This window comes from Solanum dulcamara, chromosome 1 (genome assembly GCF_947179165.1).
Source record: "Solanum dulcamara chromosome 1, daSolDulc1.2, whole genome shotgun sequence".
Lineage (NCBI taxonomy): Eukaryota > Viridiplantae > Streptophyta > Magnoliopsida > Solanales > Solanaceae > Solanum > Solanum dulcamara.
Window position 1 is genome coordinate 12,431,023 of NC_077237.1, and position 72,089 is coordinate 12,503,111.

At 36.0% G+C, this 72,089-nt stretch overlaps 3 protein-coding genes and 2 pseudogenes across 3 annotated transcripts; 4 read left to right on the top strand and 1 right to left on the bottom strand.

The window, feature by feature from the left end:
• Window positions 1-14,693: 14,693 nt before the first annotated feature.
• LOC129891604 (cytochrome P450 71AU50-like) lies at window positions 14,694-20,429 on the bottom strand (annotated as a pseudogene).
• Window positions 20,430-20,546: 117 nt separating this feature from the next.
• On the top strand, window positions 20,547-21,092 carry LOC129891614 (uncharacterized). Its single transcript, XM_055967030.1, has 2 exons — window positions 20,547-20,687; window positions 20,751-21,092. The coding sequence occupies exons 1-2, from the start codon at window positions 20,547-20,549 to the stop codon at window positions 21,090-21,092; spliced, it is 483 nt and encodes a 160-aa protein (XP_055823005.1).
• A 21,124-nt stretch (window positions 21,093-42,216) lies between these two features.
• On the top strand, window positions 42,217-44,098 carry LOC129902236 (cytochrome P450 71AU50-like). The gene is made up of 2 exons (XM_055977374.1): window positions 42,217-43,266; window positions 43,344-44,098. The coding sequence occupies exons 1-2, from the start codon at window positions 42,394-42,396 to the stop codon at window positions 43,953-43,955; spliced, it is 1,485 nt and encodes a 494-aa protein (XP_055833349.1). The 5' UTR covers window positions 42,217-42,393; the 3' UTR covers window positions 43,956-44,098.
• Window positions 44,099-59,838: 15,740 nt separating this feature from the next.
• On the top strand, window positions 59,839-60,730 carry LOC129891624 (cytochrome P450 71AU50-like; annotated as a pseudogene).
• A 2,124-nt stretch (window positions 60,731-62,854) lies between these two features.
• Window positions 62,855-64,657, top strand: LOC129887284 (cytochrome P450 71AU50-like). The gene is made up of 2 exons (XM_055962329.1): window positions 62,855-63,860; window positions 63,959-64,657. The coding sequence occupies exons 1-2, from the start codon at window positions 62,937-62,939 to the stop codon at window positions 64,568-64,570; spliced, it is 1,536 nt and encodes a 511-aa protein (XP_055818304.1). The 5' UTR covers window positions 62,855-62,936; the 3' UTR covers window positions 64,571-64,657.
• Window positions 64,658-72,089: the final 7,432 nt, after the last annotated feature.

A 72,089-nucleotide genomic window follows, 5' to 3' on the forward strand; every position in this document is an offset into this window, starting at 1 on the left:
AAGTCTATACTCGAACCCAATAACTATGTCGCCAAACGTAGGAGGGGATTGAACCGTTAAAGTCGGATGCTTCCCCAAAAATATTTGTCCTGACATTATAGGACTTGGTTGGATTGGATCCATGATTGGTTGATTCGTTCATACCCTGGCAAGGTATGAACGGACGCGGCAACAACGTCGGTTTGTTGTACTTTCACAGGCTCATAAGTGATGGTTGTACGGTAGGAGAAACTCCCAAATAGGTCTTGATAGTACTCTGAGTCGGATTGAGTTGAATTGTATGTGATTGGTCCCGTCTAAACCATATCCTTGTTTAGACTTAGGGCACTTGATTGAGTTGTTATTTCCCTTGAGTTGAGATCCGAGTTGATTTGTTTTCTCTGATGTTCGTTGTATTCGGCCATTTTACATACTCGTACATTCCATGTACTGACGCCATTTGGCCTGCATCGTTTCATGATGCAGAGACAGGTACTAGAGATCATCAACCGGCGCTCCGTTGAAGACCCACATACACTTCCAGCTAGTTGGTGAGTCCTCCTAGTTCCCGGAGGATATTGAGCCTTCTTGTACAGTTTTGTTGTCATTTCTTTTACTTTGATTGTTGGTAGCCATGGACTTGTCATTGACACCTTTTAGACTTGGATAGAGGCTTCATACACTGGAGTGTAGGGAGGTTGAATGGTTAATTCGAGGAGTCTTATTATTTTTGTTCTTGAGTTGATGAATGCTTGGCCTTCGGCCCTCATATTGCGAATAGTATTTCATTAATTGAGTTTCCGCTAAGAAAAACGTGATTGAATGAATGTGTGACTGGACCAGGTGGTTCGCTTGGAGGACAGAAATGGCCTTCGGGTGCCGGTTACGTCTAGGGTACCCTCCCGAGGCGTGACAGTTAACCAATATTATCAAGGTTTATAATTGGTTATGAAAGTTCAAGAAAATTATCCATTTTATATTAAGTTTGATATCAAGAAAGTTATTTGTTTGTGTGTGAGAATACTACTCTATTAGGTTATTCTCCGAGGCAGACAGTTTTTGTGATCATGCGAATGATAGTATCCGCTACTTTGTTGTTGATATGAAAGAGGAATTTGTCTGCGACAATAAAAAAGTGAATAAAATAGTCAAGAATGTATTTGGTTGAGCATATGGGTCATGGGCCCACCATGCTTCTTCCCACTTCACCCCAAAATTACCAGTCTACAACCATAGTCACTCAATGGTTCCACATAACTTATCACTAGTCTTGAACCAATTGTCTTACAATATAAGAATCTATCCATCTCACAACTATATTCAAAATTAACTCCGATTTCTATGTGACAACTGCCACTTCTACTATTACTGACTGAACTCCAATGAGTACAACTTACTGCTAACAAGAAACCTCCACTTTTAATGCTAAAGGTATAAAATATCACACATATCTTAACGTGGCCTAACCAGGTCCACCATCTTATCCACGAATGAGTCTATATTGACTCGTAGTCCTTTACTAATAACATACCATATAATCGACGGGCTCTCTTATAAGTCCTTTTTCCCTAGCTCATTAACAGCTACACCCACTATTCCACAATTTACAATTATCATCAGGTCCTCTCATGGGACCATTCACACACACATACTTGGCCCTCTCATGGGATCCAAACTCAACTATATATGTATCAGAATGTGACACCCGATCCAAGAACGTGTCAAAATGTGACACCCGATCCATTAATGTGTTGGAATGTGACATCCGATCCTCACCACCACAAAATTCACATTTATAATCAAATAAATCAATGGAACAATGCACATAGTCACTCCAGACATACACTAACTCACCAATATTGCTAACCCCTAAGATTTATCACACACATTCACATAAATTCTATCAGTGTACATACAATGATGTCATTTACAAATACACTCATCTAAATATAATAATATCACCGCTAATTTCTCTAAAAATCATTACACAACTTCCTTACTGAGGTCACTTCAAGTTGAACCACTAATAATACCTGAATTCCTGCCCATAACTAGTGACCTAGAGCTTAATTATACAACTTCTCATTAAATCCCCTTCTATACTACGCAATGTTTATAGATCTAGCTACTCAAATAAGAGAAGCCTAGCCTACTTAGGAGCCAAGCAGCAGCGGAGAGATAACACGGCTCAATTCCTTGGTTCCAAATGTCTTAGGGCAATATGGGCCTGAATTCTGTAAGTTGGAATCCTTCCAGTGCTGAGATTCCTTCACCACCTTTTTTCAAGTCAGGAGAAGCCTTTGGAGGGTTTTTGCAATAACCCTCCCCTCTAACCTACCCTTGAAAGAAGTGGCATAAATAAGAAAATCATGATTTAAGTTCTGTCCCACGTCTTCCCGCTCTAGCGGCCTTATTCTTGCTCTGGCACGCTTCTATAGCGGGACTCTCCTACTCTGGCAGAATTATGAGACCTAGTTGAGTTAGTTTTCTCGCGGTTTCTTCTAGTCTTAATTAAAGATGATTCAGGTCATTACAATCGATACTAATTTACATCTCGTTCGTCCCTGAATGATACATGAGAAGAAGGCATAAACTCCTCGGGCATGCTTGAAAGAAGACTTTTGCCCAAGGCCTAGGGGAAAATATGAGTACCCTAAACTATGGCCCGAAATTACCCTGAATGTACACTCGATGAGAATTACAATTGAAATTCGATCCAATAATTCGACCCTACTGTCCGCACCATCCCACTTTGGCGGGCCCTTCCCGCTGGAGCGGTGCTTCAGAGGCGGGGTACCGTCCACTTTGGTGGGATTTCGCGGATAGTATAGGGGAGGAGAAGAATGGTTTTCCCTATTCTTCTTACTTCTACACTCAAATTTCCCCAAAAAAACTCTCAAACCCCTTGCTTCGATCGTCTATTTTATGGTAAGAATCTTGTCCAGAACTTTAGATTTATGCTACTAATTACATTCTAACGATAACATGCTAAGAATCAGTAGAATAAAAGGCCCATGGGGTAGTTTTTCAACCTTTTTGAAATACAGTGCTCTCATTGGTAGATTAACGTAGCATGGACCTTCCCCTTACGTCCATAATGTCTTCATGATGTCTTGGCGTAAGGTTAACAAATTTTACCCAAATCGGGTTAGAATACGGGGATGGAAGTTGAAAAGTTTTTCTTGGCCAACTTTTGATTAGTCTAAGTATTTGGAGTTTTTGAACCAAACTCCTTTATAATAAAGGGTGGTAGGTTACTTAGGAGCACTGATCGATAATGATTTTGGAGTAAACAAGTGATTTGGGGTAGGGAGGCTCCATGAACAAACATGGTGTTCTTCCCAGATGAAGCCCGCTCTGGCGACCTTCATCCTGCTCTAGCGGGATCCTGCCGCTTTAGCAAGATTTTGCCAGGCAGTGGTTTTGCCTTTGGGTCCATTTCCTCCCGCTCTTCCTTCTAACCTCAGCTTTTACACATTTACTATCGATTTCTAACTAAAATTTCTTAAAATTCATAGGTACAATATTATGGCACACAACGTCGATGCCAACCTCCCTATCGTCCGATTTCTCGATGCCGCCACCCGAGAGAGGCATCACGATTATCAGAACAATAAGTTCCTACCTAAGAGAGGTTTCCATATGTTTGGAGTGGTTGGCAAGATACCTACTTCCATCCTTGACTTGAGGATTTTGAGTGGGGCCCTATGACTGAAACCCCTCTCTCCGCCTACATAGGCTGGGTAAGAAAGTTCTATGCCATACTCCCTACGGTACATTAGGACAACTCTGACCCCACCATTCACATCAGAGGTGTGGACACCCCACTGAATCCTCACTACATCAATGTTGTACTAGGGGTACTTGACGCCTCCAATGCTAACTATGAGGCCAAGTTGAGGGAGATGAATCTAGAGTAGTTACGGGAAACTCTAGTGGGCCCAGAGCATCGGAATAAGGTCTATTGGCCCAGCACAGAGGGCATCTCCAGCACTAACTAGTCAGACGAGGCCAAGAGATGGCTACACCTGGTGGCCAAGAGGATCCGCCCATCCGACAACCGCACTGACGTGACCTTCCCTTCCTTTTCCGAAGTTAGGAGAAGCCTTTGGAGGGTTTTTGCAGTAACCCTCGCCTCTAACCTACCCTTGGAAGAAGTGGGGGAAATAAAAAAATTGTGATATAAGTTTTGTCCTACGTCCTCCTACTCTGGCGGCACCGCTATAGCAGGACTCTCCCTCTCTAGCGGAATTATAGGACCCAGTTGAGTTAGTTTTCTAGTTGTTTCTTTTGGTCTTAATTAGCGACGGTTCAGGTCATTACAAAAAAGATCATAATGCCCCTCACTAAAACTGAAATTGTAAGAGAAAATACACATAAATCATATTCCAATAATGCATTTTATGAAGTAACGGTAAATCACATTCAACGAATGCGTTAATAAGAAAAGATAAAATGAAACAACGCGGACATGCCGTGCACTTTTCTGGTTAAGCAATTTTTTCCACGAAAAATTATCTTTTAATCCAATTGGCCTAAAATTCAATCGAGATCACTTTTCCACATGATTTTTCTGCTGATCGATATTCCAACCTCGAATTGGCTAAAAAAATTAGGGATGATATGTTATGCGAGCGCCTATCCTTAAATTTTTGGGTATAATAGACCTGGTCCCATGAGTAAGTCTGTCTAAGATAAGAAAGTGGAGTACAACTATAAAGCTCTAAAAACTGCAGAGGTTGGTGGGCACTACAGTAGCGGTGTTGCAATAAGAAATTGCCTTGACCAACGACGTTGCTCCTAGGTTTTTTGTCTCGTATGAAAAGAACATTGTGAAAAGAAATATCAATCATTTGCAAATCAAGTTTATACACAAAGCAAAATCAATTTCAAGGAAGAACATTGCTCATACTCAACAAGGAGCTGATCCAGTGTTGTAACATCTTTAGTTGGATTTTGAGTTTTGTATCTTATGCTTTTATATTATAAATCTACTTCTATATTATAAAGGATAGTAGATCATTTCTTCTCTTATCTTTTTATATTTGAGTTATTGGCTAGAGGTAGCCGAAGTGTGTTGTGGCTAGAGTTAGCCGTTAAAGTCTATATCAACTAGAGATAGTTGGTGTAGTGGGCAATAAAGTATTGCTTAGTTGTGTCTATAGTTAGTTGTGGTGTATTATTAAAGTCTACATTAGCTATAGTTAGTTGGTATAGTGAGAAATAGAGTTATTACTTAGTTTGTTTTCTAATAAAGGTGTTACAAGGCGGAAGGGATTAAAAGTTTAATTCCTAGGTTGCAAGAGGTTGTAATCTGAAACTTGCCTCACTGCTTAGTGAAATTGTTGGTAAAATCCTGTAATACAGGTCAGATATTTTGCTTCGCTTGAGCAAGAAGGTTTTCACGTAAATATTATGTATCATTTAACCTTTTGCATCTATCTTGAGCATTCTGTTAACTGATTGTGTCAAGGGACTTGGTCTCTTGACTCATGATTGACTAATATAAACCATCAATTGGTATTAGATCTAGAACTCTCTATACATTTAACACCTAGAGAGGATCTTGCTAAGATTGCTGCTCCACCAAATTTGGAAGAAGGTTAGTCAATCACTAGACCCCCCTTCCCCATTTTAATGGACAATATTATATGTGGTGGAAGATTATTATATGTGGTGGAAGATTAGGATGCAGGACTTCATCATGGGTGAAGATAGTGAGGTATGGGACATCACTCTTGATCGACCATATGTGTCTATGAAGGAAGTTAAGAAAGAAGAAAGCACACAAGTTGTTCCTAAAACACGAAAGTAGTACAACAAAACTGATAGAAAAAAGATCAAAAAGAGCTATAAAGCAAAGCAGTTCCTGGTGTGCGGGATAGGGCTTGATGAGTACAACCGAATCTCGGTCTGTGAGTCTACTAAGAAGATCTGGGACTGCTTAAACACAACCCATAAATGAACAAGTCAGGTGAAAGATTCTAAGGTGGATATGTTTATCACTTAATATGAGAAATTCACTATGAAGAAGATGAAACCATCTAGGAAATGTATACCAGGATTACTTCCATCACTAATGAGTTGCGTTTCCTATATGAGTAAATTTATCTAAGTAAACAAGTAAGAGAGATACTAAGAATTCTTTCCAAATTTTGGGAAAGTAAAGTTGAAGTTATCATAGAGGCAAACCTGAAAACACTTGCCATTGATGAGTTAATTGGAAATCTCCAAACTTATGAGATGAATAATAAGAGCACTCTAAGAAAGTCCTGAGAAAAGAGAAAAATCAAGAAATCGAGGCCTCTCAAAGTGAGTTTAGTGAGGAGGATAAAGATATGGACTATCTTGCCCGAAGATATCATAAAATGTTAAGAGGAAATGGAGGTTTTATGAGAAAAAAAAATCAAAGAAAGCTCTCAAATAAAAATAATCTTTCTCATAATTGTGGAAAACCTGGTCATTTCAGTAGAGATTGTCCGATGCACAGGATTGATTACAAGGATTATGTTAAAACTGATGGTGACAGAAACAAATGGAGGGACCAGGTCCCAGAAATTCCAATATAAGAGTTGTTGCCGATTATGTTGTTAAAAATGCTCTTATTGTTTGGGGAGACTCATCAAGTGAATCTAATGAATCGAAGTTCCCAAAAGATGCGTTTATGATAGTAGTGGAAGATGATAAAAATTCTTTTCACTCATTATTTGCTCTCATGGCAAAATCAGGCGATGCTGAGTATGATGAGGTAATACTTCTTGACATTAAGCACAATCTTAATGACTATTCACTTATGAAACTGAAAAGTCTAGCTAAAGTCCTGATTGACTTATTTTTATGAGCTCACAACTAAAAAGGATGCATTGAGTGATAGTCTAGACATTCTTGAAAGTAAAAAAATTGCTTTGACCACTCTGCTTTTTGATTTTGGAGAAAAATTAGCTTCAGTAAGTGCCAAAAACATAGATCTTAAGGAGAAGTTGAAGAAAACTCCTGAGTCTATTTCAAAAGAAAAAAGTGAGGCTAGTAGACTTTAGCTAGAACTTGAAGAAAGGTTAAAGAAGTCTAAACTAAATATTGCAGTGTCTCTAGAAATAAATTCTCAGTTAGAGAGGGACCTGGTTTGAGTTAAGAAGGATCTTAACAAATCTCTTAAGTGGACCATATCCTCTAAAATTCTAGCTAGTTTAACTAGTCAAGGGCATAACAACAGCAAGGGTCTATGGTGTCAGAAGATTGATCCTCCATACAATCTCCATAGTAAATATGTATTTTTATCTGACAATGTGCCATGCATTCACTGTGGATGCAATGGACATCTTAAGAAGGATTGTGAATCTTGAAAAAAAATAAAAATTGAAAAGAACTGTTCAAACTTTGTTGAACAGAAAAGGAATTTCAGAAAAAGACCAGGTTGGGTGTTTAAGGTGAAAAAAGTTAGATTTTTTGCTTGGACTAAGAAAGCATTGATTATACCTCTATCTTCATTTTGGAAACTCAACTTAAATGGGTTCCCAAGGCTAATAGGTAATTCCTTGGTGAAGGTCAGAGTAGGAGGAAGTAGTCATTGCTAGTTCATGGATAATGGATATTCCAAGCATATGACTTGCCAAATCGAAAACTTCCTCTCACTCAAGATAATTCAAGATGGAGTTGTCTCCTTTGGGAATGAAAAATAAGGAGTATATTCTTGGTGCTGGATAGACTGGAAGATATCTTGAACACACTATTGAAGATGTATACTATGTGTAATAATATGTACGTGGCTGACTTAAATTTAGTTCTTGGTGATAATCTTACATGTCTCCATGTACAATGTAAAAATATAGACTTATGGTACTAAATATTAGGAATGTCTGTGTTTCTCTCCTCAGCAAACTAGTCTCAAGGAACTTGGTCCGTGGTGTACCAAAGATTAAATTTGCAAATGACAAAAATTTTGAGGCATATGTCAATGGCAAACAAACCAAGTTATCTTTCAAGAAAAAGAAACAAGTCAGCACTATCAGGCCTCCCGAGTTACTTTACATAGACTTATGTGGACCTATAAAGGTTCAAAACAGAGGAGAAAATAAATATATCCTAGTTATTGTTAATTACTTCTCAAGATTCACTTGGACCATGTTTCTAAGGTCCAAAGATAAAATTTTTGAAATCCTGATGATCTTTAACAAGAAGATTCAAGTGAAGCTAAATTGTAAAATTGCAGGGACCAGGTCAGATCATGAAATAGAGTTTGAAAATGCAAAGATAGAGAATTTTTGTGCAAATCATGGGATCAATCATAATTTCTTAGCCCAAGGCTCCTCAACAGAATATGGTAGTTGAAAGGAAGAACATAAATGTAATTGATATTGCTAGAACTATGTTGATTGATGTTGATCATTCAAAGAACCTCTGAGCTAAATTCATCAACACTGCTTGTTGTGTCACCAACATGTGCTTAATCAAGCCAACCTAAAACAAATCTCTTTATGAATTGCTAAACAATTGAAAGCCTAAGTTGAGTTACTAAAGGGATTTTTGTTGCAAATGTTTTGTTTTGAATAATTGTAAGAATCATCTTAGGAAATTTAATCCAAAGAGTGATGAAGGAATATTTGTGGGATATTAGTCAACCAAAAAAAATCTTACAGGGTCTACAATAAGAGAACATTATATTTTGAAGAAAGTGTTCATGTCATCTTTGGTGAGTCAGGAGATATGAAAAAGCAGACGTACCAGGTCCTTAGGAAGATACCACTAGAATAACTGACTTGCAATACTCAGAGTCTTTTGTTAAGGTGATGGATGGACCTCGTACTATTCAGCCACAGTCATTCACAAGAAGATCAAACTAAAAGCATAAGTCATCTCATTCACTTTACAATCTCACTTCTCCCTTGGAATCGAGCATGCAAATAAAGAAGAACTACATCAGTTTGAGAGAAGTAAAGTATGGCACCTGGTCTCTAAACCTACTGACATAACTATAATTGGAATGAGGTGGGTATACAGAAATAAGCTTGATGAGCATGGTGTTATAACTAAAAATAAGGCAAGATTTATGGTGCAAGGATACAATCAAGAAGAAGGAATTGATTATGACAATACCGTTTCACCAATTGCAAGGATGGAATCAATAAGAATTCTCATTACTTTTGCTGCCTACATGGGATTCAAATATTTTTAAATGGATGTGAAAAGTGTCTTTCTCAATTGGTACTTGAAGGAGGAAGTCTATGACAAGAAGCCCCCGAGTTTTGAAGATATTGATCAACCAAATCATGCACTAAAACTGGACACTGAGTGACTTGATGCATATATTACTTATACTATACATAGAGGAATCAATGAATCTCCTCTATAAATCTTAGCTAACAGCCTTGATATTATTTACAGTGATGGAATGTGTGCAAGAATTCAAGACTTATCTTACAGAGTACTTGAAAGCTGCTACAAGGATTATGAGAAACTTTTAGGGGACCTGGTCCTATTCTATCCATTTGGTGATTTTTTATGGCTATGCTGATGCAGATTATGTAGGGGACCTGGTCGATACAAAGGGGGCACTTCAGGAATAACTCATTTATTTGGTTTTCTCCTTGATTTCCTAGGCAAAAAAAAGCAATTCAGTAGCTCATTGCATAGGTGAGGCAAAATACGTGGCAATTGCATCATGTTGTGCTTAGTTCTTATCATTTATGCAATAAGTCGAGAATTTTGGGATAGTCACAAACATTGTCCCACTCTTATGTGAAAACACTAGTATATTGAACATGGTCAAGAATATAGTGCATCATAAGATAACCAAACATATGGATGTGAGGCATCACTTTTGAGGGACAATGTGGAGAAGGGAAATAGTTGCATGAAATTTTACAACAAAAAAACCAAGTAGTAAACCTCTTCACAAAGTCTCTAAAAAGGGACAAATTTGAGAAAAATCGGCTAAAGTTAAGGCTGATCAAGTTGAATTGACTCACTTGAGTTGATGTTATCAACTCTCACATTGTTTTTGATTAAGGAACAGGTATCCTTGTTAATAATGTGTATCTTTTGGTCTAAATTTAGTCTTACACCTTTTGTAGGTATACACGCATGGTGGACTAGCTAAGAAAGAAAAGTTGATGGGATAGACTTAAGGCAAATATCATTCAAAAAGGTTCAAGAGAGGGGCCAAGTCTTTTCTCAATGATTAGTATCAAACTTATTGCTTTTTAAATTGCCTTTGAGATCTGTTCAAAGATGCCATGTGTCTTTTCCCACCTCTCTAATACATTGTCACATATCTTACAATGTCTCAACTATCTTCTCCTTCCAATTCATCCCTCGAAAACAAGAATACATAACTTTCCAAAATATTTTTTTGACTTTCCAGCAATGTTGTCTCTTTCCCCTTCTTCTCTAAAGACGACCTTCATTCCTTTGTAGGTTTTGTTAGTTCCAGATTTTGTCTCAGACTCTCTCTTAGAGACAACTCTCTAGTCTCAACCTCGTCCTTTTCCTACAAGTATAACTAAACGTATGTTTGAGGGTAACCTATCGAAAAAAAGGTAAATAGATCAAATATCCTAGCGGCTGGAAAAGAGTTGGTAGTTCAGAGTTTGACTCAAATAAGTAAGAATCCTATGTACAAGGTGATGACTAGAAAGGATGACATACTTGAATTGGCCTACGATTATTTCCTGATCAAGGTCTTTGCCTACTATAAGATGAAATTAGCAAAGGGATTGTAGGGATAATGAAGCAATCCTTCTTATTAACCATTTTTATTGAATGTGAGTATGTTAAGGGAAGAATGGGCAATAAAGAAAAGTCCCAAGTTTCAAAGACGTTTTGAACAACAAGAGAAGATGAAGGCAAAACTTAAGAAGATGATCGCTGCAATGGAACGACGTGATTATGAAATTGCTAGATTGAAAGCCAACTTGCAGCAAGGCCTGGATTAGGGACCAGGCCTTAACTACTGAAAACAAAAGTCTCATCGGTGAAGTGAATGACTTGATCAAACAATTGTTATATGCTCATACGGCCGAAAATGAGTGCATGATGATGGCCCTTCATTCCTTTGTTTCTTATCCCCTATCTTCCTAGTCCTTCTATTTTTGCTTCCTATCCTAGTGTATTTCATTGTTTTCTCCATAGCTATACCTAATCGGTTCCCTTATGCATTTTTGTTAATGCAATAATTTTGATGCTATTCTGATGAACTATGAACAAAAATTTGCCTCTTTGTCTACTATTCTTCTTTTCTTACTCATGGCTAGTTCATTCATGTTAGTGTTGCCCAGTAGCCAGGAATTTATCGAGAATGTATATTATTCTACTTGATTACTATTCTAACCTTTTTATGATGTCAAAATGGAGAAAAAGTATTAATGACAGTAGCCAGTTAGGATCAAGGAATTTGGTCCATATGATAAGGGTAAGATAATATCAATAGAGGGATTAAGTTTGTCATCATCAAAAAGAGAGAAAATTATTATATTTTAGATTTTGATGATTTAACAAATTATTGTGCAAGTAATGTTGCAAGGAAGTACATGAGAGACAGAGGAATAGATTTTCATCATCAAAAAGGAAGAAAATTATTGTATTTTAGGTTTTGATGATTTAACAAACTATCGTGCAAGTTTATTTCAAGAAAGGACATGAGAGACAGCGGGAATAGTTTGCTATCATCAAAAAGGATAAAAATATTATATTTTAGATTTTGATGATTTAGCAAACTGTTGTACAAGGAATGATGCAAGGAGGGACATGGGAGACAATAGAAACATACTGATAGGGGTAATATGTAAACAGTAAAAATAATCGATAAGAAGGAAGATATAACTTGATATCATCAAAAAGGGGAAAAATATTATATTGATGTTTTGATGATTTAACAAATTATGAGACTTTGTAGAGGGAACTAGTCCCACGAGTAACATCTGTCTAGGATAAGAAAGAGGAGTACAACTGTAAAGCTATAAAAGTTGCAGAAGCTAGTGGGCACTACAACAGAGGTGTTACAACAACAAGCTTCCTCGATCAATGATGTTGCTCTAGGTTTATTATCTCTTTTATGAAGAGAGCATTGTGATAAAAAAATATCAAGCTTTTGCAAATCAAGTTTATAAACAAAGCAAAAGTCATTTCAAGAAATAACATTACTCATACTCAACAGGGACCTGATTCAGCATTGCAATATCTTCAGTTGGGTTTTGAGTTTTGTAACTTGTGCTTTTATATTGTAAATCTACTTCTATGTTATAAATGATTGTAGATCATTTCTTCTAATTATCTTTTTGGATTTGAGTTATTGGCTAGAGGTAGCCGGAATATGTTATGGCTAGAGTTAGTAGTTATAGTCTATATCAGTTAGAGGTAGTTGGTGTAGTGGGTAATAGAGTTATTACTTAGTTGTGGCTAGAGTTAGCTGTGGTGTATTGTTGAAGTCTATATCAGTTAGAGTTAGTTGGTATAGTGGGTAATAAATTTATTGCTTAGTTTGTCTTGTAATAGAGGTGTTACAAGGGGGAATAAATTAAGAATTTAATTTCTAGGTTACAAGAGGTTGAAATCTGAAACTAGCTTGTTGATTAGTGAAGTTGTCGGTGAAATCCTGTGAGACAGATCATGGTTTTTTCCTCCCTTGAGCAAGGAGGTTTCCACATATGGAAAAAAAATAAGAAAAGCTTTCTCTTGCTCTTTAGATTTCTTGTTTCATATTGTTAAGAGCCGTTTGGTTGATGGTTAGAGTTATGCAGATATTAGTAATACATGTATTAGTTAAGCATGTGTTAGTAATATAGGGTTTAGTTATACATGTACTAGTAATACATGTATTAATTGTGCAGGATTTAGTTATGCATGGTTTATTTATGCAGGATTTAATTATGTAGGATTTAATAATTTCTTTGAATGTTGATTTGTTATATTAAAAACTCATAAACATTATATATTTCTAAAAAATAAATTATTTGTGTACCATAATACCCTTGATTTTTCTTACCTTTGTTTTTTTTACTTTTGGCATCTTGTTTAAGCAAAGTTTTAGAGAGAAACTTGGATGCCACATTTTCCAACTTTCTCATATAGATGAACCAGCGAATATATATATATATATATATATATATATATATATATATATATATGAGGTCGTTTGTTTTATCTATTTGATACCTAGAATTTTTTAATTTTTTTTAAAACAATTTTTGAGTGAGCCTAGAATCTGGTAGGTGAATCTTCCAGTAACTTACCTTCATTAATTTTTTCTTCGAAGATGCAATATCCAAGAAGACAAGAATGTGAGAAGTGGCATATTTCACCTATTCCCTTAAAATCTCCAACACTTTGAAGGCCACCTTGAACACACTGGCGTACAGTGCTCAGAACAGATGCTGAGAGAGGAATTTTGAAGACGAGAAAGAAAAAAGTGAGCGATGTTTTATATAACATGTTGCTGGTTAATTATAACTACAAAAAGACATTTAATTGGGAATGATAAAGGGCAATTTAGTCATTTTAACTTTTTTATTCATGTATTAGTTATTCAGGTATAATTTATTCCACCTTCTACCTCACATAAAATAATACATAGATTGACTTATAACTTATACATATATTAATTATATGATATTCTAATTTCCTAACCAAGCATAGTAATATGTGAGTTGAATTTTATGCATGACATAAAAGTACCATCAAACATTCTAAAGCTTATACAAAATTTTATACCTGAATAACTTAGCCAGTAACCAAATGGCCCTTTACTTCTTATCTTCTTAGTTTATTACAATTTTTACATAACCAAGAAAAACCATATTAAAATTGATACTATTTAATTAAGGGTAATTTAGTGATATCACTTCTTACTTGATGAGTGATTTCCTAGGGGTATCCCTAAGCTAAAATTGTAATTTCATGGCACATCATTAAGGTTTAACTGAAGTTATGTTTGGCATGAAGAAATATAACAATTGTAATCTTTCATCACAGAGAAATTACTGCACTTTACAGAGACTCTTGAAGCTATACCTGCAACAATGTATAGTTTGGTATAAATGAGTCATAATCATAGTATATATGGATTATGGTGGTGTCCCAAAATTGCAAGCAACCACCAAGCACAAAGAGACTAATACTTACATAGAATGAAACTTCGGAGTATGCTAATTTAAAGAATTAATATCTTAAAAGGTCATAAAATTATGAAAATTTATCTAGTAAAGTCATTGAACTTTGATTGATATCAATAAAATCATTCTAACTTAAGGTTTTTATCTTAAAAATTCGCTCAACTACATTTATCATTAAGTCAAAGTCTCAAGGAAATTATAGATTTTCTATCACTGAGTATCTAGAAGAAGGGAAATATGCTTTCTATTATCTGAAAATGTATGAAGGCCATACAAAGCTTTGAAAGCAAAAAGGCATATTTGGAGAAATTTTAAAAAATGATAATTGGAGAAACAACATTTCACCAGTACTATGTAAGTCTTTGAGATTTCATAAATCTTAAAGAATTAGTTGAGAAAAATAAAATAACCTTGTTTGTGGACTCTTTGAAATTTCATAAGCAAGGTTATTTTAATGATAAATATAACTGAGTGATTTTTGAAAATAAAAGTCTTAAGTTAGAGTGATTTTATTGATATAATATAGAGTTCAATAATTTTGTTACGTAAATTCAGCATTCACCCCCTTTATTTTTTAAATTGCAAAAGCTCTTAACTATTGCATTTTCATCAGTGGTCGTTTAGATTGTAAGTCGGAATAGCCATTAAAGGCTTCTCTCTGCATGTTACTATCCCAAACTGTTCATCAATGTCTAAATCACAAGGTTGCATACCATTTGGAAGCTCCCACTCAAAGCAATGCACTAATTGTTCCACCACAAGGAGGACGACGGTAACTGCCAACTGCATTCTAGGGAAGTTTCTTCTCTCAGATCCAAATGGTAGATATTGGAAGTTGCGCCCACGAAAATCTATGCTGCTCCCAATCTCTCAGGTAAAAACTTCTCAGGCTCAAGCCAAATATTTGGATCTTCTTGGTATTCTTCCATGCCACAAAGTTCTTTTCTTTGTTAGGTTAAAAAATTGGTGAGTCAAATATGGATTCGTAGTTGAAAAATCTCAACAACCAAATCTCACAATTTTTTTCTACCAAGAAATCTAACTTTGAATTTTGATTTCTAATTGATGTCATCAATAACATCAAAGGGAACATATTTTTCCCTATAAATAGGGCACTCTTGTTCATTTGTTAAATACATTAAGATAGAGAGAAAAAATATTAGAGAACATAGTGAGGTATACCATAGACTATAAGAAAATAGTCTGTGAAGAAAAATAGAGTGTGACCGATATCTTAGTAAGGTGGAAACCAAAAGAGTGTTATTCCTTTTGAGTGTGTTGTAGTCACTTTGAGTATTTTACTCGTGAATACTCAGTGTAAAATTTCTTACTATAGTGATATCAATTACTTCTCTTGACCCGTGGATTTTTCCTTATCTAAAAGGGTTTTCACTTAAATTCTTGGTGTCATTATTTTCTCATTTTATTTTCACTATTTTGATCATATATATTTTTGTGTTAGTCAATATTTTTCCAACAATCTAGTATCAAAGCAAGGTTTTATCTGAGTATGCTCTGTTGTTGCAGCACAATATGAACTTCCACATCAGAAAAAATTTACTTTGGCTTGCAATAGCTATATATTTTTAAGAAAAACGATAGAAATCAACACAAATAGAATGGTTACTTTGAATAGTGTTAATTATGCCATTTGAAAAAGAAATCGAAAGATTTGTTTTATGTCAATAATTTTTATCAACCAGTCTTTCTTACTGTAAAGCCTGAAAATAAAATAAATAAAGAGTGGAATCTATTGCATAGACAAATTTGTGGATTTATTAAGCAAGTGGTCAATAATAATGTATTGAACCATATTTCTGGGGAGACACATGCTCGAATCCTATATGAGCATCTTGAAAGTTTGTATGCTCGAAAGACTGGAAATAATAAAATATTCTTAACAAAACAGAAGTTAAGCTTAAAATATCATGATGGTTCTCCATGACAGATCGTCTGAATAATTTTCAAGGAATCATAAACCAAATAGAGTTTGGTATGAAAATGATGTTTTCTATGATAATTTAAGAGTATTTAGTTGCAAAGCTTATGTACATGGGCCAAAAGATAAGAGGTCAAAGTTAGATGCCAAGATAAGGTAGTGCATCTTTGTTGGATATAGCCTTGATGAATTTGGCTACAGGCTATGTGATCCAATTGAAAAAAAGCTTGTGAGAAGCCGCGATATCATTTTCATAAAGAATCAAACCATTGAAGATATTGACAAAGTACAAAAGCTAAAATCTTCAAGTTCTAATGGCGTAGTCCATCTTGATCAAGTTCCTCATACAAATGTGTATGACGATGGTGGGCCTGATGATCATGGTGATGCCTAGAATCATGTCCCAAATCAACATGTTAATATTGACAATAACAATGATGTTGTTATTGATGAAGATCCTACTTAGAAAGTTGTGGACGAATCAAATATTTTTCTTTGCAGGTCTACAAGACAACATATTCCCTCCTCTTATTATTCACCTAATGAGTATGTGTTATTCACTGATAGAGGTGAACCTGAGTGTTATGAGGAGGCCATGGAAGATGAGTATAAGAATCAATGGATTGAAGTCATGCAAGATGAGATAAAATCTTTGCATGAGAACTACACTTATGAGTTATTGAAATTGCCTAAGGGCATGAGAGCTTTGAAGAACAAGTGGGTGTTCAAAGTTAAAGTTGAAGAACACAGCTTGAAGCCCAGATAAAAAGCTAAAAAATTTGTTAAGGGATTTAGTCAAAGAAAGGGTATTGACTTTGATGAAATATTTTCTCCTATCGTGAAAATGTCCTCTATTCGTACAGTTCTTGGTTTGGCTATTAGTCTTAATTTAGAAATTGAACAGATGGATATGAAGACGGTCTTTCTTCACAGTGACCTAGAAGAGGAGATTTATATGGAACAACTTGAGATCTTCAAAGTAAATATTAAAAATAATTATGTGCAAACTCAAAAAAAAGTCTCTACGGGCTAAAGCAAACTCCTAGACAATAGTATAAAAAGTTTGAATTTATTATGGGGGAGCAAGGCTACAAGAAGACTTCTTTAGAACATTGTGTATTTGAACAAAACTTTTCTGACGATGATTTTATCATCTTCTTGTTATATGTGGATGATATGTTGATTGTGGGCAGAAATACTTTTAAGATTAACGAGTTGAAGAAAGAGTTTTGTAAGTCTTTTGCTATGAAAGACTTGGATCATGCTAAGCTAATTTTGGGCGTTAGGATTACTCGTCTCAGAGATGAAAGAAAGATTTATCTGTCACTTGAGAAGTACATTGAACATGTACTGGAACACATCAACATGAAAAATGCAGGCCTGTTAGCACACCTCTTGCTGGTCATATGAAGTTGAGCATGAAGATGTATCTTACAGCTCAGGAGAAAAAAGAGATCATGGCCAAAGTTCCATATTTCTCCATCGTAGGAAGTTTAATGTATGCAATGGTATGCACTAAACTTGATATTGCTCACGCAGTTGGTGTTGTTAGCATATTTCTCGACAATTCAAGGAAAAAAATATTGGAAAGTTGTACAGTGGATATTCACGTATCTAAGAGGAAGCTCAGATAAACGCTTGTGTTTTGGAGGCTCAAATGCAATCTTGAAGGGCTATACAGATGCTGATATGGCAGGTGACCTTGAAAACAGAAAATCCACTACTGGATATTTATTTACTTTTTCGGGAGAAGCTATAACATAGTACTCAAAGTTGCAGAAGTGTGTTGTGCTTTCTACAATTGAAACTGAATATATTGCGGCTATTGAAGTTGAAAAGGAGATGATATGGTTCTAACAATTTCTTCAAGAGCTTAGCTTGCATTGAAAGGAGTATGTCGTCTATTGTGACAGTCAAAATGCAATAGACTTGAGCAAGAACTTCATACACCATGCAAGAACGAAACACATATACGTGAGATATCACTGGATTCGAGAAAAGATAAAAAAAAATATATGCAGGTTGAAAAGATCTCCACAAATGAGAATCCTGCCTATATGTTGTCCAATGTGGTAACAAGGCACAAGTTCGAATTGTGCAAAGAACTTGTTGGCATAAGCTCTCTCTGAGAAGATGAAGATACTCCTGCATGGAACTGGAGGGGGATATTTGTTGGTATCCATCCCATGCCACAAATTTCTTTCTTTGTCAGGTTAGAAAATTGGTGAGTCAAATGTGGATTGGTAGTTGAAAAATCTCAACAACCAAATCTCATCATTTTTTCCCATCAAGAAACCTAACTTTGAATTTTGGTTTCTAATTGATGTCATCAGTGACATCAAAATGAACATATTTTTTCCCTATAAATATGGCACTCTTGCTCATTTGTTAAATACACTAAGATAGAGAGAAAAAAATATTAGAGAGCAAAGTGAGGTATACAATAGACTATAAAAAAATAGTTTGTGAAGAAAAATAGAGTGTGAATGATATTTTAGTAAGGTGGAAAATCAAAAGAGTGTTATTACTTTTGAGTGTGTTGTAGTTACTTTGAGTATTGTGCTCGTGACTACCCAGTGTAAAATTCGTTACTATAGTGATATCAGTTGCTCCTTTTGGCCCGAGGTTTTTCTCTTATTTAAAGGGGCTTTCACGTAAATTCTTGGTGTCATTATTTTTCAATTTTATTTCCACTATTTTTACCAAATATATTTTTATTTTAGTCCGCATTTTCCCAACAGATCTCTCAGAACTATATAACAATTTACCATGATTTTGAGATTCCTTTTGCATGTGGAAACCATTGACTACACAATCTTCCATGGCCTTATGATAAAATAGTGGCACTACAGGATGCAACCTTAGGCACTCTTTTATAACCATGTCTAAGTAGTTTAAGTTCTTCAGGTCCGATTCTTCTACCATTCTTTCAAGGTCTACCACTTGTTGCAACTCCTTTTGAAGTTTCTTCATCACTTTGGGATGCCTAAGAAGTTCCGTGAGTATCCATTCCGTTGATAATGTTGTAATGTCCATTGCAGCCAGAAGCACGTCCTGTATAGAAAAAAGAAGAAACAAGGGAATTAATTAGTACAAACCTTTCCTTCTTATGGCGTGTGGTATGGAAAAATACATACCAACAAATTTTTCTTCTCCATATTGCATTATGTCCATCATGGTATCCACAAAGTCTTTGGTTTGCTTCTGGTCATGAGAATGACCGTGTTTATCAATAATCTTCTCAAGGAACTCATCAAACACCTTTGCAAGATCTTTGAGCTTGCGGTTGAGTCCCTGGAGATCAATAGAACCAAGGAAGGGTAAAAATCACCAAGATTTGGCGTTGCTGCTAAATGCACAACATCGTGAACAGCAGATTTGAATCCCCTCTTGTCAAAGTCCTCATCCATGTACTTCTTTCCAAACACCATTAAGCAAGTCAAGTTAGCATTCAAGAATGAAATATTTGCACTATGATCAACAGCTACGCGATCATGGGCTTCCTTTTCAAGTGGCTCGATCAGAAGTTGAACTTCTTGCTTTCTCATGTATTGAAATGAATTGATCTTGTGATTGCTTAAAAGGTGCACTGTGAACAATTTGCGCATGTTGCACCAATACACACCCTACTTTGCAAATACCATATTCTTCTAGCCATAAGACAAATATTGAGATGCCTAATGATGAGGCCTACTACTAAGATGTGGTCATCTGTCTTGAGTACCTTCTTGTCTGCATCAGCAGATGAGGCAATGATTGTAAGTACTATTCCCAATTGCACATACATAATAGGACCATGTTTCTTTGTTAGTTTTTGTAAATCTTGGTGCGGATTTTTGCCTAACAAATAAACATGTCCTAAAATGGGAAGTCCTGTTGGACCTGGAGGAAACCTTTTCCTATTGTGAATGCTTAGCAGCTCATACAAGACATATAGAAATAGAGCTATTAGAATTGGTTCATCAGTTGGTAGACTATTAGTTTAGAAGATTAAACTAATTAATCATTTGTTTGTTAGTTAGAAAAGTTAGTTAGGTTGTTATCCATGTGGCATGAGAAGTTAGTGAGCAGTTAGCATTAGAGGCCAGGTATTCAGCTGTATATATGTACATGTCTCAGTGATTAACAAGCTCAATGAAAACATAATTGTCTCTGTAAATTTCATCATGGTATCAAAGCTTTGAATTGGAAATTGATTTTACAGGATCCTTTCACTATTGAATTCACAAGGATTTTGTGATTCAATTTCTGAAAAAGCAGAGCAATGGAGAATTCTGCAGCTACTACCATTGATGCAAGGACAGTGGACACTCCAGTTGAGACTCTCGATCAGATTGATTGAAAGCAAAATCATCCTCTATCTCTACAATTCGGACACTCTTGGATGTGTTCTCACCACAGTGCATCTTACAGGGACGGAGAATTACTTTCTATGAAGCAGAATCATGTTGATTAACCTTCAAGCCAAGAGTAAGCTGGGGATCATGCTAGGGACATGCAAGAGGAGTGATTATCAAGGAAAAATGCAGGAACAATGGGAGAAGTGCAACGCCTTTGTACTCGCGTGGATCATGAACAATGTATGGAAGGAATTACTTACCGGCACTGTTTATGCAACAGATGCAGCTATGGTGTGGGCAGATCTGAAGGAAATGTTTGATAAGGTTGATGGATCAAGATGCTATTAGTTTCACAGGTAAATATTCATGTAAATATGATAAGTCTAGAACTTATGTGGATCATTTAGCATGTTTGAGGTTGTTTCCTTCCTTATGGGACTGAATGAAGTATATGGTAATGCACGTAGTCAAATCTTAAGGATAAACCCTTTACCAAGTATTGGAAAGGCATATGCTATGATAATGGCACATGAAGGCCAAAGAATGACTGCAAGGTCACATATAGGGGGTGGTATTCTAGAATCAACTGCCCTATATGCAGGGAAAGAAAATTATCCAAAGAAATATCAGTTTAAGAAAAAGAACTGGGATCAAATATGTTACTATTGTAAGCTTCAAGGTCACATCAAAGAGGATTGCTATAGATTGATTGGTGATCCTCCTGATTAGAAGTTCAAGAAGAAATCAGGATCAGCACCAGATCAAGCCAATCAGGTGCACATTAATAAGCAATAGGATATGGTGAACCATGTGACTCAACGGATGAGATAGTTTCAGTTGATGATATTGCACCTATGCTCAAGGGAAGGAACATTGAGCCTGGCACATCATTGAACCACTAGCCTACATTCACTCCAAGATAATACAACAAAAATATACATATGCTGGATAAGGAGGAAGCAGGCTCAAACTCAGGAGGTGCATTGGACAATATGGCTAACATGACAAGTATAGTTATCACTCCTAAAGCTTTATCTTTGACAAACAAAGAAACAACTAATGCTTTATCTTTGACAAACAAAGAAACAACTAAGGATAAGAAAAAGGTTGGATAGTAGATTCAGGAGCTACTTGTCATATGACATCTAGACTGGATAGGTTGAGTTCTGCATCTAGTTGTATATGCGGGAAGGTACATTTACCTAATAGTGAAACCACTTCAATCTCACATACTGGTCATTGTAACACTACAGATAGTGATGTATTGGATAATGTATTAGTTATGCCCGCATTCAAGTATGATTTACTTTTAGTATCAAAACTGACAAGATAATTGAAATGCTCAGTTAATTTCTTTCTTGAGTTTTTTTCCCCCGAGACCTCTTCAATGGGAAATTGAAGGGAATTGGTAAGGAGATTGATGGTACTACTTTCCTACTCAGATCCCATGTGGAGAAGGCAAGAATGATGAGATAGTGTTCACGACACAACACTCAATACACATAAGCTATTGTGGTATAACAAACTGGGACATCCTTCCATAAAGGTGATACAACCCTTGTTTTTAGATAAGGAGAACATTGGCATTGGTGCATGTAATAAATGTTCAATCTGTCCTCTTGCAAAGAAAACCAGATTGCCTTTTTAATTGAGCATGTCTAGGGCTATTGCTATTTTTGATTTGATCCATCTAGATGTGTAGGGACCATATAGGACTACTACTCACAATGTATGTAGATTTTTCTTGGCTATAGTTGATGATAATTCCAGAATAACTTGGTTATATTTTCTTAAAATGAAGAGGTGATGTGCTTTCAATATTGAAGTCATTTTTTTCTCTAGTTTAAACTCAATTCAATAAGCATGTCAGGAAGATAAGATATAATAATGACACAAAGTTTTAATGAAAGTGGTAGTTTGTTTAAACCACTTGGTATTATTCATGAAAGTAGTTATCCACACACTCCAAAGCATAATAGAGTGGTGGAAAGAAAACACAAACACATACTTGAAGTGGCTAGAGTACTTAGATTTCAAGGTAATATTCCTATTAGATTTTGGGGAGAATGTGCATTTGCTGTTGTTTACTTGATTAACAGACTACCTACTGTGGTGTTGAAAGGCCAAAATCCTTATGAAAGTAATGTCCATAAAGCAAATCTTGATCATCTCAGAGCTATAGGATGTTTATGCTATGCAACCAGGATGGTCAAACGTGCTTTTCTAGAGCTGAAGCATGTGTTTTGATGGGATACTCAGCAACTCAGTAGGGATATCTATTATATAGTCTGTCTAAAAAAAAGTTTATAGTCAACAGAGATATTGTATTCAAACAAACAACCAACACAACAAGGGATATCTATTATATAGTTTGTCTCAACAAAAGTTTATAGTCAACAGAGATGTTGTATTCAAACACACAACCAACACACAAAGGTTAGTGTTTTCAGCTGAATCCCCAAGTGTTTTTCCTATGTTTGAAGAGGATAAAGAGTTGCCTGTACCAATATTGGCTTGGAGAATGCCACTATGCCTATGGAAAATATATCCGTGGAAGGTACCTTTGCAGAAATGGATGTTGTTTCTTCTGAAAAGATGTTCACATGGATAAAGCTATCGATAACACAGTGTAGATACCACCTACAGAAATTGGAGGAGACACAACATATGATATCAGTATTAATGATGCTCATGTGATTGATCACACAATACCCAAGCCAGAAGATTTAGACAGTCATCTAGGATCTCTCATCCTCTTGTTCGGATGAAAGATTATGTTACTCAAGTGTCTAAATCTCATCCTTACTCCCAAAGAAATTATGTATCATATGATGGTGTGTTCCCTCAATACAGAGCTTATTTGTCTGAATTTTCTACAGAATTAACCTAGAATCTATGAAGAAGTAATTAAGGACACAAGATAGGTACATGACATGAAACAAGGGATCCAAGCCTTAGAGGAAAATGGAACTTGAGACTTTAGTTCATTTACCAACATGCAAGACAACTATTGGTTGCAAAGGATGTTTAAAATCAAGTATAAAGTTGATGGTCAAATTGATAGATTTAAGGTCAGATTGGTGGACAAAGGCTATAGTCAAACTGAGGGAATTGACTACCAAGAAACCTTTTCACTTGTGGTGAAGATGGTGACAGTAGGTCAATTATAGGCTTGGTTGCTGCTGAAAATTAGAACATCTATCATATTGATGTTTTCAATGCATTTTTACAAGGAGACTTATTTGAAGAGGTTTACATGGAACTACCTAAAGGGTTCTGTAGTCAAGGAAAGGATAGATATCATGTTTGCAAGCTTCCAGATAGTGAAATGCTAGTTGACAGAGGCATTTCCCAAGTCAGGCTATATATAGAGTCAATTAGATTACTCTTTGTATAATAAGAAAAGAGGATCTGGTTTGGTGGCGATCTTAGTAAATGTTGATGATCTATTGATCACAGGAAATAATATTGGGTTAATAAAATAAATTAAACATGTGTTGCACAATTATTTCAAAATCAAGGACCTAGGAGAACTTAAGCACTTCTTAGGGATTGAGTTTATGAGATTTGGCAAAGGCATTGTGATGAATCAAAAAAAAGTATGCACTTGAGTGGATAGCTGAGGTAGGATTGAGGAATGCTAAATCAACTGTGACACCACCGGAATGTAACATGAAGTTAACCAGTGTAGAATATGATCAAGGGATTCAATCTACTAACACTCTATATGAAGATGGTTTTAGATAACAAAAACTTGTTGGAAAGCTACTTAATCTCACCATCATAAGGCCAGACAAAACCTTTGTAGTATAATCCTTGAGTCAGTTTATGCAGCAACCAGTTTGTCATTATGTTGCTTGTCCAACCACAAGGAAGTTTGTCATTGGATTTTTATAATAGTTTGGTGATTCACTCATTTCCTGGAAATCTAAGAAGAGGAATACAATGTCTAGAAGTTCTGCAGAAGCAAAGAACAGGAGTCTAGCTACTCTAACATCTGAAATAATTTGTGTAATAACTCAGAAGGTTATTTTTGGATATTTTCATAAAATAACCATGTTACCCTACGGTTAGTTGTCCCGAGTGACTTCTAATTTGTGTTTGGGGTTGGTTTTGGGGAAATTCTTTGAAAAGATGAAGTTTTGGAAGTTTTTTGAGTTTTGAAGGCTTAAAGTATTCAAAAGCTGTATTTGGGACCAATGGAGTTTGGTTGTGTCACGACTCGAGCCTAGGGCCTAGACGTGACACGGCGAATGAGACACCCGGAGGTACCTCACCCAAGCCTCTTAGAAATCATTAATCATTTCATTGGTAATGGTAAACAATAACAAGCGGAAATAAAAACATTTTTCCATTTGTGTCCAAACATACCTCTACTAATAGACTTGGCGGGGGCTAAGACATATCCCTAGCTCACCCTCATAATAAATGTCAAGAAATACCTTAATAAAAGTCTTACTATTCTACATAACAAAAGCTTAGAATAAAAAGGATGTTGTTCCCGAAACATAGGAACTCACCACAAGCAATCTTCAAACTAATTCGAGTTAGCCACGTGGAGGAGATCTAGGAACGACGTCGGTTCCTACATGGTGATATCATGTAGGCAAAAAGTATGCGTTAGTACTTTGAATGTACTAAGTATGTGAGTATGCTATGAAATGAAGAACATAAGAGAGACGTGAGTAAGCAATATGCATAAGTGAATGCATGCATTAGACATCATCATATGAGACTTTAAAATATTCATTTTGTGGGGAAGTGACCATAACCGACATTTAAGACCATGCGAGATATTACATGGAATCCAACATAAGCCCCTACGTTGGCACGGGGAGACTACTTGCCAGGTAGAACTCCATTCAGATTATATTTAATTATTTAACATTTGGTGGCTACAAAGGCCTAGCCGACAAGGGCTCCTATGGTGGCACATAGTTAATGCAACATGAGACTTTACTTAAGGACCCCTTAGGCCGAGTCCCCATCTACATCTACATTTGGTGCTCGGTCAAATCCCACGGAATAACATTTAAATATCATAATAACATAAGCATCGTATAACTTTAGACATCAAATCATCATCGGTGGAATAGCTCATTAAAACCTTTGGTTTATAATATCATCATGACTACCATGCCCTATTTACCATTCTATTAATGAACCTTGATTTACAAGAAAATTAGGTCTACAATCAGTGATGGCATTCCGGGTACCATGTTAATCGGACCTTCCATTTTGGAAAAATGTTCAAAAGCATTGACGGCCTATAGGGAGGTCAAACATGTCATATCATAACCTTAAACATTTCATTTGACTCAATGTGAGAATTTTCCTTTCACATTGAAACCTCACTTTGGCTAAGAAGCCCTTTCATCGATCAAGCACTCAATCATTTCACAAGACTCCCTTAAACATAGGCATTTGCTTCATAAACTTTCATTTGGAGTCAAACTTTCAATTCAACTTCATTTCAACATAAGAAGACTAGGGGGGTTCATTTCATATAACTTTTAAATACATTTAAAAGAATACTTGTATGCATGAGAGTGATATGGATGCATCAAATCAAACATCTTAAAAATAACCCACCATATGCACTTTAAAACTACTTTCAAGCCTTCATATAAGTACCTTGATAAACCATCCATTTCATGTAAATAAGAATCAACATAAGTCAATATAGGTAATAAACTTCAAATATTCAAGAATCTATACATTTGGAATCGTAGTATGAAAATTCCTAAAATTTCTCATCACTTGAAATTAGGAGTCAATACACATATATATACCAATAGGAGTAAATAAACTTAAATATATCATAATCTATGCATTGGGAACCATTATGTAAAATAACATAAGATTTCATCATTTAAAATTGATATACAAAGTTGAGAAAACATTTGGGCTCCATGGGTGAAAGAACCCATGGATCAAAACCCACATACCTTAGGGAGGAACTTGAAGAAGAATTGAAGAAGTCTTAGTGTTAGGTCTTCAATGGAAGTGTTGAATCCTTGAGTTTGATAAAAAAAATTGGAGAGGGTGATTTGAGAGAGAAGAGGATGAAGTTTAGGGTTCTTTAGAGAGATGAAAGACTAAAAATAATGAGCCTAAAACGTCTTATGTTAGTGTATATATGTTTAGAAAAAATGCCCAAACTGCCCTTCATCAAAAATCTGGAAATTGGGCAAAAATCCTGCTGGCGCCATAGTGGCGCGTCGCGCCACTGCAGCGCCAAGCCAAAATAGGCTTAAAACCCTGCACATCTAATAGTGGTGCATCGCGCCAAGCCCCAAACTACTGAGGCTGTTTTCTGGCGCTATAGTGGCGTGGGGCGCCACTGGAGCGCCAAGCCTGAATTTCGCCCAGGCCTGAAATTCCTGCAGTACTAGTCTGTAGTAAAATGGCCATAACTTTTGCCTCCGAACTCCAAAAATTGAAATTTTGGTGGCGTTGGAAAGAAGACTCAAAGAACTGTAATTTGGTAGGTTATGGGACACCCAGTTCATTATATTAAAATATATATGGTCGTTGGAAGTTGACCCTTATACGAACTCATTCGGAAACTTAGCCAAGACTAATTCTTTGGACTCGACTTGGTTTTAGGGATACCCTATGACCCTAAATCACATATAATACCCTTGAATTACTTAGGAATTGATCTTAACTCATGAATTCACTTTAAAGTCATCGAGTACCATCCTATACATACATGAAAAATGCTACGGGTCTTGGCGTAGATTTTTTTTTTGGGGTGTTACAGGTTGATTCCAGCAGCTCTGAATTGTGAAAATTTGGTCTAAGAGAGTTGACGGAATTAGATTTAGAGGTGTAACGCAAATTTGAGGTCTAGAGTAGGTAATTCTTAAAAATTTTGATCATAGAGTTGACCTTGTTCAACATTTATGGTTTCGATGCTTGGAATTAAATTTCGATGATTCCATTGAATTTGGGAGATGATTTTGAGTGTAGGGGTGGTCTTGGTTGAATTTTCTCGATTTTGTTTTGGTGTTTTAAGTTTCAAAGTTAGTGTGATTGTGACTTATCGAGTTCTGAGTCAAGGAGACCTCGAATTCAGATTCTGATGGTTCCAAAACATCAAATTTAGTAGGGATACATATATGGTTTGTGTGTACGGAATTTTGAACGAACTCCAAGAGTCAATTCTGTGAACTTGAGACTTAGTGAAATTGTTGTGTTTGTTGATATCTGCTGCAAGTATTTTTTTCATCGCAATTGCGTGGATAGGCATCGCAATCGCGTAGTAGGATCCTCTGTTGATCGTGATCACATGGGGGGCAATCACAATCACAAAGGTCAATTAATGAGTTGACCCCCTCTGACTTATCGCGATCGCGAAGAGTATGCATGAATAGTGTTTTCTCTCAAAAGTCAGGATATGTCCCATTTTTGAACTCTTGCGCTCGGTAAGGACGATTTGAGGAGGTTTTTTTTTGTAAATTCACTAGGTAAGTGTTTTTGACTTAAATCCTTCAATACCCAGCTATTATTTGATGATTTTAATCTTTAATTAATGATTTTGAGACTTCAATTTTGGGAATTTTTACGTGAACCAAGATTTTTACAAAATTTGAGTTTGTGAACTAATTTCATTACCATTTTAAAAATGGTTTTCGACAATAGATTCCTAATACGTCAATGAGCATTTTCATGTAAAAAATCCAGATTTGAGAAGGATTTCGGAGTCTGGTATTTGGGTCTGTTTTGGCCTAAATTTTAAAAACTATGATTTTAGTGTCGTTAGCTCCATAATTTGATTGAAAATTCATATTTGATTAGATTCTTACGAATTGGAGCATCGAAGGAAGGGAAAGGTTCAAGTTCCGGAGTAGTTGGGTGCAATACAAAATAAGTGAAAAATCAAACCTTAGTAAGCTTTGTAGAATGTGTACTCTTGTTATGTGCTATGTGATTTAATTTAATTTGGTATTGGGGAAATCACAAATTATGAAAACACTTGAAAATGAGAATTTTGAGTTATATAGAAGGAAAATTTATCTAATGAAATGAATTATTTGATCTATCTGATTTTTGTTGTCTTGTTGTGAAGCTTATGCTCTCTATTACCTATTGATCAAAGCAAAGCTTTTGAGCTCTCCCTCAAGCTTCTAGTAATCAATTGCGATATCTGAGACATGAATTGAGTATGATATTGAACTTTATTCCTTCTCATTGATTGCAAGAATATTCTCGTTTGCATTTGGGTTGAAGTATATCTTTAAGGTCCCAATTGATGAATTCACCAATGTGAAATGGTTTCGTCTAAGTATTACAGAAAGAATAAAACAAAAAAGAGTTGAGGGATGTGCCAAGTGCCATGGTTGTTATATTATTGCCTCTAGGTACATGCCACATGTTGTGGTTGTTATATTATTGCATTCATGGCATGTGCCACACGTCGTGGTAGTTATTTTAGCATCATATTGAGCATTCATTGCATTACATTGTTTAGTATCTGAGTATTTTCCCTCCTTATATGAGTTATTGCGACTGAAATACGTGCGATATTGATATTATCTATTGAATTATGGAAACCTACCTGACTTACGTATTAGCTGTGTTATATCTTCCTATAGAACTATTAGATTCGGCTGTTCTTCTTGCATGTTGTAGTTATGGAGATTTTGATGGGGTATCAAGAGTACCTGTTCTATTTAGCTTTATATGTGTTAACTGTATTACTTGCTGAGTATCGTGTTATTTAGTATTCACCCTTGCTATCTACACCTATGTAGGTTTTGAGCACGGACAGTGATCCAGATTTCTCCTTTCTTCATCCGCAGCTCTTGGAGTCACTTGAGAGGTAGCTATTGACGCCGACAATCACTCTTGCTCCTTTTTCATGCTTTGTTCCATTTTAGAGACAAACACATTTTAGAGACTTATATTTATTTCAATTCTACTATTTTAGAGGCTTGTACATGTGAAAACCAATCCTTTGGGGTTTTATAGGATTTTAGGACTTCTGCATTCTTGTAATTATCTATCAATTATGTTATTTTTGCTTACTTTCTACTTTAATTAGGTTTTTGGGCTAACTTGTATCAATGGGATCAAATATGCGCCATCATACCAAAATTCGGGTTATGACAAAATGATATTAGAGCTCCAGGTTCTTAGGTCTTACGTGTAGAAGCCAAGTCTAAGTAGAGTCTCAATGATCGGTACAAGAAATTCTATATTTATCTTCGAGAGGCTAGAAGACTATTAAGAAAATTTCATTATTCATTCTTTCTTATCGTGCCAAGTTGTTATCACTAGTGCTGAGTGTCACATGTTATTTTGGCAGATGTCGAGGAATAGAGCTACAGCTATTGGTAGAAGGGAGGTTATCCCCGAGACAGCTGTTGAGACCCTAGCTAGGGGTAGAGGTAGGGTCCGAATAAAAGGCCAAGGCCGTGGAGTAGTTGCTAGTAGGGGCCGTACCGAAGAGCGGAACCTACCCGAGGCTGTGCTAGAGAGGCCTCCCTAGAGCCACTTGTTGAGGTTGTTGAGGACCAAGTTTCTCCAGGACTTGCAGCATCATTGCTTCAGGAGACCTTATTGAGGATGCTGGGTATATTGGAGAGTTTCAATCACGGTGCTACAGGCACGCCACAGGGCTCACAGATTAGAACCGGGTCACACACCCTAGAGAAGCATCAGGTCTCAGCCATTAAGTATCAAATGGGTAAGCCACCATTGGTTTCCGTACAGCTATTGGTGCGCAGGTTGATCTAGATATGGTCATGACTATTGCATATCAACAATGTTATGAGAGGTTTTTGAAGACAAAACCACCCGATTTTTAGGGTGGTAGGAGTGAGGACGCTCATGAGTTCTTAACACTGTGTCATGAGATATTAAAGATAGTGAGTATGGATAATGCTTGAGGCATTTGATTCATGGAAGACGTTTATGAGGTCCAAATCAGTAGGATCAACTCTAGTGGAGTGTGGTGCTTTTTCTAGGGCATTCGAGGATCGCTTCATTCCATGGAGAGTATGCGAGGAGATCAGGTTAAGATTTTAGAGCTTGACTCAAGGTGGTATGTATGTTACCGAGTATGAGGCATGGTTCTTTCAGTTGTCGAGGCATGCTACGACATTGATACAATATGAGGCGGAGAGAGTCCGCAAGTTTCTTAAGGGATTGACCTTCTCTATTTGATCCTATGTGTTCACGTCAGCTTGTGATGGGCTTTCTTCTAGCCATTGTGAGAATTGCAAAGGAGGCAGAATTGATGGTTAGGGAGGAGTTTGGGGACCCCAAGAGGTCCTGCTCTGGTGTCAGTTCTCAAGCACCTCGTTAGGAGGTAGAGGGTCGGATAAATGTGATGGTTTATTTCAGCAATAGAGACCCATTCATGCTTCTATGACAGTGGTTGATGGTGGTCAAGTTGTTCGATGTCTTATAATTCTAACAGAGGGGTTATTATACTTCTTCAGATTCATCACAATAACATTTTCGACTCAGAGGCATTGCTACACCTATGGGGATCCCGATTATCTCATGTGGAGGTGTCCTGATCAGGGTTGGGATGGACCCAAGCCAAGTTTATCAGCTCAAATTAAGGGACCAGCCCCACCGACTAGTGGTGGAGGCATAAATCAGGCTAGTAGGGGTGGTCGTAGTTCTGATCGGGGTGCTAGTGGTGCTATAGTTCCACAGGGTGGAGGCCGAGGTGTTATGCAGAGCGGAGGTGGCAGGGGAGGACAGTGCTATGCTTTTCTAGGGAGGCCTGAGGCCGAGTCTTTCGATGTAGTTATTACAGGTATCATCCTAATTTCCATCGACTTGTATTTGTGTTATTTTATCAAGGATCTACTTTCTACTATATGTCTACCTATTTTGCATCTGAATTTGATTTGACTTGTTATTGCATACCCGTTCCTGTTCATATTTCTAAACCTCTGGGTAGGCCCTTAGAGGTAGATTGAGTGTATTGATCCTGTCTCGTTTCTTTAGTCGGGTATGATACTTAAGTAGACATGATTATTCTGTGAATGATAGACTTTGATGTGATATTGGGTATGGATTGTCTTTCTCCTTATCGTGTTATTCTCGATTGTTATGCCAAGAGTATGATGCTAGCGATACTTAGTGTTCCGACGATTGAGTGGAAGGACACTAGTAGTTCTTATCCTAGTAAGGTTACTTCCTATCAGCGTTCTTAGAGATTGATTGATAGAGGGTGTATGTAATATTTGGCCTTTATTTAAGATACTAGCGTTGAGTCACCTCCTATGGAGTCTATCCCTATGGTTAAAGAGTTTGTCGATGTGTTCCCTACTGATCTTTCGGGAGTTCCTCCAGATATGGATATTGACTTTTCCATTGACTTGGAGTCGAGCACTAAGTCCATTTCTATTACACCTTATCACATGGCTCTAAAGGAGTTGAAGGACCAGCTGCAGGATTTATTGAGTAAGGGGCTTATTCTCCCTAGTATGTCACCTTGGGGTGCACCGATTCTATTTATGAAGAAGAAGGATGGGTCTATGAGGATGTGCATCGACTATAGGCTATTGAACAAAGTGACTATCAAGAACAAGTATCCTCTTCCTTGTATAGTTGATTCATTTGACTAGCTTCAGGGAGTGACCTTGTTCTCAAAAATTGATTTGAGATCTGGATACCATCAGTTGAGGATTAGGCTGTCGCATATTCCTAAGACATCATTCTGGACCCATTATGGTCATTATGAGTTTCTGATTATGTATTTTGGGCTTACTAATTCCCGAACAACGTTTATAGAGTTGATGAATAGGGTGTTCCAACCATATTTAGACTCCTTTGTGATTGTTTTCATTGATGATATCTTGGTATATTCTAAGACAAAGGAGGATCATGCTTGTTATTTAAGATCAGTGCTTCAAAAATTGAGAAAGTAGAAGTAATATGCAAAGTTCTCTAAATGTGAGTTTTGGCTTGATTCTGTGGTATTCCTCGGACATGTGGTGTCCAAGGAGGGTATTAGGCTGGATTCGACCAAGTTGAGGCAATTAGAGGCTGGACTAGACCTATTTCTCCTACTGAGATCTAAAGATTTGTGAGACTGGCTAGTTATTATCGATGATTTGTGTAGGGTTTCTCCACTATTATGGCTCCTTTGACTAGACTAACTCAGAAGGTTATGGACTTTCATTGGTCTGATAAGTGCGAGACGAGTTTTCAAAAGCTCAAGACTTTGTTGACTACAACTCTTGTTTTGAACCTACCTAAGGAGGAAGTGGACTTTACTGTATATTGTGATGCTTCTGGAGTTGGATTGGGCGGAGTATTGATGCAAAAAGGGAAGGTGATCACCTATGGTTCTAGACAGTTAAAGGCTCATGAAAGGAACAACCCTATTCACGACTTGGAGTTAGCGGTAGTGGTGTTTGTGTTGAAGCTATGACGTCAATACCTATATGGAGTGCATTGTGAGGTGTTCATCGATCACTAGAGTCTTCAGTACATCTTCAGTCAGAGGGATCTAAACTTGAGACAACGCAGATGCCTTGAGCTACTAAAAGAATATGACATGACTATCTTATACCATTCGGGGAAGGCCAATGTAGTGGTTGATGCTTTGAGTGGGAAAGCTCCTAGTATAGGGAGTCTTGCATCGATTAGTGTTGACATGAGACCCTCTGCTAGGGATGAACTTTGTATGATAAGGGTATCTGAGGAGAGTGGCAACTTTATCGCTTTCATTGAGGCTCATTTTTCACTAGAGAAGATTCGAGAACGACAGTTTATGTCTCATTCGAGACAAGGTGATGATGGGAGAATCTAGAGAAGCAAAACTCGATTCAGATGGTGTTTTGAAGATTGAGGGTAGGATTTATGTACCCAAGGTGGAGGATTTTATCAGATTTATTTTAGAGGAGGCTCATTGTTCCTGATATTTAATTCACCCAGGTGCGGCGAAGATGTATCATAATGTTAGCCAACACTATTGGTGGTTTGGTATGAAGAAGAACACTGCAGAGTTTATGTCCAAGTATTTGACTTGCCAGCAGGTCATGTGTGAGCACCAACAACCTGGAGGTATGAGCTAGAGGATGCCCATTCCTACTTGGAAGTGAGAGCGAATCACCATGAACTTTGCTGTAGGTTTTCCTCCCACCATGGGTGGTTATTATTCTATATGGGTGGTTGTTAACATACTGACCAAGTCTGCCCATTTTATTCCAGTTTGGGTGAATTAAACAGCGGAGAAGCTAGACCAGTTATACATTAGTTAGATCATTCAGCTTGATAGTGGTATCTATTGTATCAGATTGGGGTTTTTGTTTACTTTGCACTTCTGGAAGGCATTACAACATGGTTTGGGTACTAGGCTTGATATGAGTATAGCTTTTTATCCATAGAATAATAGACAGTCTGAGCGAACGGTTCAGGTGTTGGAGGATATGCTTTGAGCCTATGTTATTGACTTTGTTGCTAGATAGGATCAGTATTTTCCTTTAGCGGAGTTCGCCTACAACAATAGTTATCACTTCAGTATTCAGATGGCCCTATTCAAGGCATTGTATGGTAGGCGGTGTCAGTTACCTATAAGGTGGTTTGATTCATCTAAGATGGATTCTCTAGACATGGATTTGCTTAGAGACACTACAGAGCAAGTTCGTATGATTTAGGGTAGGTTCTTGACTGCCCAGAGTACGCAGAAGAGCTATGCATATAGGAGAGTTTGACCTTTGGAGTTTATGGAGGGTGACCATGTTTGCCTCCAAGTGTCTCCCGCGAAGGGCGTAATGTGGTTTGGGAAGAAGGGCAAGCTTAGCCCTTGGTTCACTAGCCCATATGAGATTTTGGGGTGAGTGGGAGAGGTGACTTACAAATTGGCCCTGCCACCTAGCTTGTCAGCTGTACATTTGATATTTCATGTTTCCATGCTCCAAAAGTATGTTTTGAAAGAGTCTCATGTGATTTCCCTTGATTCGATCGAGTTGGGTCCATATTTGACATTTGAGGAGGAGCCCATAGCCGTTCTTGACAAATAGGTCCGTAAGCTTAGGACCAAGTAGATTTCTTTAGTGAAGGTGCAGTGGAGACACAACTCAGACAAAGAGGTGATTTGGGAGTCGGAAGATGATATGTGTGCTCGGTATTCTCAGTTTTTTGAGGCTTCAGGTAATTTATTTTACTTTATATGTTCGAGGATAAACATGAATTTTAGTGGTAGATGATGTAATGACCCTGAGGTCATTTTTGAAAAATTTCATAAAATGACCATTTTCCCCTCCCGTTAGTTGTCCCGAGTCATTTCTAATCTGTGTTGGGGGTTGGTTTTTTGGAAATTCTTTGAAAATATGAAGTTTTTCAGTTTTAAAGGCTTAAAGTGTTCAAAAGTTGTATGTGGGACCAACTAGAGCTATGAGTCTCGGAATGGAGTTCTGTCAATTTCAACAGCTCCAAAATGTGGAATTTGGTCTAGGAGAGTTGACAGAATCAGATTTGGAGGTGTAGTGAATATTTGAGGTCTCGAGTTGGTAATTCTTAAAGATTTTAATCATAGGATTGACTTTGGTCAACATTTGTGGATTTGATGCTCAAAATTGAATTTCGATGATTTCGTAGGAGATGATTTTGAGTCTAGGGGTGGTCTTGGTTGAATTTTTGGAGGTCTCAAGTTCGTTTGGGTGTTTTGAAGTACAAAGTTAGTTTGATTGCGACTTATCAATTTTTTGGTCAAAGAGACCTCGAATTTAGTGTCACGCCCCGGGAGGGTACCCTAGACGTAACCGGCACCCGAGGGCTATTTCTGACCTTCGAGCGAACCACTTGGTACAGTCACTCATTCATTCAAGCACATTCTCTTAGCGGAAACTCAATTAAGGAAATACTTCTCATAACATAAGGGCCGAAGGCCAAACATTTCAATCCAACAAGAGTAGTAAATTAAGACTCATCAAAATATCAGTTCAATCTCCCACACTCCAGTCTATGAAGCCTCTATTCAAGTCTAAGAGGTGTCACTGACAAGCCCATGGCTACCAACAATCTAAATAAAAGAGAGGACAACAAAACTGTACAAGAAGGCCCAAATATCCTCCGGAAGCTAGGAGGACTCACCGACTGGCTGGAAGTGTATGTGGATCTTCAACGAGGCGCCGGTTGATGATCTCTAGTACCTGTCTCTGCATCATGAAACGATGCAGGCCAAATGGCGTCAGTACATAGAATGTACGAGTATGTAAAATGGCCGAATACAACGAACATCAAGAAAGAATCAATCAACTCGGGATCTCAATCTCAAAAGGATGACAGCTCAATCAAATGTCCTAAGTCTAAACAAGGATATGATTTAGACGGGACCAATCATACACAATCAACTCAATCCGACTCAGAGTACTATCAACACCTATTTGGGAGTTTCTCTTAACCGACAACCATCACTTATGAGCCAGTGAAAGTACAACAAACCGACGTTGTTGCCGCGTCCGCTCATACCTTGCCAGGGCATGAACGAGTCATCAAATCATGGATCCAATCCAACTAAGTCCTATAATGTCAGGACAAATCTCTCGGGGAAGCATCCGACTTTAACGGTTCTATCCCCCCTACGTTTGGCGACGCAGTTATTGGGTTCGAGTATGGACTATACTCTTGCCCAATTCGGTGCTCGATACTTCTCCCAAGCCTCAATGCTCATAAAACTCCATCCAATCAATTCAATCAAATCACATCGACAAGTCTCATTACAACCTTGTCAACTCATCAACTCTATCACAATCAAGTCTCGATCCCAATGCTCAATCTCAATCATATCTTCAAGGAAATGTTAAAATGCATATATACACATCATCTAGATATAAAATCAATCATTACCTCCATCCATTTGAGAAAAATCTTTATGACTCATCACATCTTCAAGACTTCAAATCGACATTCTTATAATAGGCAACATGTTTAAGAAGATAGTATACTCTATCAAATCTACATAATTAATAAGGCCAACAAAACATATTTATCAATTCATTTCTTTATCATCTCATACTCATATAAGGGCTCATTTTAGGAACCTCTTAGCTCAACAACATTAACACATCAATAATTAAATAAGATGGGAACAATACTCATTCAAACATGTACCATACCAAGAAACTCCATTTTCATGGATATCTAACCTCAAAACAAGAATAGGGCACATGGGTGGACTCAACCCATGTTTTGGTTAGCCTTACATACCTTAGTGAAGACTTGAAGAAAACCTTGAGGTTGGGTCTTCAATGGAGGACTCTAATCTTGAAGCTTCTTGGACTCCTTTGTTGGAAATGGAGAAGAAGAGTAGAGAGAAGGGAGAGGAGCTCTTAGGGCTTTTTAGAGAGAGAGTGAGGGCTGCCAAATGAGTTCCCAAAAGTCCAAGGGCTACATATATATAATTGGGTAAGTTCCCAAATTGCCCCTCCTCAAAATATTCTGAAAATAGGCTAAAACGCCCTTGGCGCGATAGTGGCGCGTCGCGCCCTTACAGCGCCAAGGCCAATTACGCCTAAAACCTGTACAACTTTTAGTGGCGCGTCGCGCCAGAGACCAAACTACTGAGGCATGTTCCTGGCGCGATAGTGGCGCGTCGCGCCCTTACAGCGCCAAGCCTATTGTTCCAAATTCTGGGAATTTGGCCTGAAAAACCCTACACACTTTTGGTGGCGCGTCGCGCCAGGGGCCAAACTACTGAGGCATGTTCCTGGCGCGATAGTGGCGCGCTACGCCCTTACAGCGCCAAGGCCATTTCCCCAGCAGTTGTAACCCAGGCCAAAATGCAATCCCTGTCGTGCTAGTTCGTCTTCGGATCGTCATATCTTTTGACCTCAAACTCCGAAATCTACGTTCTTGGTGGCGTTGGAAAGAAGACTCGACGATCTTTAATTTGATAGGTCGTGGGCCACCCAGATTGACGTATTTTAAACGATAGGGTTATTGAAAGTTGACCCTTACGTGAACTCGTCCTAAACTTAGACACGACGGATCTTTTGGACTTAGCTCGGTCCTAGGGGTCCTCAATGACCCCACATTACCTCCAATGCTCTTAAACTCCTCAGGTACTCATCTTAACTCAAGCACGTACTTCGAAATAAATACGATGGGCCCCACACGTATACAAAGAAGGCCCGAATCTTAGGAAAAATTTTGAGGGGTGTTACATTTAGATTTCAATGGTTCCATTGAGTCCAAAATATCGAATTTAGTAGGAATATATATATATGGTTTAGTGAAATTGTTGTGTTTGCTGATATCTAGTGCAAGTATTTTGTTCATCGTGATAACATGGATGGCTATCGCAATCTTGTAGTAGGATCCTCTGTTGATCGCGATCGCATGGAGGTAGTCGTGATCATGAAGGTCAACTAATGAGTTGACCCCCTCTGACTCATCGCGATCGCGAGGTGTTGGTCATCACAATCGCGAAGAGTTAAGTATGCATGAACAGTTTTTTCTCCCAAAAGTCGGGATATGTCCCATTTTACTCATTTTTGAACTCTTGAGCTCGGTAAGGACAATTTGAGGAGGGTTTTTCTTGGAAATTCATTGGGTAAGTGTTTTTGACTTAAATCCTTTAATACCCAACTCTTATTTGATGATTCTAACCTTGAATTCATGATTTTGAGACTTCAATATTGGGGTTTTTTACTTGAACCAAGATTTTTATAAAATTCAAGTTAGCGAACTAATTTCAACCCCATTTTCAAAATGGTTTTTAAAAATATATTCTAGTACTTAAAGGAGCATTTTCATGTAAAAATAATTCCATATTTGATCTTTAATTTTGGAATCGGGTTTTTGGGTCGGTTTCGGTGCGGATTTCAAAAATTGTAATTTTGGTGTCGTTAGCTCCGTAATTTGATTGAAAATTCATATTTAGTTAGATTCTTACAAATTAGGGCATTGACAGAAAGGAAAGATTCAAGTTCCGGAGTAGTTGGGTGCGATATCGAGGCAAGTGAAACTCTAAGCCTTATTAAGCTTTGTGGAATGTGTATTCTTGTTACATGTATGTGATTTGATTGAATTTGGTATTGGGGTGATCACAAATTATGAAAACACTTGAAAATGAGCATTTGGAGTTATGTAGAAGGAAGATTTATCTAATGAAATGAGCTATTTGATCTATCTAATTTTTGTTGTCTTGTTGTGAAGCTTACATTACGATATCTACGACATGAATTGAGTATGATATTAAACTTCATTCCTTCCCATTGATTGCATAAATATTCTCATTTGTATTTGGATTGAAGTATATGATTGAGGTCCCAATTGATGAATTCGCCGATGTGAAATAGTTTCGACTAAGTGATACTGAAAGAGAAAAATAAAGAGGATTCAAGGGATGTGCCACGCACCATGGTTTTTATATTATTGTATCGAGGGACGTGCCACGCACCATGGTTGTTATATTATTACATCGAGGGATGTGTCACACGCTGTGATTGTTATATTTTTGCATACGTGGGACGTGCCACGCATCGTGGTTGTTATTTTAGCACCACATTGGGCATTCATTGCATTGCATTGTATTGCATTGAATTGAGCATCTAAGTATTTTCCCTCCTTATGTGAGTTGTTGCGACTGAAAGCTTCCTTCATAACTTTTGAAACTTCTTCGTAGTGGCACGTGCGATATTGATATTATCTGTTGAGTTGTGGAAACATACCTGACTTACGTGTTAGATGATATTATATCTTCCTATTGAACTGTTAGATTTGGTTGTTCTGCTTGCAGGTTGTAGTTATGGAGGTTTAGATGGGGTTTTGGAGTACCTATTTTATTTAACTTTATATGCTTTTACTGTATTACTTGTTGAGTACCGTGTTGTTTGGCACTCACGCCTTGCTATCTACACTTGTGTAGGTTCAAAGCTTGGACAGTGATCCAGATTTCTCCTTTCTTCATCTGTGGCTCTTGGAGTTACTTAAGAGGTAGCTGTTGACGCCGACAATTTCTCTTGCTTCTTTTTCATGCTTTGTTCCATTTGAGAGACAAACACATTTTTGAAACTTATGTTTATTTCAATTCTATTGTTTTAGAGGTTTGTACATGTGACAACCAATTCTTTGGGGTTTTATAGTTGTTTAGGACTTCTGCATTGTCGTATTTATCTATCTATTATACTGTTTTCGCTTACTTTCCGCTTTAATTGAGTTTTTGGGCTAACTTGTCTAGGTGGGTTGAGATGAGTGCCATCACATCCGAATCTGGGTTATGACAGTTTGGGTTGCAAGTTTGTTCAAGGAATTGGGAGTGAATTTGGTTGAACCAACTTTCATCTACTATGATAGCAAGGAAGCTATATAGATTGCTGCAAATCCTTTTTTCATGAGCGTACTCAACATATTGAGATCGATTGCCACTTCATTAGAGAAAAGATTCTTAAAGGCCTTATTAAAACTATCTACATCAACACTAGGATCAACAAACTGATTTCCTTACCAAGGTTTTGGGACGGACACAACATGATTTTTTGCTAAGCAACTTGGGGTATTGAATTTCTTCAGTACATCCAGCTTGAGGGGGGGGGGTATTGGAATTAGTTAATCAGTTGGTAGGTTGTTAGTTTAGAAGATTAAACTAATTAATCATTTGTTAGTTAGTTAGACGAGTTAGTTAGGTTGTTAGCCATGTGGCATGAGAGTTAGTGAGCAGTTCACATTAGAGGCTAGCTATTCAGTTGTATATATGTACATATATCAGTGATTAACAAGCTCAATGAAAACATAATTCTCTCTGTAAATTTCATCAAAAGCAACCACTAGAGTTTCCCATATCAAAGTCATTGAGTTGGAAGAGAAAACTTGCAGTCTTAATTATTCATATTTGAAGATGGTTTATAAAGGAAATGCAAGAGAAGATCAGAGCAGCACATGTGTTTATTTAAATCTAAATCTTAAGTTTCAGCACCACATAGGCATTTACTCTTAGTGTTTATTTAGTCTTTAATATTGTCTGGGGCCGCGTCGCACGCTTTCTTTACTGATTCAAAGTTATTTTATGTTCATTTGAAACTTAGTGTAGTTAATGAAAGGAGAAAGGTGAACAAGGAAAATGCATAGTGTGAAGATTTTTTCTATATATTCCTCACGTGAATTTTGCTTATTTTTTACTCTTTTTCTTAGTAGGCGTTTTGTTACGACCCCAACCTGCCGTGACTGGTACCCACAATACTTATTCTAGTGGGAGAACCATTTCTACAGTCAGCTTATCAACTTAAGAAATAAATATTAAAAATCTTGCAGAAGCAGAAATATAACCAAAAAATAATACTGAGTTCCCATAAACTCAGCCAACAATTTTAATAACTACGAAAATGCGGCAGTCAACACATTCTAGGAGCTGAAAGTCGTCCATACCAAAACTCTAACATGTGTCAGTGTAAGAAAAGGGGAAACACTTCCCAAACAGAAGTTAAAATACTAAACAGTGTCTAAACATCAGAGTTCCGAAAGAAGGACTAGGATTAATGGAAAAGTTCACGGGAGCATGATAGAATAACTCACCTTTGAACTTTGAACAAACTTCTAATCCTCCAACCAAGGTCTCTCCGCAGTAGGTTGAATATGCCCTTTACTCAACAAAAAGGCATAGCATGAGTAGTATCGGTACACAAAACAAGAGTGTACTGGTAGAATCACACGGTTATCCTATAAGCGGATCATAGACAAGTAAATTCAACACAATAGGCCTATACATATACAAAATAAAGTACTTTAACTATTCAAAACTTGAACAAATAGACACATTCGTCTAATATGACATCCTATATGACAATTTTGTGTTCTACATGACGTCCTATGTGTATTATGCCGCGTAGGACATGCGTGTCTACTTGTTCAATTTTATACAAATTTAAGATTCTACTTGTGCACACCCAAAGTTAGAAGATCTTAGATGCTAGTTGAAACCAAGTTAAAGGGCATATAAATGTATTGTGCATTTTAAATTTCTTTCTTAAGGGTTGTACTGGACTAAAAGGAGTATCAACAATGATATGTTTTATGTCGGAAAAAAAAAACCAAAAAATAGGTATATAAATTAAGTTAGGGATGAGGCATAAGAAAGAGAACAAAAAAATAATAAGTTTAAAGTGAGGAGGGAAATAAATATTTTAGCAAGAAAGAAATAAAAATAATTAAATATATATAAATTTTAATTAATGTCAATAATTATTTGTACTAACTAAAATATTCAATTAAAAAAGAACACGTGTCTAATATTGATCAAAGTTTTATTATTTTTTTGCCTTTTACTTGCTTCCAAGAGAGTGAGTGCACTCTCTATGCCACCTCAACATCAAAAGGTGTATTTATTACACTTCAAAATAGTTCATGAGGTAATAAGACCCTAATTAAATTTAGATATCGATGGAATTTAGAATATTATTCAAGGTACTTATACCTTATCCCATTCTCTAACCAGTAACAGGTAACCCAAACGACCCCTTATAGTTTTAATATCTGGTTCAATGTGACATGACCCCTTTTGGAGTTGCAGCCATATAATTGAGAAGATAGAATTGAATAAATGAATTAAGCAAGCTGGCGCAGACATTAAAGACTACTTTGACATTGACATGTTTGTTTGGTCATTTATCCCATTCCTATAGCAATTTTATGAACGAAGCAGACATGCATTGACTTCTAACCCCCAGCATTTTGACGTTTAATACACTGCTAATTAATTCTAGAATAAGAGTATTAAGGGGTTGTTGGTACGTGTACTAAATTATCCTGGATTATAATCCTTGAACAAATTTATTCCACCTAAAAGATGAGATAAAATAATTTCAAGTTGGATGTGATAAGGTCAGGATTGAGTCTGGTATAAATTTATACTACGTTTGATAGAAAGTACAAAATTTTCTAACTTCAATCAAATGTAGTATAAAATTTATTCCGGACTTAATCGTGAGATATCTCACCTTATCCCGTATACCAAACGGTTCCCTTAAGTGTTTGTTTAAAATGCAGGATGTGTGTATATCCTATTCCTCATAAGAGTGCATAGTTGATTAAGATTGGATTTTTCTCTTCTAACTCAATGACTTTGATATGGGCAACTCTAGTGGTTGCTCTATTTGTATATGCCTTGTATGAGTTGCTAAACATTCAGAAGAGAAAAAGGCTTCCTCCAGGTCCAACAGGGCTTCCCATTTTAGGACATCTACATTTGTTAGGCAAAAATCCACACCAAGATTTACAAAAACTAGCAAAGAAACATGGTCCTATTATGTATGTGCGATTGGGACTAGTACCTACAATCGTTGCCTCATCTGCTGATGCAGCCGAGAAGGTACTCAAGACATATGATCACATCTTTGCTAGTAAGCCACATCATGAGGCGTCTCAATATTTGGCTTATGGCCAGAAGAATTTGGTATTTGCAAAGTATGGTGTGTATTGGCGCAACATTCGCAAATTGTGCACTGTGCACCTTTTGAGCAATCACAAGATCAATTCATTTAAATCCATGAGAAAACAAGAAATTGAACTTCTGATTGAATCAATTAAATTGGACGCTCATGATCGCGTAGCTATTGATCTTAGTGCAAAGATTACGTCCTTGAATGCTAACTTGACTTGCTTAATGGTGTTTGGAAAGAAGTTCATGGATGAGGACTTGGACAAGAGGGGATTCAAAGCTGTTGTTCAAGATGTTGTGCATTTAGCAGCAACACCAAATCTTGGAGATTTTTTCCCCTTCCTTGGTGTTATTGATCTCCAGGGTATCACTCGCAAGCTCAAGGATCTTTCGAAGGTGTTTGATGAGTTTCTTGAGAGGATTATTGATGAACATGTCGAGAATCATGATCGGAAGCAAACCAAGGACTTTGTGGACACCATGATGGACTTAATGCAATCTGGAGAAGCAGAATTTCAATTTGACTGTCAGCACATAAAAGCTATCCTCTTGGTATGTACTTTCATCCACGAGCCTTGAGAATGAAATGGTTTGTACTAATTAATTCCCCTGTTTCCTTTTCTATACAGGACATGCTTCTGGCTGCAATGGACACGACAGCATCATCAATAGAATGGATACTCACAGAACTTCTTAGACACCCCCATGTGATGAAGAAACTCCAAAAGGAGTTGCAACAAGTGGTAGGCCTTGAAAGAATGGTAGAAGAATCCGACCTGGAGAACTTAAACTACTTAGACATGGTTGTAAAAGAGGGCCTGAGGCTGCATCCTGTAGCGCCACTATTTTATCATGAGTCCATGGAAGATTGTGTAGTCGATGGTTTCCACATACAAAAGGAATCCCGAACAGTGATAAATTGTTATGCAGTTCATAGGGATCCAAATGTTTGGCCTGAGCCTGAGAAGTTTCTGCCTGAGAGATTTTTTGGGAGCAGTTTAGATTTTCGTGGACGCGACTTCCGATTCCTACCATTTGGATCTGGGAGAAGAAGCTGCCCTGGAATGCAGTTGGCAGTTACCATCGTCCGCCTTGTGGTGGCACAATTGGTGCATTTCTTCGAGTGGGAGCTTCCAAATGATATTCAGCCTTGTGATTTAGACATTGATGAGCAGTTTGGGATAGTAACATGTAGAGAAAAGCCTTTGCTGGTTATTCCTACTTATAGACTAAAGAAATGATGCAAATACAATGCAAATAGTAAGAGATAGACTATTATATCTAAACTTTACATTTTATTACAAGCAACATTGAAAGTGTACTATATGATTTTATGATTGTTGTGTTCTTCCCCTGCTATTCTACAAATACTGCATTGACAGTACATCTATATACCGAATTAAATTGGTATATTCCAAAAGTCTCATTGTATATACAATTGACCTCATCTTTCTTGTTTCCTTTTGAATGTGATTTAACATGTCAGGAGATAAGAGTTCTAAACTGAAGAACCATCACTATTAAAACCTAATTTTCCTATGTCGTGATAACATCTAACTAGTCCTACATCAAGCGAGTCATAACCCAATAAGCGAACAATGGAATAAATAAAATGTCAATAACACAGTGGAATGCTTAACAACCTAAAAATTGGTAGTGTGAACTTAGTTTGCTCCTACCTCCAACTTTTGCCACAACGTTTCTCCTGGTCTGTAGGCGTGGCCCCCGTGTCTTATCTCTCAAGAAGCCTCCAGTATTTCCGATTATCCCATGATTAGTTCAGGTTAGGTACTGTGGAAATGGGGCTCTCTCTCAACACACGACTAGGTGTACTTTCTTAGACTGCTTTGTCTTTGGAGTCACTGGGGCTCATGTACTTATTCGGTTAGATTTCAAGGTGAGATTGGGTCATATTCCTCAATACACAGACTGCGGGTAGCTTTGAAGGGTCATTATGATTGCTTCTAGTTGTAAAGACAGTATTCCTAGGGTGAAGCCTCTTTCAATTGCCCGGTCATATGACACTCCTCCATGGGCAAGGGTTCGAGACTCTTCGCAACATACCAGGGATGGTCTCTTCCATTTTCCCCTGATCACCACAGAGGTACCTTCGTATTCAATTTCGCCACATGTCGTAGAACCAATTTTGCCCCATACAATTAGGGTGTATCTGCAATTAATCCTATACAAATATTTGACTCTGTTAATGTTTACTTTTTCTTTACATAATAATTGAACAAACTATCCATTAAAGAAGAAAGGCTATGCCTCTCCCGAAATAGAATCACTGTAAGATCTATCAGCATTAAACAAACTTAATTTTTCTGCATACATATGAGGGGATGAAAGAATAAAAATTGTAAGTATATAAAACATAATACATAAACGTGTTTTTTAATTTTTCCAACTTTTGATGTCTACAAGTAGCCACTTAACTTATATAGAATTGATCAAGTAGACACATATCCTACTTGACATTCTTCATGATGATTCCCGTCCTACACAACATCCTACATGGCATTTCACGTGTATTATGTCAGGTAGGATATCTATGTCTACACACATATCCTTCCATATATCCCAAACACTACAAGAAAAAAGAATTAGCCACGAATAAAGTTTCGTAGCTAAACAATTAAAATTCCATGCTAATTTCATTTAGCTATGGATTAGCGATACATTATATGGAAACCCAATTAATTAGGAGCTATTTTGCGACGTATTAACTAGGAATTACTGATAAATTCTATAGCTAATTCCATGTTGTTTTTAGTAGTGAAATAAAAGTACCACCATGAACTTCCGGTAGCACAATATTTATTTCTAAATTGCCAGTAAACAGCCGAAGTTAACAGAATCCAATTTAGTTGATGGCTTTTTTCAGTTGCAGCGACCACCATTTGGAAAAGAACTAATTTCCTGTTTACTTTCATCTGTCCACTTTAAATTTTACACTATTCTGAAAAAATTATGATTAGTATGATTATTTTTTCACAATACTCATATTAATTAATGTTTAATCTAAGATCTTAAGAAATAATTTAGAAAATAAATAATTAATGGCTGAGGGTAGACCATGAAAAGAAGCAAAGAGCCTACATTAGCATCAACGAGAAATTTCTGCAATCAAAGACCCACTTGCTTTGGTAGATTTATAGTACCAAGTTTGAATTTCAGACCGCAATTACGGTACAGATATTTTTTCTTAAAATTGCGGCAATTATTTAGCGGCAATAACATAATTGTCGTTATATTATATTTAGCGACAATAATAAATATAAGTATTTATAATCAGTATTCGGTATAAATGCCTTTAAGTTTTAGCAATTTTGGATGCAATGACATTAACTCAATTGCTGCTAAATATTTTTGCGGTAATAAATATTGTTGCTAAATTTTTTTGTAGTAATAAATGTTGTTCTAAATGTTTTTGCGGAAAAAAATATTGCCGCTAAAAGAAAAATCTATTACCATTAAATATCTCGTTTGTGATATATAGAGAGAACATCATCAAGATGGAGTCCTCAACGAACTCAAAGGCTAGATCAGAAAGTTCAGAACAATTCCTCAAAACTGCACTTTCCTTTGTTGATCTCTATGACTTTGGTTTAGTTGCTGATTAAAGTTATATAAATATTAGTAATTTAGCTATTAATAATATATGACTTAGTTATGTATGATTTAGTTGTTTCATTTTTTATTTTACATAAGACAACACAAAAATTTTTATAGAACCTATACATGTATCAGTTATGTGTAAAAGAAAAATGTGAACCAAACATTCTACTCATTTTAGTCCAATTTAAATGAATTGTTGGCACTTTTCATGCTCCTAAATGAATCAGTGTTTCAAAGTTCAAGAATGTATTAATTTTTTTCTTTAGAATTACCCTTCATTTTAACACGATTTTCAATTATTTTTAAATCCCAAATAATGACTCTCTCTACTTTTAAGAAGAGTTTGTAAAGAATCAGAAGGATAATATCGACAAATTACTCTTTAATTAATGCTTCACATATCTTTCTTAAGGAATGTACCATACCCTAATAATTCATTTATATTGGACTAAACTGAGTATCAAAAATGATATTTTTTGTGTTGAAACAAAAGAAAAAAAATAGACATTAAAGACTACTTTGACGAGTAGACTGGTCACACCCACATAGGTCAATTGAATTCACGAGAGATTAAATATATAATTATGTATTATATATATTAATAAATATTAAGGGAAAAGACATATCTATTTGAATGCAAAAGACACAACTATTTAAATAGTTGTATCCCTTTAGGCTTATAAAAGGTTTCTGCTTGAAAAGAAACAAGACATCTTTTTATCACTAAAATCAGAAACAAAAAGTTCCTTTTTCCTTTTTCTTCACCAATTCTTGTAAAGTTTCAAGTGAAGATTCTCGTGAAGATTTCTTCTACGAAAAGCGTTTGAACTATTCTGTGACACGGTATGATTCATAGACTGTGATTCTTTGGTCTAGTTCGTGTCTATATACATGTGATTACAATATTAGACTAGTGAAACAAATTTAATGATCCTGCAAACATGTGTTTGATTAGATTCTTCATTGACATCAGAGCGAGGTTTTTATTGTTTCATAGTTAGTTTTTCTTGAACATTGTCATGGTTGTTACTATTTTTTTTTAAAAAAATAATTCCGAAACAAGAGTAAGACCACATCAATGGTGGCCGATGTAAAGAAAGTGCATTTTTTTCTTGTTTCTGTGACGAGTACCACAACACTGTTTGGTGGTAACTTTTTTAAAAAAAAAATCCACCACTTTAAGACTAGTCAAAATCTTTTCTTTCCAATTGTTTTCTGGAAAGTGATGATATAGGTAGGTTTGTTTTTCTTTCCTATTGTTTTCTGGAAAGTCCTTTAATTTTTTTTTCTCATTGAGATTTTTTTAAAAAAGGGGAGAAAGACATTGGTATTTCCAAATATATTTCTCTTGTTTTTGAAAAAAAAAAATGGTGAAGGAAACAGTTTCTTCACTTATTGGTTTTGGAAATATTTTTTTTATTACATATTATTTGTAATATTTGTTACCAGTGATAGGCTGCATATTCTTTAGTTAATATTTGTGAAAGTTTGGTTCATTCTTGCACCTATTTGTATTGGTTTATTAAGAAAATGGTTTTGATGAAAAGTTTTTCTTAACGAGGGAATCGATTAATCTTATAGTATATGTTTCATAATTTTGTCTCCATGTGGGTGTTGGGATGGTTGTTTTTTTAATTAAAAGCATTCAATTATCATAAACTTTGAGAATAGATTGCGATCAAGCTTTCTTCTCAAATCACATATAAGACTTCTTTTATACAAATTGTTGTATAATTCTTTTCACATGTGGTTGGTCTTAATCATTTTCTGTATGTATTACAGAAAATCATGGTAATGATAAGGACACCCAGATGAGTTTCCACAAAGCAACAGAAGGATGGAGTGAAAACTTTAATTGACAAATTGGTTAATCTTTCGCCAAAATCCAATGTTCAAGATGATGATTTTACAAAATTTGTGAAACATATAATGAGAATTAACAAGTTAATTTAAGAAGTTGTATGGGCTGGGGGTTTATTAACCATGGAGAAGAAACATATGGCTTTACGGTCTGCATTGCCTGATGTTTCTCAAAAAAACTTACTTAATAAATCTTGGCATAAGTTACATCTCAAAAAGTCAAGATCTTACAAGTCATTGGTCCAACATTTTATGGATAAATACATTGACTTGATAGTTAAGAAGACTGTGTGTCATTCTCATTGATTGCCTGTAAGATATAAAGACTATGTGTAATTCTCATTGGTTGCCTGTAAGATATAAATTGTCTATGGACTTTGCATATAGATTTTATTTTATCTATTCATGTTCACAAAAAAATATTACAATGATAATGTGTATTTAGTGTCTATAATGATTGTTTTTATGTGACATGAATTATATGAATTATATTATTGTGTTAATTATTATTATTATTGAGTGTTTCTATATATATATAATAGAAGTTATGTATATTTAATTTTTAATTATGTGATTTAAGATAAATTTTTCTTACATGATTGATTATGTTAGATTTATGACATATTAGAATTCGGATGATAATTGGGAACTTAGTGAACTTTTGAATATGAACCTAATGTGAAATGAATATTGACATAGTTAATTATCTTAAGAACAATTATGTATATGAATTTAAGCTATAATTTGTACATAGTTGTCTCACGTTACTTTATACTTGTTTAATCAGTATGTCAATTGCTGAAAAAAATATTATTGTCGAGCTTAACAAAGGTGATAAACTTAACAATGATAACTGTGAAATATGAAGTTATCATTGTTAAGAGCATGAAACTCTTAAAGCTCTAAATGTGTCTATGCTACTTCCTGAAAATGGTAATACCCTCCAACATGTGAAAGTCTTAAATAACCTTAAAGTTAGTCAACAAGGAGAGAAAAATGATTCTGCTCCAAAGACTTATAAGAATATGGCTAAGCTTAAGTGTTATAACTATAAGAACAAGGAACACTTTGCTCGTGATTGTCCTGAGCCTAAAAAGGTACATGACCTTATGAAAAATGTACATAGTGATGTAAATGTTTCTTGTTCTGCCTTTTTAACCTAGTTACTTCCTATGTGGATTGTAGACTCGGGAGCCACTGAACATATAGAAATGGAAAGATATGCTTTCGTAGATTATCGATGAATCCCACGAGGATCCCAAATAGGTATATATAGGAAATAACTCTAGAGAGGAGGTTAAAGAGATTGGGACCTGCAAACTTGAAATGCGTGGTGGCCGAACTTTGTTCCCACATGATGTGCTATTTCTCCCATCAATTCATCGCTATCTAGTCTCTGTCCGAATGTTTATTAAGTTAGAATTTAATTTATTTTTTCATGAATATGGTATGGATATGTATTTGGGCAAGATAAAATATGGAACTTGTTATTTTTATGATCGGTTCTTTGTATTGGACGTTTGTCAAAGTCCCAATAATAATTGTCATGACCAAAAATTGGGTGTGATGACACTCGTCTTAACCCACCGAGACAAGTCAGCCTAAAACTCAACGGAACATAAATGTGGAAGTAAATGAAATACAACAAGGTTTAACTTAATCAAAAATAGGTAACTAATCTCAAAATCCCCCAAGATTGGTTGTCACGTGTACAAGCAACTCATACATTACCGAAGTACTAAAAAAATACAGTCAAAATATCTTTGTTTCTAGAATATGACTTAAAACATAATAAATGAGTAAGAGGTGTCCGCTAGATGAATACAACAACTACCTCAACACTCAAAATGATAGTCTCAGATGTGGTGGGAAACAGTAGGAGATCAAGCAGGTCCGGACTCACAACCTACACAAGTGCAGAAGCAAGGGGTGAGTACCAAACAACACGGTACTCAGCAAGTAGACAACTAAAACTAGGCAAAGCTCAATGGATTACAAGTTCTCTTGTCATCCCAACTGAACCTCCTTAACTACAATCTGCATAAAACCAGCCCAACTCTACACTTTGTACAACAAGATAATACATTCCACAACTACTTATCAATACTCTCATCAAGTGAATCATATCAGGTCAAGTTCAGCATATACAGAGCAATAAGGGGTAAACACGAATTCACAAATATAAAAAAGATGTGATGTAATGCAACAAAATGATACATGTCTGTCCTATCGATACATACCGCTAAATCACAGTCTAGAACAAGTGGGGAACATTTCTGTCCATGTAACTTGCCACGGAGTGTGTGGCCCGTCCCCTCAATATATATATCCTACCACGAAGCATGTGGCCCATCCATTCAATATATATATCCTGCCACGGATCATGTGGCCCGACCCATTGTGTTTCATAATATCTTCCACGGAGCGTATGGCCCGATCCCTTTGTTTTATATCATTTTCAGTCTCAGCACAGTATATCAGAACCAATGCAATCAATTCATGTTCATATAATTCACGATAATAACATGATATCAACAATAATTTTTCACATCTCATATAAATATAATCATTTCATATGTCCAAAATAAGTCAATGATCTCATCACATTGATCACACCAATACACGTTATTAGATTTTCATTTTATACCTTTTATCTCTATTTTTAAGATCAATCATACAGTCAATAATCCAATCTAATTCTCATTACTCACCAACGCATATAATAAGGAAATACTAGCATCTATAAGCTTAAACTGTGGTTTAGAAGTTGACTTGCATTGAATAATCAAGCAACCACTCTGGGACTTGAGCCTTCTCTTTTCGAACAGTATCCAAAACACAACAATCTAATATAATAAATAATCAAAATAATATTTCGAAACTAACAACACCTATATTACTATATGTCTAGCTTGGCCCCAAAGACTCACCCAAATCTATATTCACATTTTTAATCCTGATGCAACTTAATTTACCAAATCTCATATTTCTTAAATTCAAGCCTAGGGTTAATCCTCCATTCCTCCATATAACTCTAATGATATTCATTTAATACAGTAAACCTAATATTTAATGTGATAATTAAAATAAATATAAAATCGAAATGAATTTGTTATAAATAATGACAGCGCATGAAGCAAGTTGCATAGCATATCCATCCTATATTCCTATTAGTCCATGATTATGGTCATCAGTTCCTTGACCCATTTGGTCATATGAATCAATCTTCCCTTCCAATTTAGTGTTTGAAAACTACTTAACACAAGAAAAAAAAGAAAAATCTACTTTATGCAAGTGTTGTGTTAAATATTTTTAATAGCACAAAATCTAACCAATTCACATGTAATAATGACAATTGTGTAACATCAATTCTCCCTCACCCCAATATAGACAAAACCTTGGGAGTATATACCTTCAAAGTGACTAGCATGAAACTGCAAGAATCTCTTTCGAAGTTGCGGCATGCGTGTGAGAATAATGCTGCAACTTCTGTACGCCACTTGTTAGTAACCTTTTGATATTATTCTATAACCTGTTAAACCCTTTCTATTTAAATTTAGCTTTGTACATGGGCCAAGTGATATAGGATATTAAATATGTTATCGACTTGGCCCATTAATCACTAACTAAATTAATTATCTAAACTTACTCAACAATTAAAAGACCGTAGTTAAATAAATAGCCCAAAATTCCCATTTAAGATTTATGGAAAGGGTCCTTTATGAAAGATAGAGCACTAATTCTCAAAATGACCTAATGGGTCATTACAATAATGATATTAGTTTTTTCTTATTTACGTCATCTAATTGTGAGAATGATGTAAATACATGGCATGTTAGGCTTATCCATATTGGTTAGCAAAGAATGAACCGCTTAGCTAAGGAAGGTCTGCTTGGCATAATAGATAAAATAAAATTGTCTACTTGTAAATCTTTCCTAGCCGGAAAAACTATAAGAAAACCATTTGAGAAAGGCACAAGAGATGATACTCCATTGTAATTAATTCATTATGACATCTGTGGTCCAATGAATGTAAGGGCAAGACATGGTGCTATTTACTTCATCACTTTTATTGATGATTTTACTCGATTTGATTATGTATAGCTGATTTCTCACAAATCTGAAGCTTTAAGTTACTTCATTAAGTTTATGAACTTAGTTGAGAATCAATTAGATAGAAAAAAAAAAGCTCTAAGAACAGATCGAAGAAGAGAGTATTTGTCTGGTGAGTTTAAATGATTATGTGAAGAAAAAAGAATTCAAAGACAATTAACTACTCCTTATACTCCATAACAAAATGGTGTTGAGGAACGATGAAATAGAACCTTGTTAGAAATAGTTAGGTCGATGATGGCGCAAGCAAAATTGCCAATCTCCTATTGGGGTGATGTTTTGTTCATTGCTGCATTTCTACTTAATTGTGTCCCTTCAAAATCACTTACAACTACGCCATATAAGTTATGGACTAAATGAAATTTTGATTTGAGCATTTTGAAATCTTGGGGTTGTGCTGCTTTTATTCATAATCCTTCTTCTCAATATGGAAAATTAGGTCCAAGGAAAAGAAAATGTATCTTTATAAGATACTCTGAACAATCTAAGGTTTATGTGTTCATAGGTGAACAAAATAGTGGCACTTTAACTGAAATTGAATCACATGATGTTACATTCATAGAGAATGATTTTCCGAAGTATTGCGAGATAGATCAAGACTTATATCTTTATGAAACTACGAACCAGACCGTTTTCGCTGCCAAAGTTCAAATGGATTTGAGTGGGAGTTATTTTAATGATAATGGATCAGTTCTATTTCCACAGATACACCCTCTGAATCAAATCCTATTGATATTGCTGGTTTAAGCGGGAGTAACTTAGCAATTGATAAATCAATTTTTCACTCTCAACCTCAACGAACAAATCATCCACAAATTTCCCATCGTTGATTTGAGATCAAAGGAAAAGCATTTATAGTTACTCCAGATAATGAAGAGCCAAAAAATATAAATGAGGCTCTCACACGCTCTGCTAAAGAAAAATGCCAAAGCAATGGAGTCAATAAAATCTAACCAAGTGTGGAAATTAGTTGATCTACCTATAGGTCGAAAAGCTATTGAAAATAAATGGATTCTCAAAATCAAGCGTAAGGCAGATGGTAGTATCGAAAGATTCAAAGCTCGCCTAGTAGCTAAGGGGTACTCACAACAGGAAGGAATTGATTATGAAGAAACTTTTTTACCTGTTGTACGCTTTACTTCAATAAGATTAATTTTGTCTATAGTGGCTATGTTAGATCTTGAACTGCATCAAATGGAGAATCAGAATAAGAAATCTATATAGAACAACCTGTAGGTTTCGTGAAAAAAGGTAAAGAAAATAAAGTATGTCTACTTCAAAGTTCGATTCATGGCCTTAAACAATCTTCTAGACGATGGTACTTACGTTTCCATAATGCGATCATATCGTATGGATTTGTTATGATTAATAAAGATCATTGTGTGTACATCAAAAAATTCAAAGATAAGTTTGTGATCTTATCATGTATGTAGTGACATTGATTTTATAAAAGAAACAAAAAAGTGGTTGTCATCTACTTTTGAGATGAAAGATATGGGTGAAACAATATATATTCTTAGAGTTAAGATTTCAAGAGATCGTTCGAAGAGATTGTTATCTCTTTCACAAGAACCTTACATTAAGAAAGTTCTTGAATTCTTTAATATGCAAGACTGCAAACCCATAAGCACTCCAGTTTCTAAAACTAAAGCTTTGAACCGAATGATGTGCCCTCGGACTCCACATGAGAAGGAACAAATGAGAAAATTTTCTTATGCCAATGCAGTCGGAAGTCTTATGTATGCTATGATGTGTACAAGGATGGGTATTTGTTATGCCATTGGTTTAGTTAACAGATATCAATCCACCTATGACCACAACATTGGAAAGCAGTTAAAAGGATATTGAGGTATCTCAAAGGTACATTCGATTATTCCTTTTGTTATCAAGGAAATGATTTGCAACTCAAAGGCTACGTTGATGTTATCTGGGGAGGAGATTTAGATGAAAGAAAATCCACCTCTGTATATGTATTCTTGCTTAATAATGGCGCCATATCATGGAGTAGCAAGAAGCAGTCATGCATAGCCTTGTCTACTATGAAAGCTGAATTCGTAGAACTATCATCTGCTGTGCAAAAAGCTGTTTGGCTTAAGCATTTTTTGGTTTACTTAGGTGTGTATAACAATATTGTTGATCCTGTCACAATCAGTTGTGATAGTCAGGCTGTAATAGCCTACACAAAAGATCCAAAGTATCATGGAAAGACGAAACATATTGACATAAAAGTATAATTTTGTAAGAGACATGATAGCACAAAAAGAAGTGAACATGAAATACATATCTACACATCAAATGATAGCAGATCCTTTAACAAAACCCATTAAATACGATGCTTATGAGAGACATGTGAAGTCATTGGGTTTACATAGATGCTAATGTATTTATATTTGTCTTTCCCAAACACGTTCATGTAAATTCACATTATTAAAGTTAATATTGATTTATGCCTAATTTTTATTCTTGTTGGTGCATATACTGTTGACACTCAATTTTGGCTCACCGTACTTAAAATTACCTATTTTGGTCTGTCGAATACAAGACTCAATTATTCAATCATAATCCTTAGTTTTTTTGCGGGCCCCCCTCCCTTTCCCCATTTTCAAACTCCCTATCTCTCCCTCTCTTATTCTTCCAACAACCAAAGACTTACACACTTTCTCTATCTATTTATCTGGTCTCAAAATCTCCCTAACTTGTCAATCATCATACTTTTTCTACACATAAATCAGCTGAATATATCCATTTTCCTCACTTCACTCATTTTTTTTTATCTTCAGTAGACCAAAGACCACCAATTTCTCTGACCAACACTGTTATATTCCGTATTTTTGCATATTGCATTATTCATGAGTTAATGGATATAAATTTAAGGACTTTTAATTTTAAATTTTAAAATGGCATGATTCATTTGTAAATTACAAGTTTTATGGATAACTTGTGTGAAGTTAAAGACAACTCAAGAAGGACCCTTGAGCCAAATCAAAGTGGAAGCCATCAAATTTGTTTAAGTCACATTTTTGAGAGAGCTGACTTTGGGAGGCCATAACCCCTTTAGAATTTGGGAATTTGGGAAAACTCAAAAAATGAAAGTCGTAGATAATTGAAATAGATTTCCAACCATAGGTCGTGGCCTATAGGTGACATCGGTATAAAGAATTATGGATGTTTTAAGGTAGACATGTCAAGTTGGGCAGTGAGTTTGGCCCAACCCGATTCCAAGTCAGGTTAGGCCCATTTTTCTTAACATTTAAGGGATATTTTCAGCCTCCCTTACTCATTTTCAGACCAAGAGATATCCAGAATAGTTTAGAGAGAGAGGGAGAGAACTCCTAGGCTAAGAAAAGCCATTTTGATCAAAATCTGAGTCCCGAATCCCGAAGCTAATGAAGAGAAAAATGTTGTACGTCGCGTTGCCTTGAATTTGAGCTAAATATCAGCCAATAAGGAGAGTTTTAATATGGTTGTTGCATACTTAAGGTAATATTAAATTCCCTTCTTTCTTGTTAATAAGTTATTCAAAGTTTTAACGGATTAGAACGGAGAAAATAGCGTTATAAACTTGTTTGTTGTTTTGTTGAGATTTATGGATTAAGGGGCTATTTTGGATGGATTAAATGAATGGAATTAGCTGAGTTATGATGTATAATAATTGTTGATATTGTTTTTGATGTTGTTGATGAGTTGTTGTTCTTAAGTTTGAAAGAATAAAGTGTATGAAGATATAGTATATATTTTGGAACTGTTTGGTATGATATTTGTGGATATTTTGCAATAATATTGTGGGGACTGTTTCATGGTTGTTACGAACTATTTTGTGGGCTAGAATATCTGGGGATTGGCTATAGTTGTTTTTGTTGTTGTTATACTAAGGATATACGAAAATAAAAAGTGAATACAAGTATTGACATTCGAATGTATATTAGGCTGTTTTGGAAGTAACTTAAGGATGGATTTAATTCTATATTGATATAGAATTGTTGGTATTGTTGTTGTTGATATTTTAATTGGTGTTTGGCTAAATTAGAATTTTAGGGATTATTACGTTTGTAGGGGAAATATTGCCCGAATTTTGTTAAGTTTCATTCGTACTTAGATTAGTTAGTAAGTGATGTGGATATCTAATTGTGGCCTATGTCATCTTAAGTTTATACCCACGAGCTCGAGAAGTAGACGTTGGACATGTAGATAGAGTTCAAGGTATGTAAAATTATCTTTTTTTTCTTTTGGCATGTCTTAGATTTAAGTAATAAATGATATAAGCTTGGGATAATTCTATTCATAAATTCCGAGTGTAATTCATGATCCTTATTTATTTCCTGATGTTAGAGCTCCTAATGTGATTGAACTATTACCCCTCGAGCTCTCTATACATTGGATAGTGGCTGGTGTATAAAAGTCCCTATTTTTACATGCTTTATCATGATTATTGTCCTTCACTTACAATAGTTGTTCGCATTATCTTGTTACATTACCCACACACAGGTCCGCGATGTGGACTTGTCGCGGACCATACTGCCTCGCACTTGAATTCTTGATTTTGCTTGGTTAATTCTTCATGGACATGTCTGCGACGTGGACCTGTCACAGACTACACTGTCTTGACCAATAAATTCCATACTTTAGGCATTCGAGTGTTAGTTATTCTACTCATTCTATTGAGTCTCAGATGATGATCTAATTGTACATGGTTGCTAACGATACCTTATTCGTGCATAATGTTATTGTATTATCCACCGAGTCCTACGACAGGCCGGGTATGTTATCATGTATGGATTCTACTTTATTATTCACCGAGTCCCATAATGGGCCGGGTACGGTATATGATGATGATATGCATGACTTCATTACATAAGACGTAGGTATAGTAATTTATTGATTATTATACTTGTCTCCTGAATCTTTATTTCAGATGTGATCTCCTTTATGGTATTTTATGCTTTATATACTCAGTACGTATTCCGTATTGACCCCCTCTCTTCAGGGGCTGCGTTTCATGCCCGCAGGTATAGATACTCATTTTGGGAATCCGCCAGCTTAGAATTTCCACTCAACTATTTTGGAGTGCTCCATTGTACCAGAGCCTAGATTTTTGGTACCGATCCTTTTGATATATATATTTATTTATCCAGGGATACGGCGGGGCCTTGTCCCGTCATATGATACTGTTGATACTCTTAGAGGTCTGTAGACATATGTGTGGATTGTGTATAAGTTGCTCAGTTGTGTCTATACGATGTTCTGTGGATATTGATATGTAATGGCAGTCTTGTCGGCTTGCGTGTCCTTTAATGATATGATTAGTGGTGATTCCCCAGGAGACAAATAATAGGGATATATTTATATGAAGATGTTATGAACCATTGGAGTTCTTATGTAAGTTATCATATTGTTCGTAGTTCAGCTTGACTACATCTGATAAGTATGTATATGAGTGTCCAGGTCGGGCCTCAGTCATGACCTACGGGGATGGATCGTGACAAACACCACTACAGAACCCATCAAAACCCCACTCCCTTCCCCGATGAGTTCCACCATTAATGGCAAACTCTAAGCTCCATGAACAACAACAAATGAAGCAGCCAGATCTGACCGGAAAATATCCTCTCCGGTCATATCTCTTTTCTTCTTTACATTACGTATGTTTGTGTATATATGTTCTTATTCTTTTAGGTATGTTCGTGCAACTGCAAGTGGTTTTATTAGAAATGTATTAATGGTTGCTTTGTTTATATTTATTGGTATTTTGTTTCACTTATTTTTATTAATTCCATTTGATTTTTCATATTACTGTTGCTATTGTAAATTCAACTATTACTTTGTTATCATGTTTATTGATATTGTGTTGTGTTTAGCTTTTCTTTCTCTTTTTCTTTCAATTGTTACAAAGTGATATGCAGGAAGAATTTAATTTTCTATGCATATATAGTTGTTATTTTTGTTTATGCTTCCAAATCTTGATTACATAGATGTTTTCTTACTTTATTTTGTTATCTTACTCACTGTTGCTTCATTTTACTTTTGATCTTTTTTTTAAAAAACTTTTGGATTGTTTCATGTTCATTTTTTTTGTAATGACTTTAGTTTGTTTCATTTAGTAGCAGTTGCTCTTTTTTTTTGTTAATTAGTTTGTGGCATATTTCTTTGTCTTATCTTTTGTTAGTTTATATTAACAATGTGTTTGGAGATATCAATTAAAATTGGCCAATGAAAAGATCTCTCCATCGATTTTTGAGGCCTCCTTTTTTAAAAGACGAAAATTTAGTTTAAGTTTACATTATACGTTATATTTTGCACTTTCATTAGTAAGTATTTTTTTTTCCGGTAAGAACCCAATAGTAACTCAAATATGTTTTCCCCATTTTCCGTTTTCTTCTTTCCTTCATCGTTATTTCATGCTCATTGTTTGAAGATATATTTTTTTTTGCCATGGTTACGGATATTTGAGTTGCTCAAATTTCCTATTTCCCTATTGTGCTACTATAATTTTATTGTTCTGAACTATGACTATTTTGTGTTAATGTGATTGATTGTTGCTTTTTGCTATTTTTATACTATTTTATTTCTTGTTTCTTCTGTTTGTTTCATGTTAGTGGTATTAATGTGGTTAGGACCTTTAATTTATTTAGTGATATTCCTCTCGATGATTTTATTTGGGTTGCTACTTTTTATTATTTATACTATTCACCATTTCAGAATGTCATTTCTGTTATTTTATTTCTTTATTTATATTATTAAATAGATTATAAATTACAAATTAAAATTGGCCGATAAAGAAATGACCATCGATTTCCAAGGCCTCCCATGTTTATAAGACGGAATTTATTTTAGTTGTTATTATTATTATTATTATTATTATTATTATTATTATTATTATTATTATTATTATTATTATTCATATTTATACCTTACTAATACTACTACTAAGTGTCTTTATAGGTACCTAGCCCAGAGTTGCTTCCTGAGGAAGCTATTTGAAATTAATGAAGTTCAAATATTATTTTTAATTTATTATTGTGTATATTATTGATGTTAGGCAAAACTTATGCCATAAATACCTACATAAATTTTTTTAATTGATTTAACTATTTAATCAGTTAATTCACATTTTTAGACAATATGAAATAATCTTTTTCCTTTAAAATATTTTTTCATAATTTATTCTCTCATTGATATTGTAAGTTAAAAATGTTATTTGAGAATACTTTTTTCTTCTATAAAAGAAATATTTGCCTTTTCACACATTACAAAAGTTTTTTTTATATGGTAAAAGAGTTCCTTTTTTTTTCTTCATATTAATAAAAGGCAATTCTTTTAATATTGCATAAAAAACTACTATTTTTTAATATACATTTATATCATCTATCTCATATTTTAATACACATAGTTGTCGATAATATACATTACTTACTTGATACACACTCTTTTATACAATTTTATTACATATTTCTTTATATATATATATTGGTGGATTTTTTCTTCATGAGAGTGCATAGTTGATTAAATTAAGATTGGATTTTCTCTTACAACTCAATGACTTTGATATGGGCAACTCTAGTGGTTGCTTTATTTGTATATGTCTTGTATGAGTTGGTAAACATTCAGAAGAGTAAAAGGTACCCTCCAAGTCCAACAGGGCTTCCCATTTTAGGACATCTTCATTTGTTAGATGGCAAAAACCCACATCAACATTTACAAAAACTAGCCAAGAAACATGGTCCTATTATGTATGTGCTATTGGGATTAGTACCTGCAATCGTTGCGGCGCCCGTTGATGCAGCCGAGAAGGTCCTCAAGACGTATGATCACATCTTTGCTAGTAGGCCTCATCATGAGGCATCTCAATATTTGTCTTATGGACAAAAGAATTTGATATTTGCAAAGTATGGTGTGTACATGCGCAAATTGTGCACCGTGCACCTTTTGAGAAATCACAAGATCAATTCATTTCAATCCTTGAGAAAGAAAGAAGTTGAACTTCTGATTGAATCACTTAAAAAGGAAGCTCACGATAGTGTAGTTGTTGATCTTAGTGCAAAGGTTTTGTCCTTGAATGCTAACTTGACTTACTTAATGGTGTTTGGTAAGAAGTACATGGATGAGGACTTGGACAAGAGGGAATTCAAAGTTTTTGTTCAAGATGTTGTGCATTTATCATGCACACCAAATCTTGGAGAGTTTTTTTCCCTTCCTTGGTGTTATTGATCTCCAGGGTCTCACTCGCAAGATCAAGGATCTTCCGAAGGTGTTTGATGAGTTTCTTGATAGGATTATTGATGAACATGTCGAGTATCATGACCAGAAGGAAACCAAGGACTTTGTGGACACCATGATGGACATAATGCAATCTGGAGAAGCAGAATTTCAGTTTGACCATCGTCACATAAAAGCTATTCTTTACCCTTTACCTTTTTCAACAGAATAAATATATTGCATAAAAGAAAATTGCATAATATAATATAGCACAAACACTGAATAATACCATATATATACTATGATTGTATCATAAGGTTTTCGAAGTTATTCGATGGTACATGAATGATACTATCACAAAATATTCATATATAATCATGATATTGAAATTGTATAATTGAGGAACAACCACTATTTTACCAAGTCAATTCTTAATCCTTAATGAGACACTTCTAAATACTTCAATGATACAATAACATACATTCATGAAAAATTGCACAAATATTAAATGATACCATCATAATATATATATATATATATATATACTGTGATGATATTATAAGATTGAATGATACAATCATAGTACATATATACTGTGACGGTATAAAACAAGAGAATTGGGTGGGGCATGCAGTGTAATTATTTTGGCCGAATAGGCATTAAGAGAGTTAATTATGGGTGGGTAATCAGTTTGGTTTTTGTGTTTAATAAGTGTAGTTTTTCCATAATTTTTTTTAAAATATTTTGACCAGCTATAGCATTTGATCAAGCTTTTTAAAAGGGATTCTAAGCGTATTTTTCTCAAAGAGCTTTTCAAAGAAATAATTTATAGAAAAACTATTTTTTAAAATTTTTAATAAACAACTTCTGCTACTTCTCAAAAACACTTATTTTCTCTCAAAAATTTGACAAAACACCTCACCTTTTGGAAGAGGAAAAAAAATATTTTTGGTCTCCACAAAGCTTGGCCAAACAAGCTACTATTATATGTTGTAGTTGTTAGGAGGGGGAGGTTCAGTTAATAAACATGAGAGGAAATGTCATCCTAGTTTATATTAGGGTGTGCAAAAATTGATTTAACTGATAAAATAAATCAAAAAAAATGTTAATGTTTTGTTGATATCAAGTTATTAGGTTAATGGTTTGTAAGTTTTTGTATTGGGCTATCGATTTAATTTTAGATTTTCAGATTTTAATTAATGGTTAAATCGATAATCCAAGATAACCAAATAGAAAGCTATACGTATTGTGCTAAATAGATACACTTTGGATAGAGTAGTTCAAGAGTTCAATAGGAATACGCCTTAGTTTAAATTTGTGCCTATGAGAGGCAAGTTGTTTAGTCTGTCAAGTTAGATGATCTGCAACATGTAACTCGTCATAGCCACTCTAATATGATTTTAAAAAATTATTGAATAATAGTGCAATATGAACTGTTAAATTGTCTTAATCCTGTAAAAAATTACATTCTATGTATATAGTCGCAATTAGGTAGTATTAAATAGTACTTTCTCCATTCCATATTAAGTGAATTTGTGAGGCAATGCACACATATTAAGAAAAACATTCAAGAACATAATTTGAATAATACTTTACACTATTGCCTTTTGTAAAATCATAAATATAACTTATGCAAGTAGTGTGATTTATTTTCTAGAAAATATAAAACTTCAATAATAAAAGGGGCAAATATGAGAAAATTTTCAAACATCTATTTGGAACTTTGAACAATTCAATTATTTTGAACAATGAAAAATCCCTCAAAAATTCACTTACTATAGAATGGAGGGAGTAATCAATTGAAATATTTACCAATTCAGAAAGGTATGATACGTAAATGTGTCGTGTAACTTGGCATCAATTGACATTTATGCCCATCAATTTTAGATGTGCACATCTAGACACTTAAACTTGTATAAAGTTGAACAAATGGACGCAAGTGTCGTACATGATATAATACATATAGGATGTAAATTGCCACGTAGAATGCCACATAGGATGCATGTGTCTACTTATTCAACTTTATACAAATTTAAGTGTTTACTAGTGCACATTCAAAGTTGGAGGATATAGATATCAGTTGTTGCTAATTTGAAGGGCACGTTTATGTTATGTAATTCAGAAAGGATCCATTGATCTTTGATATTCTTCAAGATAAAACGGCGGTCAGATTTATAGTGTAGATTCAAATACTTCAACCATAATCTTTAAATGAATGAAAAATATATATTTTTCTAGGAAAAAAAACAGAAAACAAGAGATATAACATGGGCTGCTGATATTGAAATGTGTGTGTGGTCATTTGTCCCATTCCTAGACTTGTCGGGTTGGTTGAGTCATTTATTTGGCTTCTAGGCTCATCTATGGTTGAGTGATTCATGTGGGGTTAATTTGACTTTCAATTCTAGCAATTTTGCATATATTTCTTCAAATTGTTGATGGCATCCTTAACTATTACTTCTCTTCTCTTCTGTTGTATGTCGAACTCCATGACTTTGATATGGACAACTCTAGTGGTTTCTCTATTTGGATATGTCTTGTATGAGCTGCTAAACATCCACAAGAAGAAAAGGTTTCCTCCAGGTCCAACAGGACTTCCCATTATAGGACATCTTCATTTGTTAGGCAAGAATCCACACCAAGATTTACAAAAACTAGCAAAGAAACATGGTCCTATTATGTATGTGCGATTGGGACTAGTACCTACAATCGTTGCCTCGTCTGCTGATGCAGCCGAGAAGGTACTCAAGACGTATGATCACATCTTTGCTAGTAGGCCTCATCATGAGGCATCTCAATATTTGGCTTATGGCCAGAAGAATTTGGTATTTGCAAAGTATGGTGCGTATTGGCGCAACATTCGCAAATTGTGCACAGTGCACCTTTTGAGCAATCATAAGATCAATTCATTTCAATCCATGAGAAAACAAGAAGTTGAACTTCTTATTAAGTCGCTTAAAAAGGAAGCTCATGACCGCGTAGCTGTTGATCTTAGTGCAAAGATTACGTCCTTGAATGCTAACTTGACTTGCTTAATGGTGTTTGGAAAGAAGTACATGGATGAGGACTTCGATAAGAAGGGATTCAAAGTTCTTGTTCAAGATGTTGTTCATTTAGCAGCAACGCCAAATCTTGGTGATTTTTTCCCCTTTCTTGGTGTTATTGATCTCCAGGGACTCACTCGCAAGCTCAAGGATCTTTCTAAGGTGTTTGATGAGTTTCTTGAGAGGATTATTGATGAACATGTCGAGTATCATGATTCGAAGCAAATCAAGGACTTTGTGGACATCATGATGGGCATAATGCAATCTGGAGAAGCAGAATTTCAGTTTGACCGTCGTCACATAAAAGCTATTCTTTTTGTATGTACTTTCATCCCATTTTGTCATATATGCTAGTGCAAGCCTTGAGAATGAAATGGTTTGCACTAATTAATTCCCCTGTTTCCTTTTCTATACAGGACATGCTTATAGCGGCAATGGATACTACAGCATCATCAACAGAATGGATACTCTCAGAACTTCTTCGACACCCCCAAGTGATGAAGAAACTGCAAAAGGAGTTGCAACAAGTGGTAGGCCTTGAAAGAATGGTAGAAGAATCAGACCTGGAGAACTTAGTCTACTTAGACATGGTTATAAAAGAGGGCCTGAGGCTGCATCCTGTAGTGCCACTATTTTATCACGAGGCCATGGAAGATTGTGTAGTCGATGGTTTCCACATACAAAAAGAATCCCGAATCATGGTAAATTGTTATGCAGTTCAGAGGGATCCAAATATTTGGCCTGAGCCTGAGAAGTTTTTGCCTGAGAGATTTGTTGGGGGCTGTACAGATTTTCGTGGACGCGACTTCCGATATCTATCATTTGGATCTGGGAGAAGAAACTGCCCTGGAATGCAGCTGGCAGTTACCGTCGTCCGCCTTGTGGTGGCACAGTTGGTGCATTGCTTTGAGTGGGAGCTTCCAAATGGTATGCAGCCTTGTGATTTAGACATTGATGAACAGTTTGGGATAGTAACATGCAGAGAAAAGCCTGTAATGGCTATTCCAACTTACAATCTAAACAAATGATGCAAATACAATGCAAGATGTAAGAGAACTAGTATTTCTAAACTTAACATTTCATTACAAGCAATATTAAAAAGTTTGTACTATATGGTTTTGTGATTGTTGTGTGCTTCTCCTACTAGTCTAAAAATACTTCATTGGCAGTACATTCGCTTTCTTTTTTACCCAAATAGATCATGCATCATTTTATTCCATGTTACTTCCTCTATGATATGGGAATCACTCTATTTAGGAAACCTGGTTCACCTGTAGTAACTGTAGTGACCCTGAAGGTCATTTTTTTGTAATCTTCAAAAAATAATTGTTTTACCCCTCCCGATAGATTTTTCGAGTCACATTTGATTGATATTCAATGTCAGTTTCGTGGATTTTCTTGAAAAGTTGAGAGTTTTTGGTAAACTTTGGGTTTTAGAAGTTTAAATGACTCAAAAGTGGTATTTGAGGTCATTCAAAGTTTCGAGTGTCGAAACAGAATTTTGTCGATTCTATAAGCTCCAGAATGTTGAAATTGGTCTAGGAGAGTTGACGAAATCAGATTCGGGATTATATCGTGGATTTGAGGTGTTGAGTTAGAAATCCTAGAGTTTTTGGCCGAAGAGTTGACTTTGGTCAACATTTGAGGATCGAGCACCGGAATTGAATTCCGATGACTAGAAATAAAGGATAGTTCGGAATTAAATACACCGGAATTGAATTCTGATGACTTCTCGAGTTTCGGATCAAGGAGACCTGGAAATCAAATTTTGACGGTTCCATTGAGTTCGGAACGTCAAATTTAGTAGGGTTGCATATATGGTTTCGCTAAAGCGAGGGGTAGGGTCGCAAAAGCAACCTCCGCTTTAGCGTTGTACCCATCGCAAAAGCGACAGGGGTCACTTAGGAGGGGATCGCTTAAGCGAACCCCTGGTCGCGAAAGCGACACCTGAGGAGTTTTGACTGGGGTTTATGCTATTTTCACCATTTTTGAAACTTGAAAGGCTTGGGTAGGCGATTTGGGAGAGGATTTTTGCATGGAACCTATTGGGTAAGTTATTTTAACCCCTAATCTTCGTAACCCATTGCCTAATTGTGAATTTTAACATGGAAATTGGTGATTTCAATTGGTGAAAATGGTCCCTTTTCAAGAACTTTGAGAAATTCTTCAAATGTTGATAGTGACCTGATTTGATCTTGTTTTTCGAAACGATTTTCACCTTTGAGTTCCTAAAGATACGAGGAACGTCCCGATCTAAAAATTTCCTAATTTAAACCCCCAATTTTGGAATTGGAATTTGAGCTTGTTTATCCTTTTTCCAGAATTTCTCATTCTTTGTGTCGTTGGATTTGGTTTCTGATTGTGAAACACCATTTGACTAGATTGTGGCGATTCAGAGTATATTCGGAAAGAGAAGGGTCACGTGAATTGATCGATCGTGATTTGGTTAAGGCAAGTAAACTCTTAAAACTTCGTAAATCTATTAGAATCCTGAATTCCCCTTTTATATATGTGTTGGGGAGTAATGTGGATGTGGTTATGGGTTGAATCGTGATATGAACTAATCTAAATTGATCGATGAGGTTAATAAAAGATGATATGTGTTATTATAGATATTTGAGTATTATATGTTGTGATCTAGATATCTATGTGTTTTTGATGAAATACTTTGATAGTCCGATTATGATTGCTGATTGTTTGATTTGATTTATTCCTTATTACTTGTGTGAGTATGCTAATTGCATTTATTCTAAAATATTGAGATGAGATGTACATGATTGTGAGGCCAATGTCATTTTCGACGAGACATTATGAGGTTGAGGTCATTTGTGGTGAGATATTATGATGCTGAGATCATTTTTGGTGGGGTATCATGAAGATGAGGTCATTTTCAGTGAGATTGTATTGTCGAGGTCATTTCTGACGGGATTGTGCGATGGAAGTCATTTTCGGTTAAAGGTAGTGATGCCGAGGAATTTTCGGCGAGATTATGATGCCGAGTTCTTTGTCGGCGATTGCACACATGCATGATCATTGAGTATGCATATATTTTTATACATATCTGTGTGTGACAGTCTTGATACTTACATGTGACTTGTGACTACTTGTGCACTATGATTGGTGATATTGAGCTGTGATTTGAGCATTATTTGAACCTTTTAGCATGAGCTGCTAGGTTAGGCTGATTTTCTGAGTAGGTTATAGTTATGGAGGTTCGGTTGGGTTGGAAAGAAGTTCGTGTATCCTTCTAGATTTACTTAATTTTGTTAGTCGACTTGCTGGGTATCGTATTGTTTGGTACTCACTCCTTGCTTCTACAATTGTGTAGGTTTTGAGCTCGCACTTTGATCATCTATCTTTTTGATCATTCGAGACGTCTAGGAGTTGGAGAGAGGTAGCTATTAACATCCAGGGGACTTTGTGTTTTTCTATACTTTTATGCTTTACTCTATTTGAGAGTTGAACACATATTGAGACTCATATTTTCATTTCAGTCTTGTTTTAGCGGCTTGTATATGTGACAACTAGTCTTGGTGGTTATTTTTAGTTGAAAGACTTCTGCTTTTGTTTTTTTACTTGTCTATTTTAAATTGTTTCTATTTTATTTTCCTTAAATGTTAGGTTTTAGGCTGACTTGTCTAGTGGAAAATGACAGGTTCCATCACATCCGAATTTGGGTCTTGATAAAATGGTATCAGATCTCCAGGTTCATAGGTCTAACGTGTATAAGCCAAGTCTAAGTAGAATCTAGAGGATCGTCACAGAGACGTCTGTACTTATCTTCGAGGCGCTATGAAGACTGTTAGGAAACTTCCTTTATTCATTATTCCTTATCATGCCGAGTCATTCTCATTAGTGCTAAGTGTCACGTGTTGTTTTGGGCATATACCGAGGACGCATCTACATCTACTGGTAGAGGAGAGGCGTTCTCCAAGGCAGTTGTTGAGATCTCGGCTAGGGGTAGAGGTAGGGACCGAGCTAGAGGCCGAGGCCGTGGAGCAGCTACTATAGAGGCCGTGTCCGAGGAGCGGCACTAGCTCGAGGTCGTTCCAGAGAGGCCTCCCCAGAGCCACATGTTGAGATTGCTGAGGACCAGGTTCCACTAAAGCCTGCATCACCATTGCTTCAGGAGACCTTATTGAGGATGAGGGTTATGTTGGATAGTTTCACTCAAGATGCTGTAGGCACGCCATAAGGTTCATAAACTAGGGTTGGTTCACAAACTCTAGAGAAGAACTAGGTCCAGTGGTTCAGGATCACGTAGGCTAGCCACTATTGGTTCCCGCACCAGCTTTCGATGCGTAAGTTGCTCCAGATATGGTTATGTCTATAGCAGATCAGCAGTGCTACGGGAGCTTTCAGAAGATAAAACCACCCCAGTTCCAGGGTGGTAAGAGCGAGGATGATCATGAGTATTTGACATTGTTTCTGAGATGTTGGAGGCAGTGGGTATGGATGATGCCTGGGGTGCTCGATCCATTAAACTCCAGCTCCGTGGGTTGGCCAGAGAGTGGTGGAGGACATTCATGAGGTCCAGACCAGTTGGATCCCCTCTAGTTGAGTGAGGAGTTTTTGCTAGTGCTTTTGAGAATTGCTTTATCCCATAGAGTGTACGAGGGAGAAAAGATTGAGATTCGAGAGTTTGAATCAGGGTGGTATGTCAGTTGCAGAGTATGAGGAACGATTTTGTCAGATGTCGAGAAATGCTACAACATCGATCCCAGATGAGGCAGAGAGAGTCCATAGATTTGTGAAGGGTTTGACATTCTTCATTCGGTCTTATGTATTCAGATCGGCCCCTGAAGGGTCTTACTTCTAGTCCATTGTGAGCATCGCCTAGGAGGCAAAATTGATGGTCAGAAAGAAGTTTGGGGACCCTAAGAGGGGCCGTGATAGTGGTCAATTTTGCAGGTACCTCGTCTGGAGGTAGGGGTCTACACAGAGGCGGCAATCAATTTCAGATCCAAAGACTTATTCATGCTTCTATTCCAATAGTAGAGAGTGGGCAGGTAGTTCGAGGATCTCAGGGTTCGAGCTGAGGTGGTTATGGAATTCCTTTGGGTTCATCACAACAGTCCTCTGTTATGAGATCGTGTTTTAGTTGTGGAGATTCGAGTCACTTAATGCGCTAGTGCCCTCTATAGGCTCATTTGAGGCCTCAGCGCACTTATTCAGCGGCTCCAGAGAGAGATTCGGCGCCTCCAACTAGAGGTCAGAGTAGGGATCAGACAGGTAGAAGTGGTAGGGCCTCTGGTAGTGGTACTGTGGTTCGGCGTGGTCGAGGTACATTTTAGGCGGGCGGTGGTATACAAGCATATAAAATTTGAGTTTGGTTCTTTGTGCACTCATCAACAAAAATGGGAGTGCCAATGGCACTAACAATTCTGCTTAGTGAATTAGGTCCCCAATAATTCATAGGTAGATTTGGGATCCTCACCCAGAATGGGATCTCAGTAGGGAATTCAAAGCTAAAATCAAACTCCGAGGTCCAAGATTTAAGGATTATGGACCTGTTATCGATGGAGTAGGGGCAGAGTAGTAGATTCCATTACTATCTTTCATGGATTGAAATTTTATAACATAGTAAAATAGCAATATCTATCCAATTGTGTGTAATAAATCTCCTCATCGCAGCATACCCACGCACATCCCCAATAAAATAAGCAACTATAACACATCTCCACTTAAGGGTTTATTGTTCCACTTCAATCTTTTCAAGGTGGACCACAACTTGACCATTAACAATCTGAGGGGGAATGTAAGATAAAGACATACCATTTTTAGATTGATTATGTTTGAACAAGCTTGTCCAAGCAGGTAGTTATTTTCCGCGATATTCAGCTACTTGCACCCTCTTTGCAGATATGATGGCCTCCCCTAAATCTATCACTGTTCCATTGGAAGTTTCTTCAAAAGTCACTGTTACATGGAATTCAGAATCAATCGTCACCTTCTTAGAAGAAGCTGCAGTCGAAGACGCGAATGCTGAGCTCAGATCTAATGATAACAGAGGTGTTCCTCTCATTGGAGCGTCTCCGCTCACACCTATGTTTCCACTCTGATTTAGGTGTGAATCCATAATCGGCGATTTTACTCCACTAGTATTAGCAAGTATACGAGTTTCGACAGAGCTACCAAAAGCAATGATGGGTTATTTAGTGTCACAACCTCTTCCTCTTCCCCTTCCATGACCTCGCGCCATGGAAAAACAAGTCCGACATATGTTAGCATTATGCGTTGAGAGCCATGCCAGAGAAGGAGAGAGAAAATAATATAGCAAAAAGTACTTACCGATAACTATAAGAAAGAAATTTCCACTTGAGCTTAATAATTGAAAAAAGCACGCAATTAGAGTAGATACGAAAGCTAAATAATAAGGGAAATCCAAATTGAAAATCTACTTAAACCATCATCTATAAATATTACAAGTTAATATTTCTATTTAGTTAGTTATATTGTTACTCATTACTACTTAGTCTGCTTATTAATATATCTATCTATGTGATGATCCAAAAATGAGGTCATGATGGCACACACTCTATCCTGAACTCGATGTGTAAGTCGAAAGAAATATATTACAGAAGAGAAGATGAAACTATCATACGAGATATCTAGAACGATGCCAGGCTTTAAATATGTAACACCCCAGAAGTCCTAGCCCAATTAGACCCTAAATGAAATTAGAAGTTTGAAATTCTATAGATTCTACGATTTACGAGCAGCATATAGAGACCGTAGATGGATCCATGGGCTGTAGATGAGGCTCGTATATCAATTCCTTAGTTAGTGAAATTTCTCTTTTGACTTTCTACGGATGATGTTTACGGCTTATGGAAAGAACCACGTATTGTAGATGGTGTCCGTAGAAAAAGTTCAAAGATCAGTGAAGTTTCTTGAGTTTTACGGACTGCTAGTACAGTCCGTACAAATTTCTACGGATCATAGATCGACTCGTAGTTCCAAAGTACTGAACTCATATTTATCTTATTTTTATGAAACCTTTTCTACGGCTCGTAAAAGGATCTACGTAGATTTTGGACCATAAATAAACTCCTGAAACTTAACTTTTTGATTGATTCCACGAATGTACAGGACTAACCATAAATGAAATTATGATCCATAAAAGGGGTTCATAAACCAAAACTTCAGAACCGCAGATTTCTAGTCTGATTTCAATGGGAGGCATCTATGGCTTGTAAAAGTATTTTCAAACCGTAGATGGCCTTCGTAGAAGGCTCCGTTTGATTTTAAGAAGAGTTATTTTAGTCTTTATCCACCTTTTTTATGCCAAAATTCCGACATTTTGTGACCTAATTAAGATCCTTATCAGTATAGTTCAACCAAATTACTCTCATGAGCTTTCCCAAGACTTAGAGCAATAAGCAAGAGGATCAAACCTAGGGTTTCAAGCATTCAAACGAGTTTTCTTCAAGAACTTTCGTTCTCCCAGATATGTAAGGCTATTATAGTGAATGAATACATTCTTCCTCACGCCCTACATCTAGAATCCGGTTAGTAAGTTTAAACCTAGGGTTTTTACCCTAAGTTTCATGGATTCGAATTTGCATTTACTTCCTTATCAATGAGTTGTTATTCTTATCATTGAGATTGTAGTTTTTAATGTATTTGATATCCTTTATTGTTGTTCATGCCTATTTTATCAGATGAACCCTATTTAGCAAAGAATTGTTTGAAAGCTCCCGTACCTTTATTTTTATGCATTATTTTCAAACTCAAAGTAAGTTTCAAGTATTTAATATATTCAGTTAAGAAGAGTTTTGAGGGAACACTAAGCATAAAAAATGTATTATTTTCACAGTTAAAGCATGAATAGTTTTAAAGAAAGCATAAACAATTTTAGAAAGAAGTTTTAGTTAGTTAAAGTAAAGTTCAGTATGGTTACAAAGAAGTACTTTTGAGTAGTAACTCAACATAGAGATTAATATGAGTATTATTGCATATTTTGGGAGTAGTATTGAGCAGTAATTTGGATAAGAGTCTAGAAAACCAAACCCCATAAACTGTTCCACCAGCATAAGATAGGATCGTGTTGTTGATTCAGGAGACTCCTCACAAATACCCTGGTAAAGGCTTAGATATGGATCTATAAGTTCAGTTCGTTCTTTTCCCTAGATGGCTCTGGTAACATAGACAAGATGTTGTATCATCAAGAGGCTCGTAGTAATGATTGACGGTTAGAGAAACTCCAAAAAAAGTAAAGTATACTATTTTAATATTTTATATTATTGCATATCTCAGTTTTAAAGCCTTATTATTTTCATTACACTTACATGCTTTACTTTCAGTTGAGTTACTTTCAGTTTTCTTTTAGCATATATATATATATATATATAGTTTAGCTTGTTGTTTCATTAGCCATTTTTACATATTGTATATTTCATATACTGACTTCATTCTGTGATGCCCTAGAAATTTCTAAGCTTGGATCAAGTTTTTAAGGAAATTTGTAAGGCCGAGACTTGCTAAGTTCACTCGGCAACTTGCCGAACCCATTCGATGACTCGACGAAGTGCATATGTGCTCACC

Bases quoted from the DNA above. Each gene is read 5' to 3' on its own strand.
- LOC129887284 (XM_055962329.1), top strand. From the start codon at position 62,937: ATGGCATCCTTAACTATTACTTCTCTTCTCTTCTGTTGTATGTCGAAC. The intron at 63,861-63,958 runs GTATGTACTTTC...TTTTCTATACAG, and splicing joins ACATAAAAGCTATTCTTTTT to GACATGCTTATAGCGGCAAT.
- LOC129891614 (XM_055967030.1), top strand. From the start codon at position 20,547: ATGCAGGAACAATGGGAGAAGTGCAACGCCTTTGTACTCGCGTGGATC. The intron at 20,688-20,750 runs GTTGATGGATCA...TGATAAGTCTAG, and splicing joins TGAAGGAAATGTTTGATAAG to AACTTATGTGGATCATTTAG.
- LOC129902236 (XM_055977374.1), top strand. From the start codon at position 42,394: ATGACTTTGATATGGGCAACTCTAGTGGTTGCTCTATTTGTATATGCC. The intron at 43,267-43,343 runs GTATGTACTTTC...TTTTCTATACAG, and splicing joins ACATAAAAGCTATCCTCTTG to GACATGCTTCTGGCTGCAAT.